This window comes from Thunnus maccoyii, chromosome 8 (genome assembly GCF_910596095.1).
Source record: "Thunnus maccoyii chromosome 8, fThuMac1.1, whole genome shotgun sequence".
Classification (NCBI taxonomy): domain Eukaryota; kingdom Metazoa; phylum Chordata; class Actinopteri; order Scombriformes; family Scombridae; genus Thunnus; species Thunnus maccoyii.
The window spans coordinates 15,273,723-15,345,030 of NC_056540.1; the positions used below are offsets into that span (position 1 = coordinate 15,273,723).

The 71,308-nt window shown below is 37.3% G+C and overlaps 3 protein-coding genes and 3 long non-coding RNA genes across 9 annotated transcripts; 2 read left to right on the forward strand and 4 right to left on the reverse strand.

Annotated features, from left to right (window-relative positions):
- Nucleotides 1-3,714: 3,714 nt before the first annotated feature.
- Nucleotides 3,715-5,616, forward strand: LOC121902356. The gene is made up of 3 exons (XR_006097517.1): nt 3,715-4,583; nt 4,658-4,696; nt 4,767-5,616. It is a non-coding gene; the product is annotated as an uncharacterized LOC121902356 (long non-coding RNA).
- A 6,351-nt stretch (nt 5,617-11,967) lies between these two features.
- Nucleotides 11,968-14,993, reverse strand: LOC121902299 (T-cell surface antigen CD2-like). Its single transcript, XM_042419559.1, has 5 exons — nt 14,327-14,993; nt 13,153-13,476; nt 12,533-12,790; nt 12,235-12,445; nt 11,968-12,073 (listed from the first exon to the last, which is right to left on the reverse strand). The coding sequence occupies exons 1-5, from the start codon at nt 14,373-14,375 to the stop codon at nt 11,968-11,970; spliced, it is 948 nt and encodes a 315-aa protein (XP_042275493.1). The 5' UTR covers nt 14,376-14,993.
- Nucleotides 14,994-19,794: 4,801 nt separating this feature from the next.
- Nucleotides 19,795-21,035, forward strand: LOC121902357. The gene is made up of 3 exons (XR_006097518.1): nt 19,795-20,323; nt 20,492-20,575; nt 20,657-21,035. It is a non-coding gene; the product is annotated as an uncharacterized LOC121902357 (long non-coding RNA).
- A 1,812-nt stretch (nt 21,036-22,847) lies between these two features.
- On the reverse strand, nt 22,848-24,306 carry LOC121902353. Its single transcript, XM_042419622.1, has 3 exons — nt 24,145-24,306; nt 23,706-23,836; nt 22,848-23,346 (listed from the first exon to the last, which is right to left on the reverse strand). Exons 1-3 carry the CDS (start codon nt 24,254-24,256, stop codon nt 22,984-22,986), a joined length of 606 nt encoding a protein of 201 aa, XP_042275556.1. The 5' UTR covers nt 24,257-24,306; the 3' UTR covers nt 22,848-22,983.
- Nucleotides 24,307-32,543: 8,237 nt separating this feature from the next.
- Nucleotides 32,544-58,888, reverse strand: LOC121902349. Of its 4 annotated transcripts, none has more exons than XM_042419616.1 (6): nt 58,559-58,888; nt 57,393-57,716; nt 56,773-57,030; nt 56,461-56,685; nt 56,218-56,313; nt 32,544-33,123 (listed from the first exon to the last, which is right to left on the reverse strand). In XM_042419616.1, exons 1-6 carry the CDS (start codon nt 58,605-58,607, stop codon nt 32,882-32,884), a joined length of 1,194 nt encoding a protein of 397 aa, XP_042275550.1. In that variant the 5' UTR covers nt 58,608-58,888; the 3' UTR covers nt 32,544-32,881. The 4 variants fall into 4 exon arrangements, with proteins under 4 accessions (XP_042275550.1, XP_042275548.1, XP_042275551.1 ...); XM_042419614.1 differs by having other exon boundaries at nt 56,218-56,328; XM_042419615.1 differs by lacking the exon at nt 32,544-33,123 and adding an exon at nt 55,128-55,676 and having other exon boundaries at nt 56,218-56,328.
- Nucleotides 45,862-49,649, reverse strand: LOC121902355. Its single transcript, XR_006097516.1, has 4 exons — nt 49,502-49,649; nt 46,664-46,988; nt 46,229-46,359; nt 45,862-45,995 (listed from the first exon to the last, which is right to left on the reverse strand). It is a non-coding gene; the product is annotated as an uncharacterized LOC121902355 (long non-coding RNA).
- Nucleotides 58,889-71,308: the final 12,420 nt, after the last annotated feature.

Here is a 71,308-nt window from a genome sequence, read left to right on the forward strand (position 1 = left end):
CAGGGCAAATTCTCACGACCCTCCGCCGCCCCTTTCACCTTCACTTCATCATGTCAGCGCCAGATCCGAGATCACCAGAAGCCCGCTCCTCTCCTCATCATCCAGATCCCAATATTCCCATATTCATCACCAACACCAGTGTCTACAGTCCATCAGGGATACCCTCTTCTACTCACGCCTTAACTTCCCTCCTTATGAATATGATGACATCATGATGGCGTCTAATCGCCAAAGACTTTTCACATTTTCATCTCATTATGCATGTTCAATAAAGTCATTGTCACTTAAAAAAATGAAGTCTCCCCTGATTGAAATGACCTCATTTTATGTCCATGAACTACTGAAAAATAAGGTTAAAAAAGCAACAATATGCCATGATTCCTAAATTCATTGACAAACTGAACAACGCATTTTTCTGCCATCAAACTGGGATTTGGTGATGACAACCGTTCAACATCTTGACTGTTTATTTATACTTATGGGGAAATTGATGAGAAGACAGTTTAGCACAAGCGAATCTTTGGATTATTAAAACTGTCAAACCAAACTTCCCCTTAAGACATTTCTGTTTATATAACAGTTGGTGTGAGTGATGGTTGTGGCTGTTGTCATTCACTACATGGCAAAGAAAGAAGATTATTCAAATCTACTGATTATTTCAGTTCCTCATTTGTTACAGAAAAACACGCAGCAAGGTGCAAAAATAATGACATTCACACTGTGCTGCACTATGCTGTTGACCAGCAGTGGTGTCACATCATTTCTCTGTTATTTTCCTGGTGTGGGAGCGAAGTTACGTTTATGTATGTTTAGTTCGGTAAATAAGTGGAGTCTGTAATTTGTTAAACAGTTTATGTAAATTGAGAAACATAAGTGATTGTTATGTATAAGTCATTGAATAAGTTAATTAATAGTAATTTGTTAAAGTTCAGCTAATAATCATTTGATTAAGTGATGTTGATGTAAGCATGATATTTTGTAAAGGCTGCTTTATTTAAGCTTCCTGTTAAAACAGTGAAGTAGGTTACTGTCGCTTTAAGAGATATAGGTCCCTTGTGTTTTACTGGGGTGAACCTGTGGTTTTGAAAAGTTGAGACTCAAGTAAGGACCGAGCCACATGGTTTTCTAACTGTAGTACAGTTTGCTGATTAGGAGAACTTGGCTTTGAATACTCGTGTACGAAGATACTACAAACTGCAGAATAAATACTTGTTTTATCCTTTTTTACATCAGAGTCTGGTGGAAGTTTTTCCTCCTCAAGCTAATGTACACGAGTTAGGCCCTTGTTGAGCTTCAACCAGCCACACCTGGTGTGAAGCTCACCTTTGTCACATCATCATCATCATCATCATCATCTCTCTCTATGATCTCATTAGATTATGTCTCCCTACACTGGTAAAATGCAAATGTCAAGTAATACTTAAAGACTTCTGACATTGCACTCACAGCAATAAACATACATACAGTATTTTACACCCAATATTAGAAGATCAGAGAGTTTCAGTAAAGTATAATAACTCTGTGATGTAGAGTAATGTATTGCTCAGTATGCTCTATTGATCATTATTTTACCTTAAACTGAAGCATGTAAACATTTGATTTATTTTTGCTGGTCTCAGCAGAGTTTTATGAATACAGAACTATTCATAAATAATGGTGACGCCTCTGTAAACCAGCAGAGGGAAACCTCACACCTACTTATACTAGTGATGAGACTGGAGGGTTTACTCAGTTCTCAGCAGGCATTAAAGGTTCAATCTGTGATAAAAATGTCAACAAAAGGGGAGCTCACCTACATTCAAAATACAAAACTGATTAAACTCATTAATTGTTTCTAAATTTATAACAGCACTAGAAAGCAACTATGTTAAAGCTCTTAATGTTTAATACTTTGAAAGGTTTGTTTATGTGACATACACATGTATGGACACAATGGGTAGGTTTGGATCACTATTTTATGTATTTTTTTCTGTGAAAGAGGCCAGATTTAAATATGTTTAATTTAGGTTTAAACTTTGTTTTGTGAAGTGTGCTTTTCTGTTCTGCCACATGAGGGAGTAGTCACCAGAGCGAGCGCTTGTTGTGCGCTGCGTAAGGCCTCCACTCCTCAAACAGAGAACAGCCTGCTGAACGAACACAATTAACGTCTCCTGTCTCTGCTTCCCTGTATAAAACAGGTTAGTGATGTGTGCAAACCTGTCACAACTTATCCCCAAGGACGTTTTAAGCCTTTCTGATGTGGTTTGGACCAAGTTTAAGGTAGAAAACTGTGTATTAGTTTAGAAGTCGAATAGAGCTTCGCTGGCTCCTGTGAGTAAATGGTGATAAAATGGCAGCCTTACTATCAGTGTTTTTATTTATTTGTTTCTTCTGTAGCTCCTGTACATCTTCCTTAAAACAGCTGCTTAGTTAAGGGTTTAGTGTAAAATTTAATGAAGTGAATGCTATAGGTTTTCAGGGAGTGAGCATCGTGGTTAATGTATAGTTATTTAAATGTTATTGGTTGCCCATTCTGGTCGATACACTATGTTATTATTGTAAAATGGTAAAATGTGATATGTTAGTATTTTTGAATGGCCAAGGTTGTTTATATAGTGTATATATTATTGTTTGTATTATGTAGAAGTTTTCAAGTATGCAGTGAGATGAAATAGGCTAAACAAAACAAGCTTAAAACAGTGAAGTTATTGCTAAAGAATATTTTGCAAGCTGGTTGCGGCAGCAGTAAAACAGTGTAAGTTTTAGTACACAGATTTTACAGCAATATTTGGTAGCTTAATTATTACTGGTAAATGTAACAACAGATTGGTGTGTAGAAGTTATACATTGCTACTATAGCATTAACCGGCGACAGTTAATCATTGTTGTGTTGTTAATGGATGAATTGTTAAATTTGTTATGTGAAGATTATTGTGACTTATGAGTCAAGTGTAAAAGAGAGAAGAAGGTGAAATTGGTTTAATAATAAAAAAAAAAACAGAGAACAGCCTGCTGAACGAACACAACTAACGTCTCCTGTCTCTGCTTCCCTGTATAAAACAAGACACATCTTCTGCATACAGGTAACTCATGCCTGAGGCCTGAAACATTCACATCAGTAATGTGTGTAAACATGGGAGCAAATCAGAGGGGTGTTCCATCAACGCAGCTAAAGAAAGCTGCGCTTACTTGATATAGCCTGGCTTCAATTATGCAACTTTCACTTTTGCCAATTGACTTTTATAGGCAGGGATAGGCACCGCCCCCAAGGAGGTAGTAGCCAGCTGGAGGGTATAGGGCCCGGCAGAAGATGGGACTGTTACGCAGAACCCTGGCATCATGTACAGAGCCTGGATGTCCCACAAACACATCCAAGAATCTGCATCTTGCATTTCATATGGCCTGCATTTGTATTGATGGAAAAAGCTTGTCAGCACGGTGCAGGTTCCCTGGAGCTCTAATACGAATGTGGCATCCATCTATTGCACCAGCAGCATGGGCAAAAGCAGGACTCCGTGCAAGTTCACTGAAGCCTTGGGCAATGGTGTGAAGCTCCTGTGGCAATGGCAGTGAAATTACAGTTGAAAGTTTGGCTTTTATGTCCCTGCTAACTCTGTGGATCATATTGTGCACAGTGATCCTGGGAATTCCAAATGCAGAGCTGAAAACAGAGAGTGATAGCCCATGGGCCAAACTATACAGGAACACAAGAACCTACATCTCCTGGCCCTAACCATGGTCACTTGGTGAGGTAATTAATTGAATCAAGTATGCCACAGTTGTTTGATTTAGATGAAAGTCCTTCTTGACGCAGACGTCTGGATTACCGTACGACAGCATTATAGGGGTGGCATCATTTAACTGCATGTACAGTCCTCTGTCCGTCTGGAAAAAAGAGAATAACAGACTAAATGTTATTTGAATACTGTCAACACATCCAACATTCATCCACCTAGGTGATAGCATATGTATAGGCCTGTAGAAATGATGTTGCTGCTCTGACATTCTTCAACAATATTCTCCTTGTCTTTGTCTTAATTGAGGACAAACCGTTTTATCACATTACAGTGGAATTAAAATCAAGAATGTACTAGGCTACATCTACACAATTCCATTGTTAATCTACAATAAATAATTTACAGAACTTACTAAAGAAGAAGAATATTCTACATAAAGATTAGATATGAATATACCATTGCTACAAAATGCATTAGCAACAAAAAAAAAAAAAGAAAAAGAAAAAAGACGCAAGTACCTTTCTCTGGTGCATCAACGCTAAAAGGAGCTTTAATGTCCATGCCTTCTGGAAGCTCTGTTCCTCTGATCTTCCAACAGCCGGTGGATCATGGCAACAGTTGCCACTCCCGAAAGACACTGATAACAAGATACCATGGTTACGAATGTTACGTAATATCCGATTTCCGCTTGACCGAGGGAAGTTTGTCCCAAAGCTTGCCGCTGTATTTATACCCTTCACCTTAATGAAGGGAACCTCATTCAGCTGTAAGTGTGACTACAAACAGAGTGCACTCCGTGACGAAGTGGAAGTGGGTAGGGGCTAGTTTGGAAAAGGTCCAATGTCTGCAGACACAGAAATGCCAGAGGTAAGACCAAATGTGAAATGTTTTGGATGTATCTGCATTCTACAAATTGTGTATAACCATTCACCTTGCTGCAGGATGTGACCAGAACAAGAAGTTTGTCAGCAAGGAATGAAGTAAGTAACTATTCATATTACCTACCAACTACATAATTGGCTACTCACTGACACATTGTGTCTTTCACAGGATATCCATTCAATTTACAAGCCATCTGCTCCTCACTACTGAAAACCAGAGACTGGACACAGAATACAAGAAGCTTAAAATTAAGAAGTTGAAGCTGGAAATTAAGAAACTGGAGAAGGATGTAAGTATAAATTTAAACACAGCAGAAAGCCATGGTTTGGACTGTATTTAATTCTTTTTCTTTTTTGTCTTCACAGCTTGAACAAAATGAGTCAATAAATAACTTCAATACAAAGTACAAAATTATATTTGCTATGCTTCCAAATAAAAGGGATCCCTCAAAAACAAAGGTGACCTTGAATAAAATGGGGATCAGCTGAAATAGGTATTCTTGTAAAGGTCCCTCACTGTTCTTCCATCCATGTGTTCCTGAAGGGCTGGGTCAGTGTCTTCCCATTTGCTCCTCCAGCAACATTGCAGGCAGTCTCTCACTGCAACGTAGAGTGTCAGTGATATGACATATTTGGTTAGGAAAGGAAATAATTGATTTGTTATCTGTATTTGTGTAATTCTGATAAGGTAAAGTGAAACACTATCTCTGTACAGTACAGGTGCTTCTTTGTGTAAGGCTGACACTGAATTGCACATATCTGTGAACAACTGCCAGGGTAACAGGATTTTCATCCAAAGAAGTGTCGACATCCAAGCTAATTTGATCTATTAACACAGATTTGCACATTTCTTCCAGATCCTATTATTACTATTCTGCCTGACAGTGTATGGACAGCTGCACCCCAGTACATACCTGTACATTTAGGCTATGGAAACATTTCCTGTTGATATAATCTGCCTCCTCAGGTCCAGATGGGGCCTGGATATGCACATGAGTGCAGTCTATGGCGTCTATGACATTGAGGAAGCCTGAAGGAGAGTATTAAGTTGATACTGAGACATGTCAGCCTGCAGGCTACTTTACATGTTTTTAACTGTCACATACCTGCAACTGAGTAAAAAGCCTCCTTGATTTTCTGTGTCTCCAGATGGGAAAGTGATAAAGATGTTGAGGTATTGCTTGAGAGCAAGGTATACCCGTCTTATTTCCCTACATACAGTTGCCTCCACAAGACCTTCTGCATCACCAACACTGTATAAGAATGTCCCACAGGCAATGAAACACAGAGCTATGCAGACAGATTGCACTGTGGTCAAGGCTTGGCTACGGTGGGTGTGCTTCCTCATACGTGGCTCCAGCAGACTACAAAGGTACTCATCAGAGAAGCTCAGTGGATTGCTCCTGTCTCTGAAGACTCTTGGATCTGAGCACCTTCCTCCACAGGGTCATCAATGAACGGACATGCCATTGTTTGTCGGAAAGGTTGTAGTCCTTAGATGCACTGCTTATATAGCCTACACCTCTGTCAATTAACCTATTGGCTTCAGGATGTTACTTTTTTACCCATCTGCATGCCGTGAAGACCTGCCTGCTGTGCCTCTGAGGATGCTGAGTGCAGGTGGGAAATGAATAAGGCGTCTTTTTTCATTTATTATTTTATTTTATAATTTTATTATTATTTCTTTTTAACTCTTTTTAAGTTCAAAACTTGTAGTTGCATTTGATGAATGACTCTTGCTATATGAATAGAGTTCGATTGTTTATTCGGTTTATTTCGGAGACAGTGACAGTGGTTTGATTTTCATTATTTTTATTAATATGGTCTTTGTAACTAAAGTAAACACATACATCTCATGCTTGTCACATTGTGAGAAAAATGTCTGAACTTGTGTTTCCAAACACAGACATGGTGCTATACAAATAAATTTGAATGTAAATGAATTGAATATGTGATGCAAGTGTCAATACACCTGACACAACCGTCTTTTGGGAGACTGTTTCTGCCCATCGGACATTCTTTAACACACAGCTAAATTAAAACTGTCAGCCTGCTACGGAGCAGACTAGCTCTGCTGAAGTTACCATGGTTACTGAGCTGGGAATCATGTAAACCACTTTGATGGAACGGAACTCTCCCTTAAATTAGCGAAGCTTATCGAAATAAGACTATCCCTTTATCCACCTTGGAGCACCCCTCAGACCTATATTTTAAATTCTGATTGGACACAAACAAAGAAAAATATAAATGATCACATATGACTTCAGTCATATGTGTTCACATGCCAGCATTTTATATGTTGTAAAATCATATTTTAAGCTTTAATACAAACAAATTTGTCAATAAAAAGCTTTGAATACAAAATTGCATTTTTTACAATATATGTAGCCACTAAATTCAACATACCTGTACAAAAGTGAAAACCATGTATTTCCAAAACATCAACCTTTGACAGTGAATATTTCAATGATCCAGTGTGTTTTAATTGGTTTAATGAAAGAAGTAAGAAGATGTTTTAAACAAACTGAAGGATTAATTGTTCTTAATCCTTCAGTTTATCTAAAAAAAAATTCTAACTCACCAAATTTGGAGATACAAGGTTTTAGCTGGACAGTGAGGATATGGAAATCTACAGTACAATAATTTCCAAATAGCATCAAAATGAGTTTCAGTAATAAAATGATAATTTAAGCTCTATTCACAATGTGACATTTTCCTTTAACATAAATCGACACATTCAGCACATTTAGACATAAATGTGTCTTTGATTGTAACTGTAATTCACTTCAGCAGTAATGAAAGAAAAAAGTTTTGTACATTATCAACAGACAGTATCAACTGTAATGTTTCCTCTGTTCTATGATCACAGGCAGAGCCGTGGGGATCTGTAGGCTTTACCACTCTCTAAAGGCAGCAGCACACTGATTTCACAACAGGTCTGTTTACTTTTTAAATCTTTATAAAAGAAACCTACGGGCAAACAAACAGATCAACTGTGACTAATGTACAATGTAATCATCAAATTATCAAGTTGATTTCTAGTTATGTTCAGTCTCACCGCACGGAGATATCTTCTTTTCTTTTGAGACACTACTGACGTGATTCCTGACCGAGCAGACCAGTAGTCCTGAGACGTTTTGTTTTAGAGTGATGTTGTTGGTCTCTTTATATCCAGAGAGGAGCTGAGCATCTGTCAAGTCCTCTCTGGAATATCCTACACTGAACAGCCTGAAATGTCTTCTGTTAGAGATCAACCTCAAATAAGAAGGTATAAAAAACAGTATTGAATTCAGTTACAGGTTTTATAGGTGGAGAGGGGGAATAGGAAGTGAATTTAACATGGGCACTACTTACAAGAAAGGAACCCAGACACCATCTTCCTCCTGTGATCTTTATGTTGTCGTGACTTTCTCATCTCCTCCGTCTTTCTTGTACTACTCAAAAGTCACAGACATATAATTAATAGTATAATTACTATGACAAACAAAACTCTGATGCCTAAGCGCACTGGGAGCGATAACTGACGCGCGTCAGTTGATGCTCCTATGGCGCACTGCAAGCGTCAGATTTGAAACACCAACACCACAGAACCAACACAAATTTGTCATTTTGCCCTTGTATTAACCGCTAGTTGGATGTAATGAATGAATGAAAAGGAGAAATGCAGAGGATTAAAATGAAACTGAAACTAAGAGCGTCTGTGTCCACAGTAAATCATTTGTTGACTGTTTGAAGGTTATTTATTTGTGCGTTAAAATGTGACTGCCGTGAAATAATCAGAATATAACGTTTTATTTCTCTCATTCAGAGGTTTTGTTCTCACTACCGCTCGCTCTCCTTGCTCGACCACCGCCGCGCTGTCTCTCTCTCTCTCTCTCTCTCTCTCTCTCTCTCTCTCTCTCTCTCTCTCTCTCTCTCTCTCTCTCTCTCTCTCGCCAGTGCTCAACTGACTTGCGCTCTCTCTCTCTTTTTCGGCTGCAGAGAAAACAGCTTTGGGTGCTGAGTCCTCATTTGACGCTCCAAAAATCGAAACAAGGTCGGAGTAGGCGCGTCAAGGCAGTTTGACGCGCGTCATAACGCTTCTAGTGCGTGTTCGGCCATTGAAAACAATGGGTGTAATTCAAAACGCGCGCGTCAGACGCTTCCAGTGCGTTCAGGCCTTAAAGACACAAACTGCAAAACAATTGATCGATCAATCTTTTAATACACAGAAAAACATTTATTGATTCAATAAATGAGGCCATATTCTACCATCAAACTGGGATTTTAGAATGACAGCTGGTAGTTCAACATGTAAACTGTGTATTTGTGCTCATGGGGAAAAGATTAAAGGCCAGTTTAAAACAACTATGTCTCTGGATCATCATGTTTGCATTACAGCTGAATTTGAATTGTATTATCCTCACTGCAATGTAAATCATTGACTCCTTCAAACTGTAAAATTTCACCTTCAAAGCTTTTTTGAAGGTGTTGGTTTATGTGATGTTGGTTTGAATGATGGTTGTTGTTTCAGACTGACCACAGGTCCAGTTCCTCATTTATAACCTTAACACTTGTGCTAGGTGCTAAAAAAGATTATATTCACCCTCACACATTCACACATGAATCACCTTTCAAGTTCTTCCCTACATGTTACACGCTGTGTTGTCTCTGTGTTATGGGTGTATAAATAGGTAGAGGTCTGTTTGCAATGAGGCGATGAGTAAAGTTTTAGTTCAGTAGTCAGTGAAGTCTGTCTGAAAGCTGCTGACTGGGTCAACAGAGGCTGAACAGTGAGATTTTTTTAGTTCAGTAGTCATTGCAGTCATCTATGATCTGGGAGACTCCAGTTAGAGACCCGTTTTGTGGACCTCCTTCATAAGGTAGTTTATTCATGAACAGTTATTGTAACACTTTAAATTTCTAAAATTAGAAGCATAATAAAAACAAAAACAAAAACATGATTTTTAAGGCTTTTTCCACTTTTATTCGAATACAAATACAAATAATTTTGCTGCCTCAACAAATATAGATACACATACAAACACTGGGCTCTCTGCACATCCTTAGTAGATATATAAGTACTGTATTTATTAGTTCTTGTTGGAGCTGAGAGCTGTATGTAGCAGGCTAATACTTCCTCCCTGGCTGTCATGTTATATTTTGTTGTATATTATTGTGAATGTGAATGTGCTCTGTGTTCTAACATTTATCCCACATTCACCAGCACAATAGTAATTAACTAAATACATCAATTTAATTCAAATTAACTTCAGGTTAATACAGGACAACAAGCAATTTAATTCAGCAACCTAGTTAATATAAATATTCAGAATGTGGATTTGTTTCTCCTCCAGATTTGAAAGTTGGAGCTTAAATAATTCAAACTCTGAATTATTCAAATAATTAAATAGTTAAAAGTTGTTCAGTGTTACTATGCTTGAGTAATATGGATATCTGTCTTTTAGTTTTGTAAGGTACTTTGTTAACTGGAATCCACAAAGACAAAGACACATAGGAAGTGCATCAAGCTAAATATAGAAAACGTATTTTGATGGTGTTAACTGATAAACACATCTTGTGTTAAGAAACTGACAAGTTGTTAAGTCACTCTCATTTTGAACTACCCCTTCATTTGCCTCTCACTTCTCCCCTGTTTCAGTATAACAGAAAAAGACAAAAATTGTGAACAACATACGCTGCTTTAAAAAGATGTTGCTCTTTTTCCGCTAACTCGCTTTATTAAGAAATCAAATATCAGAAGCACAAACTCCATACATTGTAGTTGCAGGCAATTCTGAGATATAATAATGTAATTAGTAATGAAAAGACTACATGTTATCTCCATCTACAAATTCCCCCAATGAAGTAACTTTAGTGTAAGAGTAAGCAGGACAACACAACCCATTCATATTCATATGAACACCCTGTAATAAATAAAGGTAATAATGTAGTCTTAAAAAATCTACTGCAAATGAGAAAAAGCAGAAGTGTTTATGTAATGGAAACAAATTCATGCTTACTGTGAACTTCTCAAGAGACCAGACATTACATGCAAACTTATCTTTGGTCTTCTAGAGAGCTGAGGGAAGAGGTGTGGCCAAATATGAGATTAAGTCCCAACATGCACAGCACAAAACCTTTCATAAACCAATGTAAGAGCACACTGTGCACTGTGAGTTTTCAGTGTTTTAACAATTAATTAAATGTAAATATGCTTATAAATTAGAAAAGAGTAAAAATAAGGATGTATTACATCATGTAAAGATTAAAAAGGAGGATAAATCAGGGACTACTTGAAAATATATATATTTAAAGAAAATATTTAACATTATACAAAACTAGTCTATAAAAATTAGTCACTGTGTGATTCAAATGATGCACCTGAATGTTTGAGCTCCTTTGACAGGTTTTCATACTGATGCCAGTCATAACCCAGGAGTACATTAAAAATGATGAATAATAATAATATCTGTGAACTTTGATGGCTTGTATTCTTCTCATTGAAAATCTCATGAAATAAAGATAAGAGACTTCTAGGCATCTTAACAAAAACCTCCTCCATTTGCCTTCAGCAGTCTTTGTAAAAATGCTGAACACTGCATATCACCTGTTGTTACGGACCTTAGCGTACACACATTCATCTTCTTTTGGTTGAACAGTTTTCCGAGGTCGCCCTGAAAACTTGACTTGGCCGTACTCCACCTCCATCTCTGTAGTTTGCTGAGGTCGCCCTGAAAACTTGACTTGGTCGTACTCCACCTCCATCTCTGCCTTCTGATGCATCTGCCTCCCCGGCTGCTGCACGATGTTGACATCAGCATAGGTCAATTCTTGGTCATCTTCTTCTGTAGAGTGGAGGGAGGAACACATTAAACACTGCATGACTACACATACTCAGTGATAACAATAGATTTTTAAGGAAATTCTTTGACATTTTGGGCAGTAGACTTAAAAAGACTAATAGCACTCTCCTGTTTGTACATTAAATATGAAGCGATAGCCAGGAGACTGTTAGCTTAGCTTAGCACAAAGACTGGAAACAGCTAGTCTGACTCTGTCAAAAAGGTTAAAAATCCTCCCACCTCTAAAGTTCACTAATTAACAAGATATAACATGAATCACTGAACTTTAGAGGTGCTGGTAGGCAGATTTTTACACTTTCATATGGAGCCAGGCTAGCTGTTTCCCTGTTTCCAGTTTTTGTGCTAATCTAAGCTAACTTGCTGCTAACTTCATATTTAAAGAACAGTGGAAACGATCCTCTTATCTAACTCTGCAAGAAAGCAAATTAGTGTATTTCCCAAAATGTCAAACTATTCCTTTAATCTATAAGTAGACAAAAAACAATGATATTTTAATTTGGTGATGAAAAAAGAAACTTTGTACCTTTAGGTTTGTTGTTTTGCTTTTTCCTTTGACGACAGACGACTGCCATCCCGACCATTAACAGAATTACCAGTGCTGAGAGGACACCAGCTATTACTGGCAAATGACCTGTTTTAGTAATAAAAGACACAAGAGAAACACAGATCTTTCAGTAACCATGTTCTTAATGAAAGGTGTGTTTATGCACATATACATGGGACAAAAAGAGAAAAAGACATGAATGAATCCACTGCAGCAGAGTCGGTTTTCACTTACTAATGTAAATGTACCATGGGTCATCATCGCTTGAGTTGGTCACAGTTTGATTTGAGGGTTTAATTGACACTGTGATGCCAGTCTCCTTACCCACAGAGGAGGCCGGTTTGTCTGTGATCATGGTAGGGGTTGTTGTTGGATCAATACACAGGGTGTTATTGGCTGAAAACACCCACTGTGATATGTTTGTCCCATCGGGTAAGGTGCAGTTGATGAATATGAAGCCTACGGACAAAAAAACAGATCAACTGTGACTAATGTACAGTGTAATTATCAATTATCAAGGTGATTTCTAGTTATTTTCTATCTTACCACAGGTAGATATCTTCTCTTCTTTCGAGACATTACTGATGTGATTCCTGACAGAGCAGACCAGTCGTCCTGAGACGTCTTGTTTCAGAGTGATGTTGTTGGTCTCATTATTTCCAGAGAGGAGCTGAGTGTCTGTCAGTGTGTGTCCATCCAGAGTCCAGCTGTACTGAGGACTGTCCGCTCCCTCAGAGGAGCAGGACACCCTCATCTCTCCCTGGGACAGACACTCAGAGTCCAGCCGGACAGAGGACACAGGAGCTGAGAGAAAGACACTCACATGACTTTTTAATGTGGCCTTAAACATATTCAGTGTTTACAATGTAAATTCATATACAGAAGTACAGAATTAAACGATTCAGGAAATGCAACGCTATGCTGTAGTTATGTGGCAGACTTTGAGTATTTCATGTGAAATGTTTGTTTGCAAAGGTAAAATGTTGAAATAGTATTTGTATAGTAGTATGTGTATTTGTTGAAGTGTATTTACTTGGTTTAATTTTCCAAAGTCATTTGTATTTTATTTATTAATTGACCTATAATTCAAATGATAAAGCTGTTGGTTTATTATGAATAATACAAATTAAATTGTAAGATTAATAATAGCAAAAGTAGTTATTTACCTTGAATAGACAACTGAAGAGTCTGCTGTCCTGATTCACGTCCATTTGAATCAAAGATGTGAAGGGTATATTCAGCACCATCAGTCCTGATCAGGTTATTTATCCTAAATGTTCCATTACTGGGAGTAAAAACGGATCTGTCCGTCATCATATTATACACAATCTTATCCTTTCTCCCTTGAAGTATTATTGTTGTTTTGTTTTTATTCCATTGGTATCTAAATATTTCTGAGGCGTTGTCCATCAGCTGGAGCACCACAGTTCCTCCCAGAGCTCCATAACACTGAGCTCCATCCTGTCTGCCATCACAGTAGGTTTCAACACCTGGAAAATAGAAAAATAGTTAAAAAAAAAAATTATTACCACAATTGTGGTCATTCCGTTTCAACTAAATTAATGACCGTGACAATGTTTTATGCAGGTGCAAATATTCATGTTTTAAAACAGAAACAACTCCGTCTCTCTCAGAGCACAGTTAGCATTACACGGACCTGTCAGTTAATAGTAATATTTAGTCACATTTAGTCATTTAGATTAGTCTAGTTTTAGTAAATTAACCTCAAACATTCATTACAAACTCATAATATGTTTTTCACATCTACAGAAATTTATTTTTGGAGATATGAACTTTTCCAAAAATACGTAATTATATGTTTTCGGGGAATTTGTATAAAATAATGCACAACACATCTTAAGTTTAAGTCTTAGTAATTTCTATGGTGCTTTCGATTAAAAAAACATACTGTTTTTATAAGCATGATATAACTGAGTGCATTTTGTTTGTTTGTTTGTTGTTTATTTTAGCCATTTACTTAAATATCTGAACTCTCAGTGAAGAAGTGCGTTTATCCTAAAAGTTTAATTTAATAGATTCACCTGTAGTAGATAATAATTGCATTTTTTATTGTACATGCACATGGATGTGGAATTGATCTCCGGATTTGCTATTGCTCTAAGAAACTTTTTTTGTGACATTTTTTAAAAGCCTGATGGACCGAAGAGAAACAGAAACATCAGTTTCAAACTGCTGCAGTTGTCAATTGATTCTTAGAACTGGATTTATCTATAAAAGTGATCAGACTTGATCCTACAGCTGCATAAAAAGTCATAGATTCACAACATGTTATTCACATAACGTTAAATAAATATTATGTCAAATAGTGAAACAGCTCACCATGAGAGACTCCGAGCAGCATCACCAACAGTCCAACCACAGCTTCCATGTCTCCTCACTGTTCAGCCTCTGTTGACCCAGTCAGCAGCTTTCAGACAAACTTCTCTACTTTATTGAATAGAAAACATGAACATCCTACACTGAACAGCCTGAAATACAGTCCTGTATGTGATCGGCTTCAGAGGAGAAGGTGTGGGAACCTTGACCAAGCAGAGCATCGTTTCTATTCATCTTTTTATAGACAGAGAGGGGAAAAGGAAGTGGTTCTCAGTGTTACTTCTCTTTTTAACCTCCAACATGACAGAGAGCCTTCATATGAACCCACTGACAGGTCATTATTATAACAGCATGTTGAGCTCATAAAAACACAACAAACTGTATTTTAAATTCAGGTTAATCATTAAAGTCTCCAGTCATGAAAAAGGCATAGTGCAATATATGCAAAGTGCAAGACATATATTGTATCTGAGTGATGGAGAATAATATTCAGTTCGACTAAAAAGCTTCATAAGAAGAAATTTCAGGTAAACACTGAAGGTTAAACAGTTAAATATTATGTTAACTGAAAATGAAGGATTGTGATCAACTTAAACACCATTTAGTCATTTCTATCAGTGTGAGGATTTGAGTTTTTATCTTGTGATTTTGAACACTTTGCAGCAATAATGCAATAATTATTACTTTTTTAAACATCATCCTCTAGATACAGCTTTAGACTTTTGTTTTATCAACCATTTATTTCCCTTGTGTCCTTTACTTGTTGCCTTTATTTTAATAAAGGGTATTTGCAATAATATCCTTATAAGACTATATAAAATGTTTAATCTCTAAACCAATCTACAGCCACAAGAACATTGTTATGTCTATTGGCAAATGGAGCTTAGCATAAGTTCAAGCAGGAAGACTATTTATCACTCATTCATTCATTCTCATTCTCTCTCTCTCTCTTTCTCTCTCTCTCTCTCTCTCTCTCTCTCTCTCTCTCTCACCGTTTCTCCTGCTCTTGTATCAGCTGATTAAGTGGATTACTTTTAATTAACAAATCAGATTCCGCCACAGTTTCTCTCAGCCTATCACGTCTTAGCTGACAAACTTGAAATCTGTTCTTCTCTCTGTCGTTGTCATTTCAGGGCGAATCATCACGACCCTCCGCCGCCCCTTTCACCTTCACTTCATCATGTCAGCGCCAGATCCGAGATCACCAGAAGCCCGCTCCTCTCCTCATCATCCAGATACCAATATTCCCATATTCATCACCACCACCAGTGTCTACAGTCCATCGGGGATATCCTCTTCTACTCACGCCTTAACTTCCCTCTTTATGAATATGATGACATCATGATGGCGTCTAATCGCCAAAGACTTTTCACATTTTCATCTCATTATGCATGTTCAATAAAGTCATTGTCACTTAAAAAAATGAAGTCACCCCTGATTGAAATGACCTCATTTTATGTCCATGAACTACTGAAAAATAAGGTTAAAAAAGCAACAATATGCCATAATTCCTAAATTCATTGACAAACTGAACAACGCATTTTTCTGCCATCAAACTGGGATTTGGTGATGACAACCGTTCAACATCTTGACTGTTTATTTGTACTTATGGGGAAATTGATGAGAAGACAGTTTAGCACAAGGAGTCTTTGGATTATTAAAACTGTCAAACCAAACTTCACTTTAAGACATTTTTGTTTATATAACAGTTGGTGTGAGTGATGGTTGTGGCTGTTGTCATTCACTACATGGCAAAGAAAGAAGATTATTCAAATCTACTGATTATTTCAGTTCCTCATTTGTTACAGAAAAACATGCAGCAAGGTGCAAAAATAATGACATTCACACTGTGCTGCACTATGCTGTTGACCAGCAGTGGTGTCACAACATTTCTCTGTTATTTTCCTGGTGTGGGAGCGAAGTTACGTTTATGTATGTTTAGTTCGGTAAATAAGTGGAGTCTGTAATTTGTTAAACAGTTTATGTAAATTGAGAAACATAAGTGATTGTTATGTATAAGTCATTGAATAAGTTAATTAATAGTATTTTGTTAAAGTTCAGCTAATAATCATTTGATTAAGTGATGTTGATGTAAGCATGATATTTTGTAAAGGCTGCATTATTAAAGCTTCCTGTTAAAACAGTGAAGTAGGTTACTGTCGCTTTAAGAGATATAGGTCCCTTGTGTTTTACTGGGGTGAACCTGTGGTTTTGAAAAGTTGAGACTCAAGGAAGGACCGAGCCACATGGTTTTCTAACTGTAGTACAGTTTGCTGATTAGGAGAACTTGGCTTTGAATATTCCTGTAAGAAGATACTACAAACTGCAGAATAAATACTTGTTTTATCCTTTTTTACATCAGAGTCTGGTGGAAGTTTTTCCTCCTCAAGCTAATGTACACGAGTTAGGCCCTTGTTGAGCTTCAACCAGCCACACCTGGTGTGAAGCTCACCTTTGTCATATCATCATCATCATCATCATCATCTCTCTCTCTGATCTCATTAGCTTATGTCTCCCTACACTGGTAAAATGCAAATGTCAAGTAATACTTAAAGACTAATTTACACCCAATACTAGAAGATCAGAGAGTTTCAGTAAAGTATAATAACTCTGTGATGAAGAGTAATGTATTGCTCAGTATGCTCTACTGATCATTATTTGAACTTAAACTGAAGCATGTAAACATTTGATCTATTTTTGCTGGTCTCAGCAGAGTTTTATGAATACAGAACTATTCATAAATAATGGTGATGCCTCTGTAAACCAGCAGAGGGAAACCTCACACCTACTTATACTAGTGATGAGACTGGAGGGTTTACTCAGTTCTCAGCAGGCATTAAAGGTACAATCCATGATAGAAAAATGTCAACAAAAGGGCAGCTCACCCTCATTCAAAATACAAAACGGATTAAACTCAATAATTATTTATTTGTATTATATATTATTTATTTTAAATTTATAACAGCACTAGAAAGCAACTACGTTAAAGCTCTTAATGTTTAATACATTGAAAGGTTTGTTTATGTGACATACAAATGTATGGACACAATGGGTAGGTTTGGATCACTATTTTATGTATTTTTTTCTGTGAAAGAGGCCAGATTTAAATATGTTTTATTTAGGTTTAAACTTTGTTTTGTGAAGTGTGGTTTTCTGTTCTGCCACATGAGGGAGTAGTCACCAGAGCGAGCGCTAGTTGTGCGCTGCGTAAGGCCTCCATTCCTCAAACAGAGAACAGCCTGCTGAACGAACACAACTAACGTCTCCCGTTTCTGCTTCCCTGTATAAAACAGGTTAGTAATGTGTGCAAACCTGTCACAACTTATCCCCAAGGACGTTTTAAGCCTTTCTGATGTGGTTTGGACCAAGTTTAAGGTAGAAAACTGTGTGTTAGTTTAGAAGTCGAATAGAGCTTCGCTGGCTCCCGTGAGTAAATGTTGATAAAGTGGCGGCCTTACTATTAGTGTTTTTATTTATTTGTTTCTTCTGTAGCTCCTGTACATCTTCCTTAAAACAGCTGCTTAGTTAAGGGTTTAGTGTAAAATTTAATGAAGTGAATGCTATAGGTTTTCAGGGAGTGAGCATCGTGGTTAATGTATAGTTATTTAAATGTTATTGGTTGCTCATTCTGGTCAATACACTATGTTATTATTGTAAAATGGTAAAATGTGATATGTTAGTATTTTTGAATGGCCAAGGTTGTTTATATAGTGTATATATTATTGTTTGTATTATGTAGAAGTGTTCAAGTATGCAGTGAGATGAAATAGGCTAAACAAAACAAGCTTAAAACAGTGAAGTTACTGCTAAAGAATATTTTGCAAGCTGGTTGCGGCAGCAGTAAAACAGTGTAAGTTTTAGTACACAGATTTTACAGCAATATTTGGTAACTTAATTATTACTGGTAAATGTAACAACAGATTGGTGTGTAGAAGCTATAGTAGTACATTGCTACTATAGCATTAACCGGTGACAGTTAATAATTGTTGTGTTGTTAATGGATGAATTGTTAAATTTGTTATGTGAAGATTATTGTGATTTATGAGTCAAGTCTAAAAGAGAGAAGAAGGTGAAATTGGTTTAATAAAAAAACAAAAAAAACAGAGAACAGCCTGCTGAACGAACACAACTAACGTCTCCTGTCTCTGCTTCCCTGTATAAAACAGGACACATCTTCTGCATACAGGTAACTCATGCCTGAGGCCGGAAACATTCACATCAGTAATGTGTGTAAACATGGGAGCAAATCACAGGGGTGTTCCATCAACGCAGCTAAAGAAAGCTGCACGTACTTGATATAGCCTGGATTCAATTAACGTCAACTTTCACTTAAGCCTCAGCCCGTTCCACTAACATGATTCAGCCGTGTCTAGTCAATGCTAATTCTAGCCATGCTTGATCAATCATCATGTGTGCGTGTTTACGGGGTACATAAGCAGCCCCGAACAGTCGAGTGTTGAAAAGACGATACTATGTTGCAAAAATAGGGGAAAACGAGAGCGGCGTTCTTTTCAGCAGCGGAACAAACCCTGCTGATGAAATTATAGAAATTATATGAAGAATATAAAGACGTCATCACTGAAAAGAGCAATACTGTTGCAATCAACAAGGCGAGGGAGATGGCTTGGCAAACAATTGCAGACAGATTAAATGCATAAATTATACAAGCCTACTTATTGTTTCATTTGTATTTATTAATAAATGAACATTCAGATCACTAGATGCTTTAAGACTGTGGCTATATAATCAGTAGGCTAGATAACATCAGATATATGTTTAAAACAATGGTATAGGCTATCTTAGGAGAACCGACATAACTACAATGCATTTACTGTTATTTGGTCAGTTTGGTGTAGTGTGTGAAGCTTCTCTGACCTTGTAACCCTTGACCTATATTCATTCTTCACTGTTGCATCTCAACAGGAACAATCTGAATAGCCAAAACAGAACTGGGCAACAAGTCAAAATACAATACAAAAACATTTTCCAGAGTGGTAAGTAGCGTATAATGCAATGTGAAATGTATTTGTTAACATAGTTGTTGAGCCGTAAATATGTACCTTTGTAGCCACCCAAAAAAAAGATGGAAGCCAATGCTACTGGTGGGGGACCTCTGCCAGAGGACCTCACACCTGCAGAGGAGCTGCTGAGCCACAACAAGGGGCAACCACTAATTGACTCCTCAGAAGTCATGCCCCAAGGAGCTCGGGAGACACATGTACAAGGTATTGTCTGCTACTTTTCCTCCACAGGTATCAGTCTCTCAGTGATAATAACTAACAGTTGGCCTATATCTTTCAGTGAGTGGGGACACAATTTGCCTGCTGGATCCCCCAACTCAAGATGCTGAAGGCCTGACCCATGTGTGAATATGTCTTATCTTTGTCAAAACACTACATTTTATGTAAATCTGTCTCCTTTCACTTTGACAACTGCAGTGTTCATCTATCTGCAGGGAGATGGAGCCAGCACATCTGGTGCCCTTGAAGATAAGTACACAAAGGGCCTTTTCCAAACTAGCTCCCACACCCTCTCCCTACCTACTTCCACTCCATTTGCATGTTCATGTGGAGGGTCTGCCATATTAAGTGTCACCCCAAACCAACTAGCGGGGAGTGGAAGTGGGTTATAAATTCCTCCAACAGTGAGCCTGCATCGATGCTGACTTACTGAGCATGTGCAACATCTATTGTGTTCGTCATAGAAGACGCTCCATACAAATGGAAGTTCTTTGTGACACCTGTAAACACATTTAATCTTAAACTGCTCAAACTAAGATGGACATTTAATATTGTCATACAGACGTTAACAATGTAAAGGTTATATTGTATTTAGGATCAAATATAGCTGTCTCTAGAGTAGAAAATGTTGTGTTCATTTGATTGTAAAATGTTGTATATTTACAGGGATTGTTGCAAAAACAAAGCAGCTCATACACATCAGAGTGAAAAATGAAAACATGTTCACCAAAAAAAGAAATGCCACCAAAGAAGCTTGGGAGTAAGTTTTATTTGTCTCTATAGGCTTAGGCCTACTGTGGAGTGAATGCCACCTCACTGCCCACACTGTTATAAGTTTATGTAGCCTATTATTAGTGTTGTGTATAAAAGATGATGTTTCTGACCATAACAGTTTCTTCACTATCCTCTCTGACATATTGCTTAACAGGTTCATTATCAAGGAATTAGACCTTGAGGGTGTTGTGTCACCCAAGTCTCAAAGAAATGGGAGAACATCAAAAAGATGTACAAGGTAAATTTGTTGTAACAGAGTGAAATGACTATTGTCTTAAATGCTGTAGTGATTTCTAATATGTTTCACTATTTGCACTAGGAACTGAGAAGGCCTCCCACTGGGTCTGGAACCGACCAGGGGGAGGAAACCCCAGCCACATGGTCATTTTTTCTTGACATGCATGAGGCAATTGGGTGCAAGTCATCTGTAACTCCTCCTGTTCTCATTGCCTCATGCATGTCAAGCCCTACTATACTCCCAGGTCCCTCTCCCTTCAGAATGTCCGATTCCAGCCCCAGTGACCCCCTAACCCCATCAGATCCTGTTTCCCTCCCTAGCACATCTTCATCCTCACCTGACCCCCCCCAGCCTCCACCTGCCAAAAAGAAATGTGTGACCACTGAGCTGCTGATTGATTTTTACAGAAAGAAGCGGACAAGGAAGAAGAGCGACACCAGCAGATTACACAACAAACAGAAAAATTCCTTAGTTTATTTGAGGAAATGTGAAGTCTTTTGGTTTGAATTATTATTTATATATATATATATATATATTATTTTATTTATCTATGTTCATATATATATGTATGTATATGTATGTATGTATATATATGTATGTATGTATTGTTTGTTCAAAATTAGTGATATTATTTATACATAACATGTTTCTCCTGTGAAGGAGGGTCTTTATTTCATTTGCAATGGATAAATAATAAATGAACTAAAGAAAATTGACAATCCCTTTGTGTATCCTTCATATCTCCTGAGACAAGAATGTTCACAACCTCTTATTGTTATATCCCAATTAGTGTCATGACCTGTATTATCTACACTATACTTCTGACCACAAACTGAGGTGCCATAAAGGAAAAGGTAATCACATTTATTGTTTCAGAGGGAAAACATTAATGTCATTAATGATCACAGATAAATTCTAGTAATGTAAAACAGGCTTTTAGTACTCCACTTATACTTGCAGTGTTAGAGTGTCATTGTATTGGCAGTTACATGCGAAATGTAGTAAATGCAAATATAACCCAGCAAATTGAATGTGGGTAGTAAAGGTAGAAGGAACAAATTTTGAATTATTGCATAACAAGTGTTCTTTAAAAATGGATCTTGACACTGGCATGTCTGAAAAATGGCTTATCTTCACTTGTACAAAAGATGAGTATGCAAGGAGTGCACTGATGTGGTCTATCCTACAAATATTAAACAGGTGCAGTTCTAAAGGAAAGTATTTTCCAACATAGGAAATGTCATCATATCCCAGGTGAGAAGGCTATGAAGGGCAACAACTGCATGCTAGCATTTTAAATATATTATCTGTGTATCACATTATTTATAAACATGTACAAATTGGAGTGTAAGACAACAGTCATGCCTGACAATTACATTTATGTTGTTTGGGGTTAGGTGGAAGTGGTATAACTTAACATATGGTGATGTTTCACTTTTGTTGTGTAGTGAAGTTCAAGGGCCCCTACTGACATGCATATTTTGCAGAATATCTTCATGGTCCAACAGTTAGAAAAAAGTGATTTTGTAGTGCTAAAGATGAAAAGAGTAAACACACAGGTTTATAAGGCCAGTTTGTGCAGTTTTAATGGGCTATTTGGACAATTAACAAAATCAGGACTGTCATTTTTTGTGAAATGAGAACTGCCCACAACTTAAATACAAAAACACAATAAAAAAGAAACAAAAAAACAGAAAAAACGCAGCACAAAATGCACAAAATTCACAAATAATCATGCTCGTGCAAGTACTGTGGCACCTGGACAGGTGCAGACAGATAGGCAGCAATCCTGTCCCTGATGTGGTTTCCAGGCCTTTCCTGTCCACCTGCACCAATGGGAGGAGCATTCTGGGGATCTTCTTTGGGTGAGAGGTCCTCCATCTCTTCCAGAACATCGTTCATATGGATGCAAAGATTGTGGAGGAATGCACAGCAAACAAGGATGTCTGGTGCAAAATGTGGATGGACCTCCAGGGCCTTAAAGAGTGTGCCTCGCCAGCGTGTTTTCATCACTCCAAAAGCTCGTTCAACAACAGAACGAGCCCTGGAGTGATGCAAGTTATACCTCTCCTGGACCTGGCCTTGCAGAGGGTGCTTGTATGGGGTTATGATGCCAATTGGCTTTTCTAGGCAGGGATAGGCACCGCCCCCAAGGAGGCAGTAGCCAGCTGGAGGGTATAAGGCCCGGCAGAAGATGGGACTGTTACGCAGAACCCTAGCATCATTTACAGAGCCTGGATGGCCCAAACACATCCAAGAATCTGCATCTTGCATTTCATATGGCCTGCATTTGTATGGATGGAAAAAGCTTGTCAGCACGGTGCAGGTTCCCTGGAGCTCTAATACGAATGTGGCATCCATCTATGGCACCAGCAGCATGGGCAAAAGCAGGACTCCGTCCGTGCAAGTTAACTGAAGCCTTGGGCAATGGTGTGAAGCTCCTGTGGCAATGGCAGTGAAATTACAGTTGAGAGTTTGGCTTTTATGTCCCTGCTGACTCTGTGGATCATATTGTGCACAGTGGTCCTGGGAATCCCAAATGCAGAGCTGACCACAGAGAGTGATAGCCCATGGGCCAAACTATACAGGAACACAAGAACCTCCATCTCCTGGCCCCAACCGTGGTCACTTGGTGAGGTAATTAATTGAATCAAGTATGCCACAGTTGTTCTATTTAGATGAAAGTCCTTCTTGAGGCAGACGTCTGGATTACCGTACGACAGCATTATAGGGGTGGCATCATTTAACTGCATGTACAGCCCTCTGTCCGTCTGGAAAAAAGAGAATAACAGACTAAATTATATTTGAATACTGTCAACACATCCAACATTCATCCACCTAAGTGATAGCATATGTATGGGCCTGTAGAAATTATGTTGCTGCTCTGACATTCTTCAACAATATTCTCCTTGTCTTTGTCTTAATTGAGGACAAACCGTTTTATCACATTACAGTGGAATTAAAATCAAGAATGTACTAGGCTACATCTACACAATTCCATTGTTAATCTACAATAAATAATTTATAGAACTTACTAAAGAAGAAGAATATTCTACATAAAGATTAGATATGAATATAACACTGCTACAAAAAAACAACAAGAAAAAAAAAAGAAAAAAGATGAAAGTACCTTTCTCTGGTGCATCAACGCTAAAAGGCCCCTTAACGTCCATGCCTTCTGGAGGCTCTGTTCCTCTGATCTTCCAACAGCCAGTGGATCATGGCAACAGTTGCCGCTCCCGAAAGACACTGATAACATTTCTACAAAATGAAAGACAAAGACAGTGACAACCCACAGAGACATTGGGCCCTTTTTTCCTACAGGCACAAGGCCGGCACTGGGCAAAAAGCAGTCAGCAGTTATCTCATCTCTCCCTTTGACAGACACTCAGCAAGACAGAGAACAAAGTAGCTGAGAGAAACACACTCAGATGACTTTTAAGTATAACACATTCTCAGTCAATCTATACCGTTACTGATGAATAACAAGGCAAACATAAAATAAAAATATACTGTAGGATATCTATCAATATTACTAAATTACCCTGCAGGCAAAAAAGGCTCTTTACCTTGAATGGACAATTGTAGAGTCCGCTGTTCTGATTCATGTCCATCTGAATCAAAGATTCGAAGGGTATATTCACCACCATCAGTCATTCTCAGGTTTTTTATCCTAAACATTCCATTACTGGGAGTAAAGATGGATCTGTCCTCTATCAGATTAGACACAATCTTATCATTTCTATTCTATTTCTAATCTAGAGTTACCATCTAGACATGACTGTTTTTTCTACCTTAAACTTTTGTTAGTTCCATACTCTTTGTTGCTAAGGTTGTTGCTAAGGTTTCTCCATGTATTGTTTGTGTTGTTCACTCTCATATTTCAGCTCAGATTTCATCTCCAACATGTACAGATGTATGTGAGAAGTTGACATTTGGAGTAAAGAATGAGAAAAATAAGTGAAATCCAACTACTATAGTTTGTTTCATGGTTTGTTGACGTAGCATCCTGAGATGGCGGAAGTCTGCCACTTCCAAGAGCTGGCCAATCAGAACAGAGTGGGCTCATAAGGAGGGGGTCTTAAGTAAGAAGTTTCTTAACTGTAAAACATGCAAAGATATTCCAGTAAAGCCCCAGATTAAAAATATAAACCTGTAAATGTGTGTCATATGTCTCCTTTAAGTTTGCTGCACTCTGTCTCTCTCAGAGCACATTTAGCATTACATGGGCCTGTCAGTTATAATGTTTCACTGTAGTACATTTAGTTATTTACTTTAGTCCAGTTTTACTAAATTAACCTCTCCTAGTCATTACAAACTCATGCTGTGTTTTTTACTACAGAACTTTACATCTTAAGTTTTCCAAATTATATGTTGGAGGAGGAAACTTTGTATAAAATGATGCACAAGACATCTGAAGTTCAACTCTCAGTAATTTCTATGGTGCTCCCAATAAAATAATAAAAACATAGTGTTAGTGTTGGCATGATACAACTGAGTGTATTGTTTTTTGTTTTTTACTTGAGAAAAAACTGAAGGGACAAGAGAAAATTAAATATCAGAGGAGAAGAAGTCCTTAAATCCTTAAAGTATAATGTATGTAGTGGACAATAATTGTAATTGTTTCTGTACATGCACACTGATGTGGCATTTAATCTCCGTATTCTCTATTGCTCTGCGAAACAACAAGTTTTTTTATTTTTATGGTGAATGAAACTCGTCACACAAAGTTTCAGCCGTCTGAGGCTCATTAAGAGTTATTTGTGTTCATGCGTGGATGACGCCAAACTATATCAGTGTTGAGCAGGACATAAACAGTGAAAAGGACAAAGTGGTTGGCAGGTTTGCCACTTTGAAGGAGAGGAGGATGAAATTTCTAAAAGGGACTCTGAAATGTACAAAGTTTGTTAAACTGTTTGGATTATTTTGTTCTATGGAGGATATTACACAAATGGACCAACGTTACACTAAACTACAGCGGTCTGAGCAGGGACAACAACCGGTGAGTGAAACATCCATAATTAGTCTTTATTAACTTAAATTGTAGTTATGAAGAAATCAGTCAGACTATTAGATTTATCTGTTGTTTAACTCCTTGTTTGCCGCATCTCAGCACCTGTCTGTGTCACTGCCTGTGGTGTTGTAGACTGTCCACTTTGTATTTGAATAAGTTGTAGACTGCCGTCTCTATTTTATGTTTATGTTATTCCCATGTAAGAAAGACATGGTACTGAGACAGTGCATCTGGCTTGTTGCTGTCTATTGGCGGTGGTGCTGAACTGTTAGTCAATCAATGTATGTAGAGCTCCGCATGCTGTCCTCAGTACTGAAACATTTGAACGTGGCTGGCGACCTGTTGTTTGGCTTCATTGTATGTTTTCGTAGACATAGGCTTGCTTGGCTCAATGATAATTTGTGATAATAGATAGGATAAATGACTTTATTAGAAGGGCCCCTTGAGAATGCTTCGCCCCCCCTGTGCTGAGAGTCTAGCTCCGCCCCTGTCAAGACCCCACAGGTGGATTCCAGTTCATTTGAGCTGCATAACACGTCATTGAAGAACTACTCACTATACTTGATCCTACTTGACAAAATGTCACAGTTGCACAACATATTACTCACATAACGTTAAATCAATATTAATATGTCAAATAGTGAAACAGCTCACCATGAGAAACTCCGAGCTGCATCACCAACAGTCCAACCACAGCCTCCATGTCTCCTCACTGTTCAGCCTCAGGAGAACGTGTGGAAACTTTGACCAAGCAGAGCGTTGTTTCTATTCATCTTTTTATAGATAGAGAGAGAAAAAGGAAGTGGTTTACCTCCAACATGACCGAGAGCCTTCATATGTGTGATGGACTCGGTGGATGAAAAGAAAACATCCCTCCTTCCTTCACACTGAAAGAGGATTTGAGACTGACAGCTGACTTTTCTAAAATATCCAATATCAACAGTCACAAAAATAGATCTTATTATGTCCAGGTGATACTGTAAAACGTGTCATCTCTCTGTCTCACCATTGTGACAAAATAAGCATTTATATGATATATTGTGGCTCATAATTCTCATCTCTAAATCAATGATAACAAGTCAAATTTGAACCCACTGACAGGTCATTATTACAACAGCATGTTGAGCTCATAAAAAATCAGCAAACTGTATTTTAAATTCAGGTTAATCATTAAAGTCTCCAGTCATGAAAAAGGCATAGTGATATATATGCAAAGTGCAAGGCATATATTGTATCTGAGAGAATAATATTCAGTTCAACTTAAAAGCTTCATAAATTTCAGGTAAACATTGAAGGTTATATAGTGGAAAAGTAACGTACACCAAGGGTTGTAGTGAGGTGCTGATCACTGGAAGCAGATTCAAAAGCAGGAAAGATGTGTTGCACAATCTGGCTCCATATGTATTTCTTTTTCATTATGATGACGTTTTGGCCCTCAGGCCTTCATCCATGATTGTTGATCTGAGGCGTCTTGTTTCAGAGTGATGTTGTTGGTCTCTTTATTTCCAGAGAGGAGCTGAATACAAGAGCGGAAGAAGAGGAGAGGGTTAGGTGGTATTTATACAATTGCCGGAAGTAGCGTAGTTGAGGTGTGGTCCTGCTCCTGAAACTTCACTTAATAGCTTCAATAAAATTCTCAACAAAACATGTATAATAATATTACATTTTTAAGTTCTGCTGCAGTCATAAAAACATGGTGTCTTATAGTGTTGAATAGTTCAGTCATGGTAAGTGTCATGAAGCTGCATGTGTGTGTGTTGGAACAGTGTCATACAGTATTTTTTTTAGAGGAACTGAAGAAAATGTTGGTGGGACATTCAGTGTTCAATGGGTCAGCTAATGATATCAAATTTTAAATGAATTTTTAAAATTAAAATATAAAAATATCATGATGATATTCGACCTGTTATGTTTTAAGTGTAAAACAGATCACAGTACTCAGACAGGAAATTGGTCTGTACACAGATATGTGACTACAAAATATTTCCTTATATGCACAAACTAAAATTTGCTCTTCCCATACAAGCAAATACAGTAAAACTATATTTCTGGAGTCATTGTGATAATTATTACTCAACAGCACTGTGAGATGTTTTCATTCTTCCTCACAGATTCAGTGAGAATACAAAAGATATTGCATATCTCCAGGTTTCTTAAGATTTGATTATGATCATTTAGTCAGTTCTGATCTTTGGTTAGTGGAGAAATTAGTCCATTTTTGTGTAAGTCAGTGATCACACTAACTTGGAACAAGCCACTGGTTTATTATGTCTAAAAAACAAATCATATGAACAGAGAGCCTACATGAAAGACTGCCCTAGACAGAGCATAGAGCGCGTTGATTGGCTTAGCCGTAAACACGTCTACAGGTACGGTGGCTCATAATGAACAAACAGAACAATCATCTAACTAAATGATCTACAGTAAGTGAGAGGGTTTCCACTGTTCAAATTAAATTTAATTAATTTTGTGCTCTCAACTGATATTTGTAAAATTCTTTCATTTGGATCTCACTTTCAAAAATTTTATTAGCATTTACTTGCTCCGCAACCTGTGATTTCAAATTTAACCCACCAGAATCTTTCAGATTGTAACAACATCAAACCATTTACTGGCAGTCGATCGCAGCTCTAAACTATCACTAAACTTTGTGTTGTGTGTCATACTCAGTAATGAATAGGCTATGCATGTGAAACTAATCCCTGAAATCATAGTTGTCAGTTGATTCTTGTTTGTTAAAAGTATTTATTTGGTCAAAGCTGTTTTCAAGCCTGGAACAGTATTTAAGCTGCTTCAGTTAGGATGATGTCAAACTTTACTTATTGACTAAAAGTGATCTTGTGGCTGCATAAAATCAACAATAATGATTTCTAATTTAACATAAAACATCTTTTTGCACAATATCAAATCCAACATTAACTTAATAGTGAAACAGCTCACTATGAGAGACTCTGAGTAGCATCACCAACAGTCCAACCACAGCTTCCATGTCTCCTCACTGTTCAGCCTCTGTTGACCCAGTCAGCAGCTTTCAGATAAACTTCTCTACTTTATTGAATAGAAAACATGAACATCCTACACTGAACAGCCTGAAATCTCTTCTGTCAGAGATCAACCTCAGAGAAGAAGGTGTACAAAAAATGTTGAATTCAGCTACAGGGTTTATAGGTGGAGAGATGGAAAGGAAGTGAAACTTGACACGGTCGCTACTTACAAGAAAGAAAACCAGACACCAACTTCCTCCTGTGGTCTTTATGTTGTCATGACTTCCTCATCTCCTCCATCTTTCTTATACTACTCAACAGTCAGACATATCATTAAGCCTCAAAACTCTGATACTATACTTTATACTAACCTTACATTTCATTTGGCAGACGATGAGGTACAATCCAAGCCACAGGTGAAAGTGATGCTTCATGTCAGTCATGCAGTACCAACCTAGCAGCTGTTGTCTGCTGTATTTCAGTTCCCTTCCATGATGCTCAAAAGACGTCAGGACAACTGAAAACTTAAGACACAAACTGCAAAACAAGTGATTGATCAATCTTTTAATACACAAAAAAAACATTATCGATTCAATAAAGGAGGCTGTATTCTACCATCAAACTGGGATTTTAGAATGACAGCTGGTAGTTCAACATGTAAACTGTGTATTTGTGCTCATGGGGAAAAGATTAAAGGCCAGTTTAGCACAACTATGTCTGTGGATCATCACGTTTGTATCACAGCTGAATTTGAAATCCTCACTGAAATGTAAATCATTGACTCCTTCAAACTGTAAAATTCCACCTTCAAAGCTTTTTTGAAGGTGTTGGTTTATGTGATGTTGGTTTGAATGATGGTTGTTGTTTCAGAATGACCACAGGTCCAGTTCCTCATTTATAACAGAAACACTTGTGCTAAAAAAAAAATATGCTCACATTATGCTCCAAAAAGTCCTTGTGAGACGCTCAGACGTGTCCTGTTGGTCCGGTTGATGAAAGCTTGTTTGAAGTTCACCACTTAACTCTGTCATATCATCCTCTCTCTCTCTTTGTGTTTCTCAGTAGATTCTGTCACTCTCAAATTTCATGTACAACAACCAGAGTGTGGACTCAAACTAGAAAACAGAGTCAGTGGCCTTAACAGGCCCCCTGCTGACGTCAGCTGATCAAACTTGATTAAAATATTTATTTTACGATCTATTGATAAATTCTATGAATATTAAATTATTGGTCACCAAAGCATTTATTCAATCAGAAACTTACACACTCAGCATTGAAGAATGGGCAGGAGCCACCAGTTTAGGTTTTATAGTTGTATAATGTTGGCATAGACGGTAGCATCACATGACTGTGTCACGACATAAAATGACAAGTTTTTTTAATAGGTAAAAAAATAAATGTTTAATCGTGGTTCAGTCTGATCTTTCAGAGTTCAAGTACAGCAGTCGAATGTCTTTGGATCAAAAGCAGAATGACTGCTGAGTAATTTGGTCCCCATAAAATAAAATGGCTTTTTGATCAGATGGTAAAAAGATGCCAGATTGTTGGAGCAGCTTTATTATCCTGCCTTTATGCAGTCAGAAGTTCAACTGTCTTTTAAGAAGTGGGCTCAACTAAAAGATTATCTCAGGTTGTTTTAGAACACTACAACTATCATGGGCCATAAACACTTATTTTATGGCACTGTGAATCAGCTGAATGGCATGTCATGGCTGGCAACCTTTAACCCCAAACTCTCACACCAAACCAATCATGTAACCTATATCTTTGATTAAACCCACAGCAAGTGAACAGCAAAAACTGCTCAGGTTAAATTTAAGTACATGGTGTCATTTTAAATTCAAAGAAGAAGAAGAAGAAGAAGAAAATAGCACACACTAGTTGGTAAAACTCAACCAACGTTAAAAAGCATTAATAAAGAAGTCAAATGTGATGAAGAAGAACAACACTGAAATGAACAAAACTAACACCAAGCTAAATTAAATGAAATAATATAATTCATGAGAGACATTTTCTAAAAAGCTTTTTATATAAATGGGTCATGTTTCAGAGGGCGATGCTGAGTTGGAAAAAAGAGAGATCAAAGGTTTGGTCACAGCCATGCCAAAAGACTGTTGGCAGATGCAAGGACATTGAGTTTTTACCTGCATCTACTTACAGGTGTGGGAATATTAAATTACTTCTCCAAAATGTTTTCCATAAATTGGTCCAAAGTTAGGTTGTAAAAAATAGGCAATAAATGAAAAGTGCAAAGCAAGAATCACCTTTCAAGTTCTTCCCTGCACGTAACACAGTGTGTTGTCTCTGTGTTATGGGTGTATAAATAGGTAGAGGTCTGTCTGCAGTGAGGCAATGAGTAAAGTTTCAGTTCAGTAGTCAGTGCAGTCGTCTATGATCTGGGAGACTCCAGTTCAAGACCCGGTTTGTGGACCTCCTTCGTGAGGTAGTTTATTTATGAACACTTATTGTAACACTTTAAGTTTCTAAAATTGAAAGTGTAATAAAAACAAAACCAGGATTTTTAAGCCTCTCTCCACTTTTATTCAAATACAATTAATTTTGCTGCTTCAACAAATATAGATACAAATACAAATACTGGGCTTTCTGCACATCCCTAGTAGATATATATCTACTGTAATTCTATTATTTCTTGTTGAGAATATAAGTTTAAAGTGCAGTGAACATTTCCAAAGTAGAGCTGGATTGGAGCTGAGAGCTGAATGTAGCAGGCTAACACTTCCTCTCTTGGTATCATGTTATATTTTGTTGTATATTATTGTCTTTGTAAGTCTAATTGACTATTTCAAATCACTATTTAAAACATTGATATTTAGTTGTTTTAAGTGATGAAAGCACTCTTTCTGAAGAGTAGTGGTCAGTTTCCACACATTTGCGAGGTAATAGTTGCTTACAGTATGTAATCGCTGCTATGAATGTGCTCAGTGTTTTAACATTTATCCCACATTCACCTGCACAATAGTAATTAACTAAAAACATCAATTTAATTCAAATTAACTTCTGGTTAATACAGGACATTAAGCAATTTAATTCAGCAACTTAATTAATATAAATATTCAGAATGTGGATTTGTTTCTCCTCCAGATTTGAAAGTAATATGGATATCTGTCTTTTAGTTTTGTAAGGTACTTTGTTAACTGGAATCCACAAAGACAAAGACACATAGGAAGTGCATCAAGCAAAATATAGAAAATGTAACCAGATGGTGTTAACTGATAAACACATCTTGTGAAAAGAAACTGACAAGTTGTTAAGTCACTCTCATTTTGAACTACCCCTTCATTTAGCTGTCTCACTTCTCCTGTTTCAGTATAACAGAAAAAGTCAAAAATTGTGAACAACACACGCTGCTTTAAAAAGATGTTCCTCTTTTTCTGCTAACTCGCTTTATTAAGAAATGAAACCTCAGAAGCAAAAACTCCGTACATTGTAGTTGCAGGCAATTCTGAGATATAATAATGTAATTAGTAATGAAATGACTACATGTTATCTCCATCTACAAATTCCCCCAATGAAGTAACTTTAATGTAAGAGTAAGCAGGACAACACAACCTGTTCATATACATATGAACACCCTGTAATAAATAAAGGTAATAATGTAGTCTTAAAAAATCTACTGCAAATGATAAAACAATATTGCAAGAATGGAATCTCATGCCTAAGAAAAAGCAGAAGTGTTTATGTAATGGAAACAAATTCATGCTTACTGTGAACTTCTCAAGAGACCAGACATTACATGCAAACTTATCTTTGGTCTTCTAGAGAGCTGAGGGAAGAGGTGTGGCCAAATATGAGATTAAGTCCCAACATGCACAGCACAAAGCCTTTCATAAACCAATGTAAGAGCACACTGTGCACTGCAGGTTTTCAGTGTTTTAATAATTAATTAAATGTAAATATGCTTATAAATTAGAAAAGAGTAAAAATAAGGATGTATTACATCATGTAAAGATTAAAAAAGAGGATAAATCAGGGACTACTTGAAAATATATATATTTAAAGAAAATATTTAACATTATACAAAACTAGTCTATAAAAATTAGTCAGAGTGTGATTTAAATGATGCACCTGAATGTTTGAGCTCCTTTGACAGGTTTTCATACTGATGCCAGTCATAACCCAGGAGTACGTTAAAAATAATGAATAATAATAATATCTGTGAACTTTGATGGCTTGTATTCTTCTCATTGAAAATCTCATGAAATAAAGATAAGAGACCTTTAGGCATCTTAACAAAAACCTCCTCCATCTGCCTTCAGCAGTCTTTGTAAAAATGCTGAACACTGCATATCACCTGCTGTTATGGACCTTAGCGTACACACATTCATCTTCTTTTGGTTGAACAGTTTTCCGAGGTCGCCCTGAAAACTTGACTTGGCCGTACTCCACCTCCATCTCTGTAGTTTGCTGAGGTCGCCCTGAAAACTTGACTTGGCCGTACTCCACCTCCATCTCTGCCTTCTGATGCATCTGCCTCCCCGACCGCTGCACGATGTTGACATCAGCATAGGTCAATTCTTGGTCATCTTCTTCTGTAGAGTGGAGGGAGGAACACATTAAACACTGCATGACTACACATACTCAGTGCTAACAATAGATTTTTAAGGAAATTCTTTGACATTTTGGGCAGTAGACTTGAAAAGACTAATAGCACTCTCCTGTTTGTACATTAAATATGAAGCAATAGCCAGGAGACGGTTAGCTTAGCTTAGCACAAAGACTGGAAACAGCTAGTCTGACTCTGTCAAAAAGGTTAAAAATCCTCCCACCTCTAAAGTTCACTAATTAACAAGATATAACATGAATCACTGAACTTTAGAGGTGCTAGTAGGCAGATTTTTACACTTTCCTATGGAGCCAGGCTAGCTGTTTCCCTGTTTCCAGTTTTTGTGTTAATGTAAGCTAACTTGCTGCTAACTTCATATTTAGAGAACAGTGGAAACGATCCTCTTATCTGACTCTGCAAGAAAGCAAATTAGTGTATTTCCCAAAATGTCAAACTATTCCTTTAATCTATAAGTAGACAAAAAACAATGATATTTTAATTTGGTGATGAAAAAAGAAACTTTGTACCTTTAGGTTTGTTGTTTTGCTTTTTCTTGTGACGACAGACGACTGCCACCCCGACCATTAACAGAATTACCAGTGCTGAGAGGACACCAGCTAGAACTGACAAATTCTTCTCATGTTCTTAATGAAAGGTGTTTTTATGCACACAAACATGGGACAAAAAGAGAAAAAGACATGAATGAATCCACTGCAGCAGAGTTGGTTTTCATTTACTAATGTAAATGTACCATGGGTCATCATTGCTGGAGTTGGTCACAGTTTGATTTGAGGGTTTAATTGACACTGTGATGCCAGTCTCCTTACCCACAGAGGAGGCCGGTTTGTCTGTGATCATGGTAGGGGTTGTTGTTGGATCAATACACAGGGTGTTATTGGCTGAAAACACCCACTGTGATATGTTTGTCCCATCGGGTAAGGTGCAGTTGATGAATATGAAGCCTTTGGACAAAAAAACAGATCAACTGTGACTAATGTACAGTGTAATTATCAATTATGAAGCTGATTTCTAGTTATTTTCTATCTTACCACAGGTAGATATGTTCTTTTCTTTTGAGACATTACTGATGTGATTCCTGACTGAGCAGACCAGTCGTCCTGAGACGTCTTGTTTCAGAGTGATGTTGTTGGTCTCTTTATTTCCAGAGAGGAGCTGAGCGTCTGTCAGTGTGTGTCCATCCAGAGTCCAGCTGTACTGAGGACTGTCTGCTCCCTCAGAGGAGCAGGACACCCTCATCTCTCCCTGGGACAGACACTTAGAGTCCAGCAGGACAGAGGACACAGGAGCTGAGAGAAACACATTCACATGACTTCTTAATGTGGCCTTAAACATATTCAGTGTTTACAATGTAAATTCATATACAGAAGTACAGAATTAAACGATTCAGGAAATGCAACGCTACACTGTAGTTATGTGGCAGACTTTGAGTATTTCATGTGAAATGTTTGTTTGCAAAGTTAAAATGTTGAAATAGTATTTGTATAGTAGTATGTGTATTTGTGTGAATTTACCTAGTTAATTTTCCAAAGTCATTTGTATTTTATTTATTAATTAACCTATAATTCAAATGATAAAGCTGTTGGTTTATTATAAATGATACAAATTAAATTGTAAGATTAATAATAGCAAAAGTGATTATTTACCTTGAATAGACAACTGAAGAGTCCGCTGTTCTGAATCATGTCCATTTGAATCAAAGATGTGAAGGGTATATTCAGCACCATCAGTCCTGTTCAGATTATTTATCCTAAATGTTCCATAACTGGGAGTAAAAACGGATCTGCCCTTCATCTCATTAGACACAATCTTATCCTTTCTCCCGTAAAGTATTGTTGTTTTGTTTTTATTCCATTTGTATATAGATATTTCTGAGGCATTGTCCATCAGCTGGAGCACCACAGTTCCTCCCAGAGCTCCATAACACTGAGCTCTATTCTGTCTGCCATCACAGTAGGTTTCAACACCTGGAAAATAGGAAAATAGTTTAAAAATAAATTATTATCACAATTGTGGTCATTCCGTTTCAACTAAATTAATGACTGTGACAATGTTTTATGCAGGTGCAAATATTCATGTTTTAAAACAGAAACAACTCCGTCTCTCTCAGAGTACAGTTAGCATTACACGGACATGTCAGTTAATAGTAATATTTAGTCACATTTAGTCATTTAGATTAGTATAGTTTTAGTAAATTAACCTCAAACATTCATTACAAACTCATAATATGTTTTTCACATCCACAGAAATTTATTTTTGGAGATATGAACTTTTCCAAAAATACGTAATTATATGTTTGCGGGGAATTTGTATAAAATAATGCACAACACATCTTAAGTTTAAGTCTTAGTAATTTCTATGATGATTCCAATTAAAAAAACATACTGTTAGCATAAGCATGATATAACTGAGAGTTTTCTTGTTCATTTTTAGTTTAGTTTTTCTGAACTCTCAGTGAAGAAGTGCGTTCATCCTAAAATTTTAATTTAATAGATTCACCTGTAGTAGATAATAACTGTAATTTTTACTGTACATGCACATTGATGTGGAATTGATATCCAGATTTGCTATTGCTCTAAGAAACAACTTTTTGTGACATTTTTTAAAAGCCTGATGAACCGAAGAGAAACAGAAACATCAGTTTCAAACTGCTGCAGTTGTCAATTGATTCTTAGAACTGGATTTATCTATAAAAGTGATCAGACTTGATCCTACAGCTGCATAAAAAGTCATAGATTCACAACATGTTATTCACATAATGTTAAATCCAATATTAATGTGTCAAATAGTGAAACAGCTCACCATGAGAGACTCTGAGCAGCATCACCAACAGTCCAACCACAGCTTCCATGTCTCCTCACTGTTCAGCCTCTGTTGACCCAGTCAGCAGCTTTCAGACAAACTTCTCTACTTTATTGAATAGAAAACATGAACATCCTACACTGAACAGCCTGAAATACAGTCCTGTATGTGATCGGCTTCAGAGGAGAACGTGTGGGAACTTTGACCAAGCAGAGCATCGTTTCTATTCATCTTTTTATAGACAGAAGGGGGAAAAGGAAGTGGTTCTCGATGTTACTTCTCTTTTTAACCTCCAACATGACAGAGAGCCTTCATATGTGTGATGGACTCAGTGGGAGAAAAGGAAACATCTCTCCTTCACACTGAAAGAGGATTTGAGACTGACAGTGTCATTTGTCGTCTCTCTGCCTCACCATTGTAATAAAATAAGCATTTATATGATATATTGTTTGTCATCCCTAAATCAAATGATAAGTCAAATTTAATTGAAACTTGCTTTCCCAACCTTTCAAACTGCCCTGAACCCACTGACAGGTCATTATTATAACAGCATGTTGAGCTCATAAAAACACAACAAACTGTATTTTAAATTCAGGTTAATCATTAAAGTCTCCAGTCATGGAAAAGGCATAGTGCAATATATGCAAAGTGCAAGACATATATTGTATCTGAGTGATGGAGAATAATATTCAGTTCGACTTAAAAGCTTCATAAGAAGAAATTTCAGGTAAACACTGAAGGTTAAACAGTTAAATATTATGTTAACTGAAAATGAAGGATTGTGATCAACTTAAACACCGTTTAGTCATTTATATCAGTGTGAGGATTTGAGTTTTTATCTTGTGATTTTGAACACTTTGCAGCAATAATGCAATAATTATTACTTTTTTAAACATCATCCTCTAGATACAGTGGCAGAACAGCATATTGTATAGCTTTAGACTTTTTTTATCGATCATTTATTTCCCTTGTGTCCTTTACTTGTTGCCTTTATTTTAATAAAGGGTATTTGCAATAATATCCTTATAAGACCACATAAAATGTTTCATCGCTAAACCAATCTACAGCCACAAGAACATTGTTATGTCTATTGGCAAATGGAGCTTAGCATAAGTTCAAGCAGGAAGACTATTTATCACTCATTCATTCATTCTCATTCTCTCTTTCTCTCTCTCTCTCTCTCTCTCTCTCTCTCTCTCTCTCACTGTTTCTCTTGCTCTTGTATCAGCTGATTAGGTGGATTACTTTTAATTAACAAATCAGATTCCGCCACAATTTCTATCAGCCTATCACGTCTTAGCTGACAAACTTGAAATCTGTTCTTCTCTCTGTCGTTGTCATTTCAGGGCGAATCATCACGACCCTCCGCCGCCCCTTTCACCTTCACTTCATCATGTCAGCACCAGATCCGAGATCACCAGAAGCCCGCTCCTCTCCTCATCATCCAGATCCCAATATTCCCATATTCATCACCACCACCAGTGTCTGGACTCCATCGGGGATATCCTCTTCTACTCACGCCTTAACTTCCCTCCTTATGAATATGATGACATCATGATGGCGTCTAATCGCCAAAGACTTTTCACATTTTCATCTCATTATGCATGTTCAATAAAGTCATTGTCACTTAAAAAAACGAAGTCTCTCCTGATTGAAATGACCTCATTTTATGTCCATGAACTACTGAAAAATAAGGTTAAAAAAGCAACAATATGCCATGATTCCTAAATTCATTGACAAACTGAACAACGCATTTTTCTGCCATCAAACTGGGATTTGGTGATGACAACCGTTCAACATACTGACTGTTTATTTATACTTATGGGGAAATTGAGTAGAAGACAGTTTAGCACAAGCGAGTCTTTGGATTATTAAAACTGTCAAACCAAACTTCACTTTAAGACATTTTTGTTTATATAACAGTTGGTGTGAGTGATGGTTGTGGCTGTTGTCATTCACTACCTGGCAAAGAAAGAAGATTATTCAAATCTACTGATTATTTCAGTTCCTCATTTGTTACAGTTTTTGTGTAACAAATGAGGTGCAAAAATAATGACATTCACACTGTGCTGCACTATGCTGTTGACCAGCAGTGGTGTCACATCATTTCTCTGTTATGTTCCTGGTGTGAAGCTCAACTTTGTCACATCATCCTCTCTCTCTCTCTCTTTCTCATTTTCAAAACCTTTTTGTTGTCCTGTTCAATCTGGTTACTATGTATTGTTGACATTGTCCTTATTTATTAAAAAATAAAGGGTTTTTAAAAATCAATAATCCTTCTCTCTCTCTCTGATCTCATTAGATTATGTCTCCCTACACTGGCAAAATGCAAATGTCAAGTAATACTTAAAGACTTCTGACATTGCACTCACAGCAATAAACATACATACAGTATTTTACACCCAATATTAGAAGATCAAAGAGTTTCAGTAAAGTATAATAACTCTGTGATGTAGAGTAATGTATTGCTCAGTATGCTCTACTGATCATTATTTTACCTTAAACTGAAGCATGTAAATATTTGATCTATTTTTGCTGGTCTCAGCAGAGTTTTATGAATCTGAACTGTCCATAAATAATAGTGACGCCTCTGTTAACCAGCAGAGGGAAACCTCACACCTACTTATACTAGTGATGAGACTGAAGGGTTTATTCAGTTCTCAGCAGGCATTAAAGGTACAATATGTGATAAAAATGTCAACAAAAGGGCTGCTCACCCACATTTAAAACACAAAACTGATTTAACTGATATGTTGTTATATTTTAAATTCTGAACACACACAAATATAAATGATGTCACTCTTTTCTGAATTAAACACTTCAATCATATATGTTCACATGCCAACATTTTATATGTGATAGATTCATATTTTGGGCTTTAATACAAACAAATTTGTCAATAGAAAGCTTTGAATACAAAACTGCAATTTTTACAGTATATGCAGCTACTAAATTCAACATACCTGTACAAAAGTGAAAACCATGTATCTTCAAAATATCAACCATTGACAGTGCATATTTTAATAATCCAATGTGTTTAAATTGGTTTAATTTAAGAAGTAAGAAAATGTTTTAGATAAACTGAAGGATTAAAGGTGCTGTAAGCATTTTTTTTTTGTTAAAATAAGTGTTAAATAGCTCTACACTGTGATTGCCATCACTGATATAGAGTGTTTGGTCAATAACATGGATCTCCCAGTCCCTCCGCTCTGAAGGAAACAGAAAATAATTTTTTTGGTATCCTGTTTTCACTTTATCCAATCAGGAGAGAGAACTCCACAAAGAGGTGGTCCTCTCTGAGCGTTCACAGGCAGGCAGCAGAATTTAAGTGTGACTGACCATGGCAGAACAGGTGAAACAACCAATTCCAGCATTTTCAGGAACAGCTCGCACAACCAAATACACCAAGCAAAAGAAGACGGCTGAAGAAAAGAAAGAAGAAAAGAAAGCAGCCAGGAAAAAAAAAAGAGACAGGAGTCATACAAGACCTGCATTTATGTCAGTGGGGCCTTTGATCGCTGGAAAAACCTGAAAGCAATGCACAGCTAGCCGTACTGCTTCTGCACATTTAAGCTATGGATATTTGTTAGTCAGCTGCTCTTTATTGCTGCTGTGACTAATATTGTAAGATGCTGTGGTGAAGACGGCTGTGCGTTCATGTGATTACGTGGGGACGAGGGAGGGAAGTGCTAACTGCAAGAACAGACAGGAAGTTAAACAGAATGACAATATGGCTAACAGCCACTTTAAGTGTTTTTAATCCCTCTGTTTATCTAAAGATTTCAAAATCACCAAATTTGGAGATACATGGTTTTAGCTGGACAGTGAAGATATGGAAATCTACAGTACAATAATTTCCAAATAGCATCAAAATGAGTTTCAGTAATAAAATGATAATATAAGCTCTATTCACAATGTGACATTTTCCTTTAACATAAATCGACACATTCAGCACATTTAGACATAAATGTGTCTTTGATTGTAACTGTAATTCACTTCAGCAGTAATGAAAGAAAAAAGTTTTGTACATTATCAACAGACAGTATCAAATATAATGTTTCCACTGTTCTATGATCACAGGCAGAGCCGTGGGGATCTGTAGGCTTTACCACTCTCTAAAGGCAGCAGCACACTGATGATTTCACAACAGGTCTGTTTACTTTTTAAATCTTTATAAAAGAGGCACTGAGCTCATCTTTTGCACTGTGATAAATGCAGGAAACACTCACCAAGACTCTTTTGTAAAGGTACTCACAGCAAGCTGCTGAGCTGTGAACACAGTGGCAGAAGTAGTTTTGTAAAGAATAAAAACAGGAGAGAGATTTCACAGTAAATCCTGTCATTTATTATACCTATAAAGACACATGGCCAATCACTGCAGAAGGTGAAAACCATCCTGATAGTTTCACAAAGTTAACATTCAGATGCAGAACTTCACAATTCAACCATTGCGAAGGAGTTCTCTGGATGGTCCTTTATTCGTGGTCTGGTGGAGGTTTCAACTTTGTTGTATTTCTTCTTCTTCCAAGCAAAATAGATGGCAATCCCAACCAACAGAGAAAGTACAACAGCTGCTCGCAGACCGCATACAAGCAGCGAGTTATCTGTTCAGATACAGAGACACAAAAATCATGTCAGGTTTGCACTGTGACAGCAAAGTTAATTTACAATTACCAAAGTACAACAGACGGTACTGGTCTTTGTGATGAGAGTGGAGCGTTTAATGGACACTATAATGTTAGTTAGTTTTCACTTATTAATGTACCATGATTCATCTCTGCTGGAGTTGGTCACAGTTTGATTAGAGTGTGATATTAGTGGAGGGTTTAATTGACACAATGATGCCAGTCTCCTTACCCGTAGTGTCTGTGATCATGGTAGGGGTTGTTGTTGGATCAATACACAGGGTGTTATTGGCTGAAAACACCCACTGTGATATGTTTGTCCCATCAGTTAAGGTGCAGTTGATGAATATGAAGCCTTCGGACAAAAAAACAGATCAACTGTGACTAATGTACAGTGTAATTATCAATTATCAAGCTGATTTCTAGTTATTTTCTATCTTACCACAGGTAGATTTCTTCTTTTCTTTTGAGACACTACTGATGTGATTCCTGACTGAGCAGACCAGTCGTCCTGAGACGTCTTGTTTCAGAGTGATGTTGTTGGTCTCATTATTTCCAGAGAAGAGCTGAGTGTCTGTCAGTGTGTGTCCATCCAGAGTCCATCTGTACTGAGGACTGTCCGCTCCCTCAGAGGAGCAGGACACCCTCATCTCTCCCTGGGACAGACACTCAGAGTCCAGCAGGACAGAGGACACAGGAGCTGAGAGAAACACACTCACATGACTTTTTAAAGTGGCCTTAAACATATTCAGTGTTTACAATGTAAATTCACATACAGAAGTACAGAATTAAACGATTCAGGAAATGCAACGCTATACTGTAGTTATGTGGCAGACTTTGACTATTTCATGTGAAATGTTTGTTTGCAAAGGTAAAATGTTGAAATAGTATTTGTATAGTAGTATGTGTATTTGTGTGAATTTACCCAGTTAATTTTCCAAAGTCATTTGTATTTTATTCATTAATTAACCTATAATTCAAATGATAAAGCTGTTGGTTTATTATGAATAATACAAATTAAATTGTGAGATTAATAATAGCAAAAGTAGTTATTTACCTTGAATAGACAACTGAAGAGTCCACTTTTCTGATTCACGTCCATTTGAATCCAAGATTATAAGGGTATATTCAGCACCATCAGTCCTGATCAGATTATTTATCCTAAATGTTCCATTACTGGGAGTAAAAACGGATCTGTCCTTCATCTCATTAGACACAATCTTATCCTTTCTCCCAAGAAGTATTATTGTTGTTTTGTTTTTATTCCATTGGTATCTAAATATTTCTGAGGCGCTGTCCATCAGCTGGAGCACCACAGTTCCTCCCAGAGCTCCATAACACTGAGTTCTATTCTGTCTGCCATCACAGTAGGTTTCTACACCTGGAAAATAGAAAAATAGTTTAAAAAAAATTTATTATCACAATTGTGGTCATTCCGTTTCAACTAAATTAATGACCGTGACAATGTTTTATGCAGGTGCAAATATTCATGTTTTAAAACAGAAACAACTCCGTCTCTCTCAGAGTACAGTTAGCATTACACGGACCTGTCAGTTAATAGTAATATTTAGTCACTTAGTCATTTAGATTAGTATAGTTTTAGTAAATTAACCTCAAACATTCATTACAAACTCATGCTGTGTTTTTTCACATCTACAGGACTTTATTTTGGAGATATGAACTTCTCGAAAAAAGTATAAATTATATGTTTTGGGGCGAAACACATCTTAAGTTAAACTCTCAGTAATTTCAATGATGATTCCAATTAAAAAAACATACTGTTAGTATAAACATAATATAACTGAGAGTTTTCTTGTTCATTTTTAGTTTAGTTTTTCTGAACTCTCAGTGAAGAAGTGCGTTCATCCTAAAATTTTAATTTAATAGATTCACCTGTAGTAGATAATAACTGTAATTTTTACTGTACATGCACATGGATGTGGAATTGATATCCAGATTTGCTATTGCTCTAAGAAACAACTTTTTGTGACATTTTTAAAAAACCTGATGGACCAAAGAGAAACAGAAACATCAGTTTCAAACTGCTGCAGTTGTCAATTGATTCTTAGAACTGGATTTATCTATAAAAGTGATCATACTTGATCCTATAGCTGCATAAAAAGTCATAGTTTCACAACATGTTATTCATATAATGTTAAATCCAATATTAATGTGTCAAATAGTGAAACAGCTCACCATGAGAGACTCAGAGCAGCATCACTAACAGTCCAACCACAGCTTCCATGTCTCCTCACTGTTCAGCCTCTGTTGACCCAGTCAGCAGCTTTCAGACAAACTTCTCTATTTTATTGAATAGAAAACATGAACATCCTTCATCGAACAGCCTGAAATACAGTCCTGTATGTGATCGGCTTCAGAGGAGAACGTGTGGCGACTTTGACCAAGCAGAGCGTTGTTTTATGTTCATCTTTTTATAGACAGAGAGGGGAAAAAGGAAGTGGTTCTCTGTGTTACTTCTCTTTTTAACCTCCAACATGACAGAGAGCCTTCATATGAACCCACTGACAGGTCATTATTATAACAGCATGTTGAGCTCATAAAAACACAACAAACTGTATTTTAAATTCAGGTTAATCATTTAAGTCTCCAGTCATGAAATAGGCAATATATGCAAAGTACAAGACATATATTGTATCTGAGTGATGGAGAATAATATTCAGTTCAACTTAAAAGCTTCATAAGAAGAAATTTCAGGTAAACAGTTAAATATTATGTTAACTGAATATGAAGGATTGTGATCAACTTAAACATCATTTAGTAATTTATATCAGTGTGAGGATTTGAGTTTTTATCTTGTGATTTTGAATACTTTGCAATAATAATGCAATAATTATTACTTTTTTAAACATCATCCTCTAGATACAGTGGCAGAACAGCATATTGTATAGCTTTAGACTTTTTTTATCGATCATTTAATTTCTTTGTGTCCTTTAATTGTTGCCTTTATTTTAGTAAAGGCTATTTGCAATAATATCCTTATAAGACCACATAAAATGTTTAATCTCTAAACCAATCTACAGCCACAGGAACATTGTTATGTCTATTGTCAAATGACTTCATCTCTTGTCCATGAACCACTGAAAAATAAGGTTAAAAAAAAGCAACAATATGCCATAATTCCTAAATTCATTGACAAACTGAATCAAACTGAATAACGCATTATTCTGCCATCAAACTGGGATTTGGTGATGACAACCGTTCAACATCTTGACTATTTATATTTATGGGGAAATTGATTAGAAGACAGTTTAGCACAAGCAAGTCTTTGGATTATTAAAACTGTCAAACCAAACTTCACTTTAAGACATTTTTGTTTATATAACAGTTGGTGTGAGTGATGGTTGTGGCTGTTGTCATTCACTACATGGCAAAGAAAGAAGATTATTCAAATCTACTGATTACTTCAGTTCCTCATTTGTTACAGAAAAACATGCAACAAGGTGCAAAAATAATGACATTCACACTGTGCAGCACTATGCTGTTGACCAGCATTGGTGTCACATCATTTGTCCGTTACGTTCCTGGTGTCAAGCTCAACTTTGTCACATCATCCTCCTTCTCTCCCTCCTGACATTGCACTCACAGCAATAAACATACATACAGTATTTTACACCCAATATTAGAAGGTCAGAGAGTTTCAGTAAAGTATAATAACTCTGTGATGTAGAGTAATGTATTGCTCAGTATGCTCTATTGATCATTATTTTACCTTAAACTGAAGCATATAAACATTTGATCTATTTTTGCTGGTCTCAGCAGAGTTTTATGAATACAGAACTATCTATAAATAATCATGACGCCTCTGTAAACCAGCAGAGGGAAACCTCACACCTACTTATACTAGTGATGAGACTGGAGGGTTTATTCAGTTCTCAGCAGGCATTAAAGGTAAAATCTGTGATAAAAATGTCAACAAAAGGGCAGCTATATAAATACAAAACTGATTAAACTCATTAATTGTTTCTAAATTTATAACAGCATTAGAAAGCAACTACGTTAAAGCTCTTACTGTTTAATGCTTTGAAAGGTTTGTTTACATCAGTAATGTGTGTAAACATGGGAGCAAATCAGAGGGGTGTTCCATCAACGCAGCTAAAGAAAGCTGCACGTACTTGATATAGCCTGGATTCAATTAACGTCAACTTTCACTTAAGCCTCAACCTGTTCCACTAATATGATTCAGCCGTGTCAAGTCAATGCTAAATCTAGCCATGCTTGAACAATCATCATGTGTGCGTGTGTACGGGGTACATAAGCAGCCCCGAACAGTCGAGTGTTGAAAAGATGATACTATGTTGCAAAAATTGAGGAAAAGAAGAGCTGCATTCTTTTCAGCAGTGGAACAAACCCTGCTGATGAAATTATAGAAATTATATGAAGAATATAAAGACGTCATCACTGAAAAGAGCAATACTGTTGCAATCAACAAGGTGAGGGAGATGGCTTGGCAAACAGTTGCAAACAGATTAAATGCATAAATTATACAAACATACTTATTGTTTCATTTGTATTTATTAATAAATGAACATTCAGATCACTAGATACTTTAAGACTGTGGCTATATAATCAGTAGGCTAGATAACATCAGATATATGTTTAAAACAATGGTATAGGCTATCTTAGGAGAACTGACATAACTACAATGCATTTACTGTTATTTGGTCAGTTTGGTGTAGTGTGTGAAGCTTCTCTGACCCTTGACCTATATTCATTCTTCACTGTTGCATCTCAACAGGAACAATCTGAACAGCCAAAACAGAACCAGGCAACAAGTCAAAATACAATACAAAAACATTTTCCAGAGTGGTAAGTAGCCACTCTGGTAGTGGGACTGTTATGCAGAACCCTGGCATCATGTACAGAGCCTGGATGGCCCACAAACACATCCAAGAATCTGCCTCTTGCATTTCATATGGCCTGCATTTGTATGGATGGAAAAAGCTTGTCAGCACGGTGCAGGTTCCCTGGAGCTCTAATATGAATGTGGCATCCATCTATGGCACCAGCAGCATGGGCAAAAGCAGGACTCCGTGCAAGTTCACTGAAGCCTTGGGCAATGGTGTGAAGCTCCTGTGGCGATGGCAGTGAAATTACAGTTGAGAGTTTGGCTTTTATGTCCCTGCTGACTCTGTGGATCATATTGTGCACAGTGATCCTGGGAATTCCAAATGCAGAGTTGACCACAGAGAGTGATAGCCCATGGGCCAAACTATACAGGAACACAAGAACCTACATCTCCTGGCCCCAACTGTGGTGAGGTAATTAATTGAATCAAGTATGCCACAGTTGTTCGATTTAGACGAAAGTCCTTCTTGACGCAGACGTCTGGATTACCGTACGACAGCATTATAGGGGTGGCATCATTTAACTGCATGTACAGCCCTCTGTCCGTCTGGAAAAAACAGAATAACAGACTAAATGTTATTTGAATACTTTCAACACATCCAACATTCATCCACTTAGGTGATAGCATATGTATAGGCCTGTAGAAATGATGTTGTTACAATAAATAATTTATAGAACTTACTAAAGAAGAAGAATATTCTACATAAAGATTAGATATGAATATACCACTGCTACAAAAAAACAACACAAAAAAAAAAGAAAGAAAAAAGGTGCAAGTACCTTTCTCTGGTGCATCAACGCTAAAAGGCGCCTTAACGTCCATGCCTTCTGGAGGCTCTGTTCCTCTGATCATCCAACAGCCAGTGGATCATGGCAACAGTTGCCGCTCCCGAAAGACACTGATAACATTTCTACAAAATGAAAGACAAAGACAGTGACAACCCACAGAGACATTGGGCCCTTTTTTCCTACAGTTACAAGGCCAGCACTGGGCAAAAAGCAGTCAGCAGTTATCTCATCTCTCCCTTTGACAGACACTCAGCAAGACAGAGAAGTAGCTGAGAGAAACACACTCAGATGACTTTTAATTATAACACATTCTCAGTCAATCTATACCGTTACTGATGAATAACAAGGCAAACATAAAATAAAAATATACTGTAGGATATCTATCAATATTACTAAATTACCCTGCAGGCAAAAAAGGCTCTTTACCTTGAATGGACAATTGTAGAGTCCGTTGTTCTGATTCACATCCATCTGAATCAAAGATTTGAAGGGTATATTCACCACCATCAGTCATTCTCAGGTTTTTTATCCTAAACATTCCATTACTGGGAGCAAAGATGGATCTGCCCTCTATCAGATTAGACACAATCTTATCCTTTCTCCCGTCAAGTATTTTTCAAGTTTTGTTTTTATTCCATTGGTATTTAAATATTTCTGAGGCTTTGTCCATCAGCTGGAGCACCACAGTTCCTCCCAGAGCTCCAAAACACTGCATCTCCATCCTGTCTGCCATCACAGTGGGTTTCAATACCTGGAAAAATAGAAAAATACATTTTTAAAAATGTTCACAATTGTGGTCATTCCATTTCTACAAAATTAAAGACTATGACAATGTTTAAGGTATGTACAAATATTCATGTTTTAAATGGAAAAATTAAGCATGTTATGCTTTTTGTGATTTTCTGTCAGTTTTATACTGTTATGATATTGTATGTCTGTGTTAAATATGGTCGAAGTTCCAAAACTTGAGGTTAATGTATATAGAAAAGCTCCCTGCAAGTCAAAATCCAGGGCTTCAGTCTACGCAGACGCTTTGTTCGTGTTGTTTTTTTCTGGTCGTGTCTAGATGGCAACCATAGATTTGTGAAACCCTCACCAGAATTGTAAGGAAGTAGTAATTTTAACCAACACCACGTTTCAAATGATCATTTTAAACCAAACCATTATCTTTCCCTAACTCAAGTGGTTTTTGTACCTGAACCTAACCAGAGCTTAACCTTACCGTTGTCACATCATAAAACAGCGAGACAAGAATATCTTGAAGCTACTCTAGAGTGTTTCACTAACCTAAAGTTACCATCTAGACATGACTGTTTTTTCTACCTTAAACTTTTGTTAGTTCCATACTCTTTGTTGCTAAGGTTGTTGCTAAGGTTTTTCTATGTATTGTTTGTGTTGTTCACTCTCATATTTCAGCTCAGATTTCATCTCCAACATGTACAGATGTATGTGAGAAGTTGGCATTTGGAGTAAAGAATGAGAAAAATAAGTGAAATCCAACTACTATAGTTTGTTTCATGGTTTGTTGACGTAGCATCCTGAGATGGCGGAAGTCTGCCACTTCCAAGAGCTGGCCAATCAGAACAGAGTGGGCTCATAAGGAGGGGGTCTTAAGTAAGAAGTTTCTTAACTGTAAAACATGCAAAGATATTCCAGTAAAGCCCCAGATTAAAAATATAAACCTGTAAATGTGTGTCATATGTCCCCTTTAAGTTTGCTGCACTCTGTCTCTCTCAGAGCACATTTAGCATTACATGGGCCTGTCAGTTATAATGTTTCACTGTAGTACATTTAGTTATTTACTTTAGTCTAGTTTTACTAAATTAACCTCTCCTAGTCATTACAAACTCATGCTGTGTTTTTTACTACAGAACTTTAAATCTGAGGTTTTCCAAAGATACCAAATTATATGTTGGAGGAGGAAACTTTGTATAAAATGATACACAAGACATCTGAAGTTCAACTCTCAGTAATTTCTATGGGGCTCCCAATAAAATAATAAAAACATAGTGTTAGTGTTGGCATGATACAACTGAGTGTATTGTTTTTTGTTTTTTACTTGAGAAAAAACTGAAAGGACGAGAGAAAATTAAATATCGGAGGAGAAGAAGTCCTTAAATCCTTAAAGTATAATGTAATACATTCATCTGTAGTGGACAATAATTGTATTTGTTTCTGTACATGCACACTGATGTGGAATTTAATCTCCGTATTCTCTATTGCTCTATGAAACAACTTTTTTTTTAAAAAAAAGGTTTTTTATGTTTATGGTGAATGAAACTCGTCACACAAAGTTTCAGCCGTCTGAGGCTCATTAAGAGCTATTTGTGTTTGTGCATGGATGAGGCCAAACTATATCAGTGTTGAACAGGACATAAACAGTGAAAAGGACAAAGTGGTTTGCAGGTTTGCCACTTTGAAGGAGAGGAGGATGAAATTTCTAAAAGGGACTCTGAAACGTACAAAGTTTGTTAAACTGTTCGGATTATTTTGTTCTATGGAGGATATTACACAAATGGACTAACGTTACACTAAACTACAGCGGTCTGAGCAGGGACAACAACCGGTGAGTGAAACATCCATAATTAGTCTTTATTAACTTAAATTTTAGTTATGAAGAAATCAGTCAGACTATTAGATTTATCTGTTGTTTAACTCCGCATTTGCCGCATCTCAGCACCTGTCTGTGTCACTGCCTGTGGTGTTGTAGACTGTCCACTTTGTATTTGAATAAGTTGTAGACTGCCGTCTCTATTTTATGTTTATGTTATTCCCATGTAAGACAGACATGGTACTGAGACAGTGCATCTGGCTTGTTGCTGTCTATTGGCGGTGGTGCTGAACTGTTTGTCAATCAATGTATGTAGAGCTCCGCATGCTGTCCTCAGTACTGAAACATTTGAACGTGGCTGGTGACCTGTTGTTTGGCTTCACTGTATGTTTGCATAGACATAGGCTTGCTTGGCTCAATGATAATTTGTGATTATGGATAGCATATATCAGCTATATTTTACAGCTGTGAATTTTAAAATGACTTTATTAGAAGGGCCCCTTGAGAATGCTTCGCCCCCTCTGTGCTGAGAGTCTAGCTCCGCCCCTGTCAAGACCCCACAGGTGGATTCCAGTTCATTTGAGCTGCATAACACGTCATTGAAGAACTACTCACTATACTTGATCCTACTTGACAAAATGTCACAGTTGCACAACATGTTACTCACATAACGTTAAATCAATATTAATATGTCAAATAGTGAAACAGCTCACCATGAGAGACTCCGAGCAGCATCACCAACAGTCCAACCACAGCCTCCATGTCTCCTCACTGTTCAGCCTCAGGAGAACGTGTGGAAACTTTGACCAAGCAGAGCGTTGTTTCTATTCATCTTTTTATAGATAGAGAGAGAAAAAGGAAGTGGTTTACCTCCAACATGACCGAGAGCCTTCATATGTGTGATGGACTCGGTGGATGAAAAGAAAACATCCCTCCTTCCTTCACACTGAAAGAGGATTTGAGACTGACAGCTGACTTTTCTAAAATATCCAATATCAACAGTCACAAAAATAGATCTTATTATGTCCAGGTGATACTGTAAAACGTGTCATCTCTCTGTCTCACCATTGTGACAAAATAAGCATTTATATGATATATTGTGGCTCATAATTCTCATCTCTAAATCAATGATAACGAGTCAAATTTGAACCCACTGACAGGTCATTATTACAACAGCATGTTGAGCTCATAAAAAATCAGCAAACTGTATTTTAAATTCAGGTTAATCATTAAAGTCTCCAGTCATGAAAAAGGCATAGTGATATATATGCAAAGTGCAAGGCATATATTGTATCTGAGAGAATAATATTCAGTTCAACTTAAAGCTTCATAAATTTCAGGTAAACATTGAAGGTTATATAGTGGAAAAGTAACGCACACCAAGGGTTGTAGTGAGGTGCTGATCACTGGAAGCAGATTCAAAAGCAGGAAAGATGTGTTGCACACTCTGGCTCCATATGTATTTTCTTTTTCATTATGATGACGTTTTGACCCTCAGGCCTTCATCCATGATTGTTGATTTGAGGCGTCTTGTTTCAGAGTGATGTTGTTGGTCTCTTTATTTCCAGAGAGGAGCTGAATACAAGAGCGGAAGAAGAGGAGAGGGTTGGGTGGTATTTATACGATTGCCGGAAGTAGCGTAGTTGAGGTGTGGTCCTGCTCCTGAAACTTCACTTAATAGCTTCAATAAAATTCTAAACAAAACATGTATAATAATATTACATTTTTAAGTTCTGCTGCAGCCATAAAAACATGGTGTCTTATAGTGTTGAATAGTTCAGTCATGGTAAGTGTCATGAAGCTGCATGTGTGTGTGTTGGAACAGTGTCATACAGTATTTTTTTTAGAGGAACTTAAGAAAATGTTGGTGGGACATTCAGTGTTCAATGGGTCAGCTAATGATATCAAATTTTAAATGAATTTTTAAAATTAAAATATAAAAATATCATGATGATATTCGACCTGTTATGTTTTAAGTGTAAAACAGATCACAGTACTCAGACAGGAAATTGGTCTGTACACAGATATGTGACCACAAAATATTTGCTTATATGCACAAACTAAAATTCGCTCTTCCCATACAAGCAAATACAGTAAAACTATATTTCTGGAGTCATTGTGATAATTATTACTCAGCAGCATTGTGAGATGTTTTCATTCTTCCTCACAGATTCAGTGAGAATACAAAAGATATTGCATATCTCCAGGTTTCTTAAGATTTGATTATGATCATTTAGTCAGTTCTGATCTTTGGTTAGTGGAGAAATTAGTCCATTTTTGTGTAAGTCAGTGATCACACTTACTTGGAACAAGCCACTGGTTTATTACGTCTAAAAAAAACAAATCATATGAACAGAGAGCCTACATGTAAGACTGCCCTAGACAGAGCATAGAGCGCGTTGATTGGCTTAGCCGTAAACACATCTACAGGTACGATGGCTCATAATGAACAAACAGAACAATCATCTAACTAAATGATCTACAGTAAGTGAGAGGGTTTCCACTGTTCAAATTAAATTGAATTAATTTTGTGCTCTCAACTGATATTTGTAAAATTCTTTCATTTGGATCTCACTTTCAAAAATTTCATTAGCATTTACTTGCTCCGCAACCTGTGATTTCAAATTTAACCCACCGGAAGCTTTCAGATTGTAACAACTTCAAACCATTTACTGGCAGTCGATCGCAGCTCTAAACTATCACTAAACTTTGTGTTGTGTGTCATACTCAGTAATGAACAGGCTATGCATGTGAAACTAATCCCTGAAATCCTAGTTGTCAGTTGATTCTTGTTTGTTAAAAGTGTTTATTTTGTCAAAGCTGTTTTCTAGCCTGGAACAGTATTTAAGCTGCTTCAGTTAGGATGATGTCAAACTTTACTTATTGACTAAAAGTGATCTTGTGACTCCATAAAATCAACAATAATGATTTCTAATTTAACATAAAACATCTTTTTGCACAATATCAAATCCAACATTAACATAATAGTGAAACAGCTCACTATGAGAGACTCCGAGTAGCATCACCAACAGTCCAACCACAGCTTCCATGTCTCCTCACTGTTCAGCCTCTGTTGACCCAGTCAGCAGCTTTCAGACAAACTTCTCTACTTTATTGAATAGAAAACATGAACATCCTACACTGAACAGCCTGAAATGTCTTCTGTTAGAGATCAACCTCAGAGAAGAAGGTGTACAAAAAGTGTTGAATTCAGCTACAGGGTTTATAGGTGGAGAGATGGAAAGGAAGTGAAACTTGACACGGTCGTTACTTACAAGAAAGAAAACCAGACACCAACTTCTTCCTGTGGTCTTTATGTTGTCATGACTTCTTCATCTCCTCCATCTTTCTTGTCCTACTCAACAGTCACAGACATATCATTAAGCCTATGACAAACAAAACTCTGATACTATACTTAACACTAACCTTACATTTCATTTGTCACTCTCAAATTTCATGTACAACAACCAGAGTGTGGACTCAAACTAGAAAACAGAGTCAGTGGCCTTAACGGGCCCCCTGTTGACGTCAGCTGATCAAACGTGATCTTAAAATATTTATTTTATGATCTATTCTATGAATATTAAATTATTGGTCACCAAAGCATTTATTCAATCAGAAACTAACATGCTCAGCATTGAAGAATGGGCAGGAGCCACCAGTTTAGGTTTTATAGTTGTATAATGTTGGCATAGACGGTAGCATCACATGACTGTGTCACAACATAAAATAACAAGTTTTTTTAATAGGTAAAAAATAAATGTTTAATCGTGGTTCAGTCTGATCTTTCAGAGTTCAAGTACAGCAGTCGAATGTCTTTGGATCAAAAGCAGAATGACTGCTGAGTAATTTGATCCCCATAAAATAAAATGGCTTTTTGATCAGATGGTAAAGAGATGCCAGATTGTTGGAGCAGCTTTATTATCCTGCTTTTATGCTGTCAGAAGTTCAACTGTGTTTTAAGAAGTGGGCTCAACTAAAAGATTATCTCAGGTTGTTTTAGAACACTACAACTATCATGGGCCATAAACACTTATTTTATGGCACTGTGAATCAGCTGAATGGCATGTCATGGCTGTCAACCTTTAACCCCAAACTCTCACACCAAACCAATCATGTAACCTCTATCTTTGATTAAACCCACAGCAAGTAAACAGCAAAAACTGCTCAGGTTTAATTTAAGCACATGATGTCATTTTAAATTCAAAGAAGAAGAAGAAGAAAATAGCACACACTAGTTGGTAAAACTCAACCAATGTTAAAAAGCATTTTAATAAAGAAGTAAAATGTGAAGAAGAACAACAACACCGAAATGAACAAAACTAACACCAAGCTTAATTAAATGAAATAATATAATTTATGAAAGACATTTTGTAAAAAGTTTTTTATATAAATGGGTCATGTTTCAGAGGGCGATGCTGAGTTGGAAAAAAGAGAGATCAAAGGTTTGGTCACATCCATGCCAAAAGACTGTTGGCAGATGCAAGGACATTGAGTTTTTACCTGCATCTACTTACAGGTGTGGGAATATTAAATTACTTCTCCAAAATGTTTTCCATAAATTGGTCCAAAGTTAGGTTGTAAAAAATATGCAATAAATGAAAAGTGCAAAGCAAGAATCGCCTTTCAAGTTCTTCCCTGCACGTAACACAGTGTGTTGTCTCTGTGTTATGGGTGTATAAATAGGTAGAGGTCTGTCTGCAATGAGGCGATGAGTAAAGTTTAAGTTCAGTAGTCAGTGCAGTCGTCTATGATCTGGGAGACTCCAGTTCAAGACTCAGTTTGTGGACCTCCTGCGTGAGGTAGTTTATTTATGAACACTTATTGTAACACTTTAAGTTTCTAAAATTGAAAGTGTAATAAAAACAAAACCAGGATTTTTAAGCCTCTCTCCACTTTTATTCAAATACAATTAATTTTGCTGCTTCAACAAATATAGATACAAATACAAATACTGGGCTTTCTGCACATCCCTAGTAGATATATATCTACTGTCATTCTATTATTTCTTGTTGAGAATATGAGTTTAGAGTGCAGTGAACATTTCCAAAGTAGATCTGGATTGGAGCTGAGAGCTGAATGTAGCAGGCTGGCACTTCCTCTCTTGGTATCATGTTATATTTTGTTGTATATTATTGTCTTTGTAAGTCTAATTGACTATTTCTAATCACATAAACATTGATATTGAGTTGTTTTCAGTGATGAAAGCACTCTTTCAAGTTCTGAAGAGTAGTGGTCAGTTTCCACACATTTGCGAGGTAATAGTTGCTTACAGTATGTAATTGCTGCTATGAATGTGCTCTGTGTTCTAACATTTATCCCACATTCACCTGCACAATAGTAATTAACTAAAAACATCAATTTAATTCAAATTAACTTCTGGTTAATACAGGACAACAAGCAATTTAATTCAGCAACTTAATTAATATAAATATTCAGAATGTGGATTTGTTTCTCCTCCAGATTTGAAAGTTGGAGCTTAAATAACTCAAACTCTGAATTATTCAAATAATTAAATAGTTAAAAAAATGTTCAGTGTTACTATGGTTGAGTAATATGGATATCTGTCTTTTAGTTTTGTAAAGTACTTTGTTAACTGGGATCCACAAAGACACATCGGAAGTGCATCAAGCTAAATATATAAAACGCATTTTGATGGTGTTAACTGATAAACACATCTTGTGATAAGAAACTGACAAGTTGTTAAGTCACTCTCATTTTGAACTACCCCTTCATTTAGCTGTCTCACTTCTCCCCTGTTTCAGTATAACAGAAAAAGAAAAAATTGTGAACAACACACCCTTCTTTAAAAAGATGTTCCTCTTTTTCTGCTAACTTGCTTTATTAAGAAATCAAATCTTAGAAGCAAAAACTCCATACATTGTAGTTGCAGGCAATTCTGAGATATAATAATGTAATTAGTAATGAAATGACTACATGTTATCTCCATCTACAAATTCCCCCAATGAAGTAACTTTAATGTAAGAGTAAGCAGGACAACACAACCTGTTCATATTCATATGAACACCCTGTAATAAATAAAAGTAATAATGTAGTCTTAAAAAATCTACTGCAAATGATAAAACAATATTGCAAGAATGGAATCTCATGCCTAAGAAAAAGCGAAAGTGTTTATGTAATGGAAACAAATTCATGCTTACTGTGAACTTCTCAAGAGACCAAACATTACATGCAAACTTATCTTTGGTCTTCTAGAGAGCTGAGGGAAGAGGTGTGGCTAAATATGAGATTAAGTCCCAAATATGCTTATAAATTAGAAAAGAGTAAAAATAAGGATGTATTACATCATGTAAAGGTTCAAAAAGAGGATAAATCAGGAACTACTTGAAAATATATATATTTAAAGAAAATATTAAATATTATACAAAACTAGTCTATAAAAATTCATCACAGTGTGATTTAAATGATGCACCTGAATGTTTGAGCTCCTTTGACAGGTTTTCATACTGATGCCAGTCATAACCCAGGAGTACATTAAAAATGATGAATAATAATAATATCTGTGAGCTTTGATGGCTTGTATTCTTCTCATTGAAAATCTCATGAAATAAAGATAAGAGACCTTTAGGCATCTTAACAAAAACCTCCTCCATCTGCCTTCAGCAGTCTTTGTAAAAATGCTGAACACTGCATATCACCTGCTGTTACGGACCTTAGCGTACACACATTCATCTTCTTTTGGTTGAACAGTTTTCCGAGGTCGCCCTGAAAACTTGACTTGGCCGTACTCCACCTCCATCTCTGTAGTTTGCTGAGGTCGCCCTGAAAACTTGACTTGGCCGTACTCCACCTCCATCTCTGCCTTCTGATGCATCTGCCTCCCCATGATCTTGACATCAGCATAGGTCAATTCTTGGTCATCTTCTTCTGTAGAGTGGAGGGAGGAACACATTAAACACTGCATGACTACACATACTCAGTGCTAACAATAGATTTTTAAGGAAATTCTTTGACATTTTGGGCAGTAGACTTGAAAAGACTAATAGCACTCTCCTGTTTGTACATTAAATATGAAGCGATAGCCAGGAGACGGTTAGCTTAGCTTAGCACAAAGACTGGAAACAGCTAGTCTGACTCTGTCAAAAAGGTTAAAAATCCTCCCACCTCTAAAGTTCACTAATTAACAAGATATAACATGAATCACTGAACTTTAGAGGTGCTGGTAGGCAGATTTTTACACCTTCATATGGAGCCAGGCTAGCTGTTTCCCTGTTTCCAGTTTTTGTGCTAATCTAAGCTAACTTGCTGCTGACTTCATATTTAGAGAATAGTGGAAACGATCCTCTTATCTAACTCTGCAAGAAAGCAAATTAGTGTATTTCCTAAAATGTCAAACTATTCCTTTAATCTATAAGTAGACAAAAAACAATGATATTTTAATTTGGTGATGAAAAAAGAAACTTTGTACCTTTAGGTTTGTTGTTTTGCTTTTTCCTTTGACGACAGACGACTGCCACCCCGACCATTAACAGAATTACCAGTGCTGAGAGGACACCAGCTAGAACTGGCAAATTCTTCTCTGTTTTAGTAATAAAAGACACAAGAGAAACACAGATCTTTCAGTAACCATGTTCTTAATGAAAGGTGTTATTATGCAGACATATGCAGGACAAAAAGAGAAAAAGACATGAATGAGTTGGTTTTTACTTACTAATGTAAATGTACCATGGGTCATCATTGCTGGAGTTGGTCACAGTTTGATTTGAGGGTTTAATTGACACTGTGATGCCAGTCTCCTTACCCACAGAGGAGGCCGTAATGTCTGTGATCATGGTAGGGGTTGTTGTTGGATCAATACACAGGGTGTTATTGGCTGAAAACACCCACTGTGATATGTTTGTCCCATCGGGTAAGGTGCAGTTGATGAATATGAAGCCTTCGGACAAAAAAACAGATCAACTGTGACTAATGTACAGTGTAATTATCAATTATCAAGCTGATTTCTAGTTATTTTCTATCTTACCACAGGTAGATATCTTCTCTTCTTTCGAGACATTACTGATGTGATTCCTGACAGAGCAGACCAGTCGTCCTGAGACGTCTTGTTTCAGAGTGATGTTGTTGGTCTCATTATTTCCAGAGAGGAGCTGAATGTCTGTCAGTGTGTGTCCATCCAGAGTCCAGCTGTACTGAGGACTGTCCGCTCCCTCAGAGGAGCAGGACACCCTCATCTCTCCCTGGGACAGACACTCAGAGTCCAGCAGGACAGAGGACACAGGAGCTGAGAGAAACACACTCACATGACTTTTTAATGTGGCCTTAAACATATTCCGTGTTTACAATGTAAATTTATATACAGAAGTACAGAATAAAATGATTCAGGAAATGCAACGCTACACTGTAGTTATGTGGCAGACTTTGAGTATTTCATGTGAAATGTTTGTTTGCAAAGGTAAAACGTTGAAATAGTATTTGTATAGTAGTATGTGTATTTGTTGAAGTGTATTTACTTGGTTTAATTTTCCAAAGTCATTTGTATTTTATTAATTAATTAATCTATAATTCAAATGATAAAGCTCTTGGTTTATTGTAAATAATACAAATTAAATTTTAAGATTAATAATAGCAAAAGTAGTTATTTACCTTGAATAGACAACTGAAGAGTCCGCTGTTCTGATTCACGTCCATTTGAATCAAAGATGTGAAGGGTATATTCAGCACCATCAGTCCTGATCAGGTTATTTATCTTAAATTTTCCATTATTGGGAGTAAAAACGGATCTGTCCGCCATCAGATTAGACACAATCTTATCCTTTCTCCCATTAAGTATTTTTAAGGTTTTGTTTTTTTGCCATTGGTATTTAAATATTTCTGAGGCGTTGTCCATCAGCTGGAGCACCACAGTTCCTCCCAGAGCTCCATAACACTGAGCTCCATCCTGTCTGCCATCACAGTGGGTTTCAACACCTGGAAAATAGAAAAATAGTTAAAAATTATCACAATTGTGGTCATTCCGTTTCAACTAAATTAATGACTGTGACAATGTTTTATGCAGGTGCAAATATTCATGTTTTAAAACAGAAACAACTCCGTCTCTCTCCGAGTACAGTTAGCATTACACGGACCTGTCAGTTAATAGTAATATGTAGTCACATTTAGTCATTTAGTCTAGTTTTGGTAAATTAACCTCAAACATTCATTACAAACTCATGCTGTGTTTTTTCACATCTACAGAAATTTATTTTTGGAGATATGAACTTTTCCAAAAATACAAAATTATATGTTTTCGGAGAATTTGTATTAAATAATGCATAATGCATCTTAAGTTTAAGTCTTAGTCATTTCTATGGTGCTTCCGATTAAAAAAACATACTGTTTTTATAAGCATGATATAACTGAGTGCATTTTGTTTGTTTGTTTGTTGTTTATTTTAGCTATTTACTTAAATATCTGAACTCTCAGTGAAGAAGTGCGTTTATCCTAAAAGTTTAATTTAATAGATTCACCTGTAGTAGATAATAACTGTAATTTTTACTGTACATGCACATGGATGTGGAATTGATATCCAGATTTGCTATTGCCCTAAGAAACAACTTTTTGTGACATTTTTTAAAAGCCTGATGGACCGAAGAGAAACAGAAACATCAGTTTCAAACTGCTGCAGTTGTCAATTGATTCTTAGAACTGGATTTATCTATAAAAGTGATCAGACTTGATCCTACAGCTGCATAAAAAGTCATAGTTTCACAACATGTTATTCATATAATGTTAAATCCAATATTAATGTGTCAAATAGTGAAACAGCTCACCATGAGAGACTCCGAGCAGCATCACCAACAGTCCAACCACAGCTTCCATGTCTCCTCACTGTTCAGCCTCTGTTGACCCAGTCAGCAGCTTTCAGACAAACTTCTCTACTTTATTGAATAGAAAACATGAACATCCTACACTGAACAGCCTGAAATACAGTCCTGTATGTGATCGGCTTCAGAGGAGAACGTGTGGGAACTTTGACCAAGCAGAGCGTTGTTTCTATTCATCTTTTTATAGACAGAGAGGGGAAAAGGAAGTGGTTCTCGGTGTTACTTCTCTTTTTAACCTCCAACATGACAGAGAGCCTTCATATGTACCCACTGACAGGTCATTATTACGACAGCATGTTGAGCTCATAAAAACACAACAAACTGTATTTTAAATTCAGGTTAATCATTAAAGTCTCCAGTCATGAAAAAGGCATAGTGCAATATATGCAAAGTGCAAGACATATATTGTATCTGAGTGATGGAGAATAATATTCAGTTCAACTTAAAAGCTTCATAAGAAGAAATTTCAGGTAAACACTGAAGGTTAAACAGTTAAATATTATGTTAACTGAAAATGAAGGATTGTGATCAACTTAAACACCATTTAGTCATTTATATCAGTGTGGTCATTTGAGTTTTTATCTTGTGATTTTGAACACTTTGCAGCAATAATGCAATAATTGTTACTTTTTTAAACATCATCCTCTAGATACAGTGGCAGAACAGCATATTGTATAGCTTTAGACTTTTTTTATCGACCATTTAATTCCCTTGTGTCCTTTACTTGTTGCCTTTATTTTAATAAAGGGTATTTGCAATAATATCCTTATAAGACCACATAAAATGTTTCATCTCTAAACCAATCTACAGCCACAAGAACATTGTTATGTCTATTGGCAAATGGAGCTCAGCATAAGTTCAAGCAGGAAGACTATTTATCACTCATTCATTCTCATTCCTCTCTCTCTCTCTCTTTCTCTCTCTCACTGTTTCCCTTGCTCTTGTATCAGCTGATTAGGTGGATTACTTTTAATTAAAAAATCAGATTCCGCCACAATTTCTATCAGCCTATCACATCTTAGCTGACAAACTTTAAATCTGTTCTTCTCTCTGTTGTTGTCATTTCAGGCCGAATTCTCACAACCATCCGCCGCCCCTTTCACCTTCACTTCATCATGTCAGCGCCAGATCCGAGATCACCAGAAGCCCGCTCCTCTCCTCATCATCCAGATCCCAATATTCCCATATTCATCACCACCACCAGTGTCTACAGTCCATCGGGGATATCCTCTTCTACTCATGCCTTAACTTCCCTCCTTATGAATATGATGACATCATGATGGCGTCTAATCGCCAAAGACTTTTCACATTTTCATCTCATTATGCATGTTCAATAAAGTCATTGTCACTTAAAAAAACAAAGTCTCTCCTGATTGAAATGACCTCATTTTATGTCCATGAACTACTGAAAAATAAGGTTAAGAAAGCAACAATATGCCATGATTCCTAAATTTATTGACAAACTGAACAACGCATTTTTCTGCCATCAAACTGGGATTTGGTGATGACAACCGTTCAACATCTTGACTGTTTATTTGTACTTATGGGGAAATTGATTAGAAGACAGTTTAGCACAAGCGAGTCTTTGGATTATTAAAACTGTCAAACCAAACTTCCCCTTAAGAGATTTTTGTTTATATAACAGTTGGTGTGAGTGATGGTTGTGGCTGTTGTCATTCACTACATGGCAAAGAAATAAGATTATTCAAATCTACTGATTATTTCAGTTCCTCATTTGTTAAAGAAAAACATGCAGCAAGGTGCAAAAATAATGACATTCACACTGTGCTGCACTATGCTGTTGACCAGCAGTGGTGTCACATCATTTCTCTGTTATGTTCCTGGTGTGGGAGCGAAGTTACGTTTATGTATGTTTAGTTCGGTAAATAAGTGGAGTCTGTAATTTGTTAAACAGTTTATGTAAATTGAGAAACATAAGTGATTGTTATGTATAAGTCATTGAATAAGTTAATTAATAGTAATTTGTTAAAGATCAGCTAATAATCATTTGATTAAGTGATTTGGATGTAAGCATGATATTTTGTAAAGGCTGCATTATTTAAGCTTCCTGTTAAAACAGTGAAGTAGGTTACTGTCGCTTTAAGAGATATAGGTCCCTTGTGTTTTACTGGGGTGAACCTGTGGTTTTGAAAAGTTGAGACTCAAGGAAGGACCGAGCCACATGGTTTTCTAACTGTAGTACAGTTTGCTGATTAGGAGAACTTGGCTTTGAATACTCCTGTAAGAAGATACTACAAACTGCAGAATAAATACTTGTTTTATCCTTTTTTACATCAGAGTCTGGTGGAAGTTTTTCCTCCTCAAGCTAATGTACACGAGTTAGGCCCTTGTTGAGCTTCGACCAGCCACACCTGGTGTGAAGCTCACCTTTGTCACATCATCATCATCATCATCATCATCATCATCATCTCTCTCTCTGATCTCATTAGATTATGTCTCCCTACACTGGTAAAATGCAAATGTCAAGTAATACTTAAAGACTTCTGACATTGCACTCACAGCAATAAACATACATACAGTATTTTACACCCAATATTAGAAGATCAGAGAGTTTCAGTAAAGTATAATAACTCTGTGATGTAGAGTAATGTATTGCTCAGTATGCTCTATTGATCATTATTTTACCTTAAACTGAAGCATGTAAACATTTGATTTATTTTTGCTGGTCTCAGCAGAGTTTTATGAATACAGAACTATCTATAAATAATGGTGACGCCTCTGTAAACCAGCAGAGGGAAACCTCACACCTACTTATACTAGTGATGAGACTGGAGGGTTTACTCAGGTCTCAGCAGGCATTAAAGGTACAATCCATGATAAAAATGTCAACAAAAGGGCAGCTCACCTACATTCAAAATACAAAACTGATTAAACTCATTAATTGTTTCTAAATTTATAACAGCACTAGAAAGCAACTACGTTAAAGCTCTTAATGTTTAATACTTTGAAAGGTTTGTTTATGTGACATACAAATGTATGGACACAATGGGTAGGTTTGGATCACTATTTTATGTATTTTTTTCTGTGAAAGAGGCCAGATTTAAATATGTTTAATTTAGGTTTAAACTTTGTTTTGTGAAGTATGCTTTTCTGTTCTGCCACATGAGGGAGTAGTCACCAGAGCGAGCGCTAGTTGTACGGCCTAAGGCCTCCACTCCTCAAACAGAGAACAGCCTGCTGAACGATCACAATTAACGTCTGCTGTCTCTGCTTCCCTGTATAAAACAGGTTAGTAATGTGTGCAAACCTGTCACAACTTATCCCCAAGGACGTTTTAAGCCTTTCTGATGTAGTTTGGACCAAGTTTAAGGTAGAAAACTGTGTGTTAGTTTAGAAGTCGAATAGAGCTTCGCTGGCTCCGGTGACTAAATGGTGATAAAATGGCGGCCTTACTATTAGTGTTTTTATTTATTTGTTTCTTCTGTAGCTCCTGTACATCTTCCTTAAAACAGCTGCTTAGTTAAGGGTTTAGTGTAAGATTTAATGAAGTGAATGCTATAGGTTTTCAGGGAGTGAGCATCGTGGTTAATGTATAGTTATTTAAATGTTATTGGTTGCTCATTCTGGTCGATACACTATGTTATTATTGTAAAATGGTAAAATGTGATATGTTAGTATTTTTGAATGGCCAAGGTTGTTTATATAGTGTATATATTATTGTTTGTGTTATGTAGAAGTGTCCAAGTATGCAGTGAGATGAAATAGGCTAAACAAAACAAGCTTAAAACAGTGAAGTTATTGCTAAAGAATATTTTGCAAGCTGGTTGCGGCAGCAGTAAAACAGTGTAAGTTTTAGTACACAGATTTTACAGCAATAATTGGTAACTTAATTATTACTGGTAAATGTAACAACAGATTGGTGTGTAGAAGCTATAGTAGTACATTGCTACTATAGCATTAACCAGTGACAGTTAATCATTGTTGTGTTGTTAATGGATGAATTGTTAAATTTGTTATGTGAAGATTATTGTGACTTATGAGTCAAGTCTAAAAGAGAGAAGAAGGTGAAATTGGTTTAATAATAAAAAAAAAAAAACAGAGAACAGCCTGCTGAACGAACACAACTAACGTCTCCTGTCTCTGCTTCCCTTTATAAAACAGGACACATCTTCTGCATACAGGTAACTCATGCCTGAGGCCTGAAACATTCACATCAGTAATGTGTGTAAACATGGGAGCAAATCAGAGGGGTGTTCCATCAACGCAGCTAAAGAAAGCTGCGTGTACTTGATATAGCCTGGCTTCAATTAACGTCAACTTTCACTTAAGCCTCAACCCGTTCCACTAATATGATTCAGCCGTGTCTAGTCAATGCTAAATCTAGCCACGCTTGAACAATCATCATGTGTGCGTGTGTACGGGGTACATAAGCAGCCCCGAACAGTCGAGTGTTGAAAAGACGATACTATGTTGCAAAAATAGGGGAAAACGAGAGCGGAAACAAACCCTGCTGATGAAATTATAGCAATTATATGAAGAATATAAAGATGTCATCACTGAAAAGAGCAAAACTGTTGCAATCAACAAGGCGAGGGAGATGGCTTGGTAAACAATTGCAGACAGATTAAATGCATAAATTATATTAGCCTACTTATTGTTTCATTTGTATTTATTAATAAATGAACATTCAGATCAGATACTTTAAGACTGTGGCTATATAACAGTAGGCTAGATAACATCAGATATATGTTTAAAACAATGGTATAGGCTATCTTAGGAGAACCAACATAACTACAATGCATTTACTGTTATTTGGTCAGTTTGGTGCAGTGTGTGAAGCTTCTCTGACCTTGTAACCCTCGACCTATATTCATTCTTCACTGTTGCATCTCAACAGGAACAATCTGAATAGCCAAAACAGAACCGGGCAACAAGTCAAAATACAATACAAAAACATTTTCCAGAGTGGTAAGTAGCCTATAATGAAATGTGAAATGCATTTGTTAACATAGTTGTTGAGCTGTGAATATGTACCTTTGTAGCCACCCAAAAAAAGATGGAAGGCAATGCTACTGGTGGGGGACCTCCACTAAAGGACCTCACACCTGCAGAGGAGCTGGTGCTGAGCCGCAACAAGGGGCGACCACTAATTGAGGGGACTCCTCAGAAGTCATTCCCCAAGGAGCTCGGGAGACACATGTACAAGGTATTGTCTGCTACTTTTCCTCCACAGGTATCAGTCTCTCAGTGATAATAACTAACAGTTGGCCTATATCTTTCAGTGAGTGGGGACACGAAAGATATAGGGCCATTTTATCTTGACATGCATGAGGCACTGGGGTGCAAGTCATCTGTAACTCCTCCTGCTCTCATTGCCTCATGCATGTCAAGCCCTACTATACTCCCAGGTCCCTCTCCCTTCAGAATGTCCGAGTCCAGCCCCAGTGACCCCCTAACCCCATCAGATCCTGTTTCCCACCCTAACACATCTTCATCCTCACCTGACCCCCCCCAGCCTCCACCTGCCAAAAAGAAACATGTGACCACTGGGCGGCTGATTGATTTTTACAGAAAGAAGCGGACAAGGAAGAAGAGCGACACCAGCAGATTACACAACAAACAGAAAAATTCCTTAGTTTATTTGAGGAAATGGTGGACAAAATATGAAGTCTTTTGGTTTGAATTATTATTTATCTATATTCATATATATATATATATATATATATATATATATATATATATATGTATATATGTGTATATATATATAGAGAGATGTTTTTGTTTGTTTAAAATTAGTGATATTATTTGTATGTAACTTATGTTTCTCCTGTGAAGGAGGGTCTTTATTTAGTCTCATGACCTGTATTATCTACACTATACTTCTGACCACAAACTGAGGTGCCATAAAGGAAAAGGTAATCACATTTATTGTTTCAGAAGGAAAACATTAATGTCATTAATGACCACAGATAAATTCTAGTAATGCAAAACAAGCTTTTAGTACTCCACTTATACTTGCAGTGTTAGAGTGTCATTGTATTGGCAGTTACATACGAAATGTAGTAAATACAAATATAACCCAGCAAATCGAATGTGGGTAGTAAAGGTAGAAGGAACAAATTTTGAATTATTGCATAACAAGTGTTCTTTAAAAATGGATCTTGACAATGGCATGTCTGAAAAATGGCTTATCTTCACTTGTACAAAAGATTAGTATGAAAGGAGTGCACTGATGTGGTCTATCCTACAAATATTAAACAGGTGCAGTTCTAAAGGAAAGTATTTTCCAACATAGGAAATGTCATCATATCCCAGGTGAGAAGGCTATGAAGGGCAACAACTGCATGCTAGCATTTTAAATATATTATCTGTGTATCACATTTGTAAACATGTACAAATTGGAGTGTAAGACAACAGTCATGCCTGACAATTGCATTTATGTTGTTTGGGGTTAGATGGAAGTGGTATAAGTTAACATATGATGATGTTTCACTTTTGTTATGTAGGGCCCCTACTGACATGCATATTTTGCAGAATATCTTCATGGTCCAACAGTTAGAAAAAAGTGATTTTGTAGTGCTAAAGATGAAAAGAGTAAACACACAGGTTTATAAGGCCAGTTTGTGCAGTTTTAATGGGCTATTTGGACAATTAACAAAATCAGGACTGTCATTTTTTGTGAAATGAGAACTGCCCACAACATAAATACAAAAACACAATAAAAAAGAAACAAAAAACCAGAAAAAACACAGCACAAAATGCACAAAATTCACAAATAATCATGCTCGTGCAAGTACTGTGGCACCTGGACAGGTGCAGACAGATAGGCAGCAATCCTGTCCCTGATGTGGTTTGAAGGCCTTTCCTGTTCACCTGCACCAATGGGAGGAGCATTCTGGGGATCTTCTTTGGGTGAGAGGTCCTCCATCTCTTCCAGAACGTCGTTCATGTGGATACAAAGATTGTGGAGGAATGCACAGCAAACAACGATGTCTGGTGCAAAATGTGGATGGACCTCCAGGGCCTTAAAGAGTGTGGTGCACCAGCTTGTTTTCATCACTCCAAAACAACAAAGCTCGTTCAACAACAGAACGAGCCCTGGAGTGATGCAAGTTATATCTCTCCTGGACCCGGCCTTGCAGAGGGTGCTTGTATGGTGTTATGATGCCAACTGGCTTTTCTAGGCAGGGATAGGCACCGCCCCCAAGGAGGTAGTAGCCAGCTGGAGGTTATAGGGCCCGGCAGAAGATGGGACTGTTACGCAGAATCCTAGCATCATGTACAGAGCCTGGATGACCCACAAACACATCCAAGAATCTGCATCTTGCATTTCATATGGCCTGCATTTGTATGGATGGAAAAAGCTTGTCAGCACGGTGCAGGTTCCCTGGAGCTCTAATATGAATGTGGCATCCATCTATGGCACCAGCAGCATGGGCAAAAGCAGGACTCTGTGCAAGTTCACTGAAACCTTGGGCAATGGTATGAAGCTCCTGTGACGATGGCAGTGAAATTACAGTTGAGAGTTTGGCTTTTATGTCCCTGCTGACTCTGTGGATCATATTGTGCACAGTGGTCCTGGGAATCCCAAATGCAGAGCTGACCACAGAGAGTGATAGCCCATGGGCCAAACTATACAGGAACACAAGAACCTACATCTCCTGGCCCCAACCGTGGTCACTCGGTGAGGTAATTAATTGAATCAAGTATGCCACAGTTGTTTGATTTAGACGAAAGTCCTTCTTGAGGCAGACGTCTGGATTACCGTACGACAGCATTATAGGGGTGGCATCATTTAACTGCATGTACAGCCCTCTGTCCGTCTGGAGAAAAAAGAATAACAGACTAAATGTTATTTGAATACCGTCAACACATCCAACATTCATCCACTTAGGTGATAGCATATGTATGGGCCTGTAGAAATGATGTTGCTGCTCTGACATTCTTCAACAATATTCTCCTTGTCTTTGTCTTAATTGAGAACAAACCGTTTTATCACATTACAGTGGAATTACAATTAAGAATGTACTAGGCTACATCTAAACAATTCCATTGTTAATCTACAATAAATAATTTATAGAACTTACTAAAGAAGAAGAATATTCTACATAAAGATTAGATATGAATATACCACTGCTACAAAATGCATTAGCAACAAAAAAAAGAAAAAAAGAAAAAAGATGCAAGTACCTTTCTCTGGAGCATCAACGCTAAAAGGCGCCTTAAACGTCCATGCCCTCTGGAGGCTCTGTTCCTCTGGTCTTCCAACAGCCGGTGGATCATGGCAACAGTTGCCGCTCCCGAAAGACACTGATAACATTTCTACAGAATGAAAGACAAAGACGATGACAACCCACAGAGACATTGGGCCCTTTTTTCCTACAGGCACAAGGCCAGCACTGGGCAAAAAGCAGTCAGCATGCATATTTTGCAGAATATCTTCATGGTCCAACAGTTAGAATAAAGTGATTTTGTAGTGCTAAAGATTAAAAGAGTAAACACAAAGGTTTATAAAGCCAGTTTGTGCAGTTTTAATGGGCTATTTGGACAATTAACAAAATCAGGACTGTCATTTTTTGTGAAATGAGAACTGCCCACAACTTAAATACAAAAACACAATAAAAAAAGAAACAAAAAAACAGAAAAAACACAGCACAAAATGCACAAAATTCACAAATAATCATGCTCATGCAAGTACTGTGGCACCTGGACAGGTGCAGACAGATAGGCAGCAATCCTGTCCCTGATGTGGTTTCCATGCCTTTCCTGTCCACCTGCACCAATGGGAGGAGCATTCTGGGGATCTTCTTTGGGTGAGAAGTCCTCCATCTCTTCCAGAACATCATTCATGTGGATGCAAAGATTGTGGAGGAATGCACAGCAAACAATGATGTCTGGTGCAAAATGTGGATGGACCTCCAGGGCCTTAAAGAGTGTGGTGCACCAGCTTGTTTTCATCACTCCAAAAGCTCGTTCAACAACAGAACGAGCCCTGGAGTGATGCAAGTTATACCTCTCCTGGACCCGGCCTTGCAGAGGGTGCTTGTATGGTGTTATGATGCCAATTGATTTTTATAGGCAGGGAAAGGCACCGCCCCCAAGGAGGTAGTAGCCAGCTGGAGGTTATAGGGCCCGGCAGAAGATGGGACAGTTATGCAGAACCCTGGCATCATGTACAGAGCCTGGATGGCCCACAAACACATCCAAGAATCTGCATATTGCATTTCATATGGCCTGCATTTGTATGGATGGAAAAAGCTTGTCAGCACGGTGCAGGTTCCCTGGAGCTCTAATACGAATGTGGCATCCATCTATGGCACCAGCAGCATGGGCAAAAGCAGGACTCCGTGCAAATTCACTGAAGCCCTGGGCAATGGTGTGAAGCTCCTGTGGCGATGGCAGTGAAATTACAGTTGAGAGTTTGGCTTTTATGTCCCTGCTGACTCTGTGGATCATATTGTGCACAGTGGTCCTGGGAATCCCAAATGCAGAGCTGACCACAGAGAGTGATAGCCCATGGGCCAAACTATACAGGAACACAAGAACCTACATCTCCTGGCCCCAACCGTGGTCACTCGGTGAGGTAATTAATTGAATCAAGTATGCCACAGTTGTTTGATTTAGATGAAAATCCTTCTTGAGGCAGACGTCTGGATTACCGTACGACAGCATTATAGGGGTGGCATCATTTAACTGCATGTACAGCCCTCTGTCCGTCTGGAAAAAAGAGAATAACAGACTAAATGTTATTTGAATACTATCAACACATCCAACATTCATCCACTTAGGTGATAGCATATGTATAGGCCTGTAGAAATGATGTTGCTGCTCTGACATTCTTCAACAATATTCTCCTTGTCTTTGTCTTAATTGAGGACAAACCGTTTTATCACATTACAGTGGAATTAAAATCAAGAATGTACTAGGCTACATCTACACAATTCCATTGTTAATCTACAATAAATAATTTATAGAACTTACTAAAGAAGAAGAATATTCTACATAAAGATTAGATATGAATATACCACTGCTACAAATGCATTAGCAACAAAAAAAAAAAAAAGAAAAAAGATGCAAGTACCTTTCTCTGGAGCATCAACGCTAAAAGGAGCCTTAATGTCCATGCCTTCTGGAAGCTCTGTTCCTCTGATCTTCCAACAGCCGGTGGATCATGGCAACAGTTGCCGAAAGACACTGATAACAAGATACCATGGTTACGAATGTTACGTAATGTCCGATTTCCGCTTGACTGAGGGAAGTTTGTCCCAAAGCTTGCTGCTGTATTTATACCCTTCACCTTAATGAAGGGAACTTCATTCAGCTGTAGGTGTGACTACAAACAGAGTGCACTCCGTGACGAAGTGGAAGTGGGTAGGGGCTAGTTTGGAAAAGGTCCCATGTCTGCAGACACAGAAATGCCAGAGGTAAGACCAAATGTGAAATGTTTTGGATGTATCTGCATTCTACAAATTGTGTATAACCATTCACCTTGCTGCAGGATGTGACCAGAACAAGAAGTTTGTCAGCGAGGAATGAAGTAAGTAAATATTCATATTACCTACCAACTACATAATTGGCTACTCACTGACACATTATCTCTTCCACAGGATATCCATTCAATTTACAAGCCATCTGCTCCTCACTACTGAAAATCAGAAACTGGACACAGAATACAAGAAGCTTAAAATTAAGAAGTTGAAGCTGGAAATTAAGAAACTGGAGAAGGATGTAAGTATAAATTTAAACACAGCAGAAAGCCATGGTTTGGACTGTATTTAATTCTTTTTCTTTTTTTGTCTTCACAGCTTGAACAAAATGAGTCAATAAATGAATAACTTCAATACAAAGTACAAAATTATACTTGCTACGCTTCCAAATAAAAGGGATCACTCCAAAACAAAGGTGACCTGGAATAAAATGGGGATCAGCTGAAATAGGTATTCTTGTAAAGGTCCCTCACTGTTCTTCCATCCATGTGTTCCTGAAGGGCTGGGTCAGTGTCTTCCCATTTGCTCCTCCAGCAACATTGCAGGCAGTCTCTCACTGCAACGTAGAGTGTCAGTGCTATGACATATTTGGTTAAGAAAGGAAATAACTGATTTGTTATCTGTATTTGTGTAATTCTGATAAGGTAAATTGAAACACTATCTCTGTACAGTACAGGGGCTTCTTTGTGTAAGGCTGACACTGAATTGCACATATCTGTGAACAACTGCCAGGGTAACAGGATTTACATCCAAAGAAGTGTCGACATCAAAGCTAATTTGATCTATTAACACAGATTTGCACATTTCTTCCAGATCTTATTATTACTATTCTGCCTGACAGTGTATGGACAGCTGCACCCCAGTACATACCTGTGCATTTAGGCGATGGAAACATTTCCTGTTGATATAATCTGCCCCCTCAGGTCCAGATGGGGCCTGGATACGCGCATGGGTGAAGTCTATGGTGCCTATGACATTGAGGAAGCCTGAAGGAGAGTATTAAGTTAATACTGAGACACGTCAGCCTGCAGGCTACTTTACATGTTTTTTTAACTGTCACATACCTGCAACTGAATAAAAAGCCTCCTTGATTTTCTGTGTCTCCAGATGGGAAAGTGATAAAGATGTTGAGGTATTGCTTGAGAGCAAGGTATACCCGTCTTATTTCCCTGCATACAATTGCATCCACAAGACCTTCTGCATCACCAACACTGTATAAGAATGTCCCACAGGCAACGAAACACAGAGCTATGCAGACAGATTGCACTGTGGTCAAAGCTTGGCTACGGTGGGTGTGCTTCCTCATACGTGGCTCCAGCAGACTACAAAGGTACTCATCAGAGAAGCCCAGTGGATTGCTCCTGTCTCTGAAGACTCTTGGATCTGAGCACCTTCCTCCACAGGGTCATCAATGAACGGACATGCCATTGTTGGTCGGAAAGGTTGTAGTCCTTAGATGCACTGCTTATATAGCCTACACCTCTGTCAATTAACCTATTGGCTTCAGGCTGCTATTTTTTTTACCCATCTGCATGCCGTGAAGACCTGCCTGCTGTGCCTCTGAGGATGCTGAGTGCGGGTGGGAAATGAATAAGGTGTCTTTTTTTATTTATTATTTTATTTCATAATTTTATTATTATTTCTTTTTAACTCTTTTTAAGTTCAAAACTTGTAGTTGCATTTGATGAATGACCCTTGCTATATGAATAGAGTTCGATTGTTTATTCGGTTTATTTCGGAGACCGTGACAGTGGTTTGATTTTCATTATTTTTATTAATATGGTCTTTGTAACTAAAGTAAACACATATATCTCATGCTTGTCACATTGTGAGAAAAATGTCTGAACTTATGTTTCCAAACACAGACATGGTGCTATACAAATAAATTTGAATGTAAATGAATTGAATATGTGATGCAAGTGTCAATACACCTGACACAACCGTCTTTTAGGAGACTGTTTCTGCCCATCGGACATTCTTTAACACAGCTAAATTAAACTTGACTGTCAGCCTGCTACGGAGCAGACTAGTTCTGCTGAAGTTACCATGGTTACTGAGCTGGGAATCATGTAAACCACATTGATGGAACGGAACTCTCCCTTAAATTAGCGAAGCTTATTGAAATAAGACTATCCCTTTATCCACCTTGGAGCACCCCTCAGACCTATATTTTAAATTCTGATTGGACAGAAACAAAGAAAAATATAAATGATTTCACTCTTTTCTAAGTCAAACACTTCAGTCATAT

Bases quoted from the DNA above. Each gene is read 5' to 3' on its own strand.
- LOC121902349 (XM_042419614.1), bottom strand. From the start codon at position 58,607: ATGGAAGCTGTGGTTGGACTGTTGGTGATGCTGCTCGGAGTCTCTCAT. The intron at 57,717-58,558 runs GTGAGCTGTTTC...TCTATTTTCCAG, and splicing joins GCTGCTCGGAGTCTCTCATG to GTGTTGAAACCCACTGTGAT. The intron at 56,686-56,772 runs GTAAGATAGAAA...TTTTGTCCGAAG, and splicing joins AGAGAAGATATCTACCTGTG to GCTTCATATTCATCAACTGC.
- LOC121902353 (XM_042419622.1), bottom strand. From the start codon at position 24,256: ATGTTTAGGATAAAAAACCTGAGAATGACTGATGGTGGTGAATATACC. The intron at 23,837-24,144 runs GTAAAGAGCCTT...TTCATTTTGTAG, and splicing joins TCTACAATTGTCCATTCAAG to AAATGTTATCAGTGTCTTTC. The intron at 23,347-23,705 runs GTACTTTCATCT...TCTTTTTTCCAG, and splicing joins CGTTGATGCACCAGAGAAAG to ACGGACAGAGGGCTGTACAT.
- LOC121902299 (XM_042419559.1), bottom strand. From the start codon at position 14,375: ATGGAAGCTGTGGTTGGACTGTTGGTGATGCTGCTCGGAGTCTCTCAT. The intron at 12,791-13,152 runs GTAAATAACTAC...TCTTTCTCTCAG, and splicing joins TCTTCAGTTGTCTATTCAAG to CTCCTGTGTCCTCTGTCCGG. The intron at 12,446-12,532 runs GTAAGATAGAAA...TTTTGTCCGTAG, and splicing joins AGAGAAGATATCTACCTGTG to GCTTCATATTCATCAACTGC.